Source organism: Glycine max, chromosome 1, assembly GCF_000004515.6.
Source record: "Glycine max cultivar Williams 82 chromosome 1, Glycine_max_v4.0, whole genome shotgun sequence".
NCBI lineage: Eukaryota > Viridiplantae > Streptophyta > Magnoliopsida > Fabales > Fabaceae > Glycine > Glycine max.
Window position 1 is genome coordinate 41,213,268 of NC_016088.4, and position 72,089 is coordinate 41,285,356.

The window sequence follows — 72,089 nt, forward strand, 5'->3', positions numbered from 1 at the left end:
AACAAACATATTTGGGCTATCATTCTGCTCCATGTTAAAATCAATCAAAAAAAATTTCAGCCACAAAGCTTGATTGACAGCTGTTGCAGCAGCAACAAATTCAGCTTCTGTTGTACATTGAGCAACATTCTATTGTTTTTCGAGCTCCATGAGAAGACACCTGATCCAAAGCTGAAACTTACCCTGAAGTACTTCTCATATCATCAATTGAACCACCCCATTCACTGTCAGAGAAGCCTATCAGCTTGAACTTTTCAGTTTTCTTGTACTTGATGCCAAAATTACAAGTTCCTTTAACATATCTAATCACCCTTTTTGCAGCCTTGAGATGCATTTCACTTGCACAATGCATAAACCGAGACAAAATGCTTACAACATTTAGGATGTCAGGCCGAGTCACTGAAAGGTACAACAAACATCCAATCATGCTTCTGAAGTATGCTTGATCTATCTTCTCAGTTCCATCTTCCTTGTAAAGCCTTTCCTTTTGATTCATTGGAGTGTTCATTTCTTTGCATTCTTCAAGTTTAAACTTCTTTAAAATCTCTTTGGCATACTTCTTTTGGCAAACAAAGACTTCTCCTTGTTTAATTTCCATTCCAAGAAAGAACATCATTAAACCAAGATCTGTCATCTCAAACACCACCATCATCTCTTTCTTGAACTTCTCCACAAGACTTAAGTTGTTACCTGTCACAAAAAGATCATCCACATACAGTGAAATGATAAGAATATCAGCTCCATCTATTTTGACATATAATGTTGACTCTAACAGACTTTTAGAGAACCCCAAGTTCAGCAAAATGCTCATTTATTCTGTTGTTCCATGCTCTTGGAGCTTGTTTAAGCCCATAAAGAGCTTTCTTGAGAAGATAAACTTTATTTTCTTCTCCATCCTTTATAAAACCTTGAGGTTGCTCAACATAAATTTCTTCTTGTAGGAAGCCATTTAAAAATGTTGATTTAATGTCAAGTTGATCAATTCTCCAATTCTTTTAAGTAGCCACAGCAAGCAACAACCTGATGGTGTCTAACCGAGCAACTAGAACAAATGTTTCTGAGTAATCTACTCCAAAAACTTGAGCGTAGCCCTTCACAACGAGTCTTGCCTTATGTTTATTGATAGAACCATCGACATTAAGCTTTGTTCTGTATACCCATTTGACTCCAATCACATTTCTATCTTGAGGTCTTTCTACAAGATGCCAAGTTTGGTTTTTCTCTATCATTGATAGGTCGTCCTTCATTGTAACAACCCAAACTTGATTTTTCTTGGCTTCTTCATAATTTTTAGGCTCACATACAACAATTTTACATCTGTCATAGTTATCAGAAAGCAGTCTAGTACCTCTAATAGGAATATCATCAACTAACTCATTCTGCCAACCTTCAATTTCGGAACTTGGTGCAGGAAATTTCAAGTTTAGATGTTCAGAAGCATGATTTATCATCTTTGGATCATCCCAACTCCATTCTTCATCTTCTGCAAAGTGCACATCCCTACTAACAACAATTTTTCCAGTTTGTGGTTGGAAGATTTTATGGGCTTTGCTTGTTGTATTGTAGCCTATAAAGATGTTTGGTGATGCTCTTTTATCCAGCTTATCTCTCTTGCTGGCTAGAACATGAGTAAAACACAAACAACCAAATATTTTAAGAAATTTCAATGATGGTTTGTAACCATACCAGGCCTCAAATGGTGTTTGATTCATCAATGCCTTTGTGGGAAGTCTATTTTGAAGAAAAACATATGTATTTGCTGCCTCCGCCTAGAACTTCTTTGGCAAATTCTTCTCATATAGCATGCATCTTGTCATCTCTAGTATATATCAATTTCTTCTCTCACTAACTCCATTTTTTTGTGGAGTATAGGGATTCGTGAGTTGATGTTCAATGCCTGAATCTTCACAAATTAGATTGGATTTTTAAGACGTGTACTATGTTCCATTGTCTGACCTCAGAATTTGAATTTTTAGACCACTTTCATTACCAACCTTGACTTTAAACTTCCAAAAAATTTCAGCCACCTCTGATTTATACTTGAAGAAAAAAATCCAACACATTCTGGTGAAGTCATCAACAAATATAATGTAGTAAATATTACCTTTTAATGAAGGAGTCCTTTGTGGCCCTACAACATCTGTGTGAATCAATTGCAACTTTCTTGATGCTCTCCATGTTTCCTTTGGAAAAGGTTTTTTGTTTTGCTTTCCAAATTGACAAGCCTTGCAAATTGAAATTCGATCATTAAGCTTAGGAACATCAAGTGCCAACCCTTTTTTAGTTAATTGCTGCAACCCTTGTCGATGATAATGCCCAAGCCTCTTGTGCCAGATTTCTAAGAGATATTCCTTGAGCGAGAAAACATCTTGCTCCTCCTCCAATGGATTTAGAGTAAAACTTTTCCCTTTCATTTTCACCTTGAAAATATCTTGACCAACTGCATCTTTTATCAAGCAATATTTGTCTTCAAAAATAACTTTAAATCCTTTATCAATCAATTGACCAACACTTAGCAAACTTTGGTCAATTTCAGGAACGAAGAGAACGTCAAGAATAAGCTTTGTGCCAACATAGCTTATGATTGCAACTGTCCCCTTTCCTTTGACTGAGATAGAATCGCCATTTCCAATTCTGACTTTGGTGATATTGGTTGGTCTCAAATCTCTGAAGAGTGCTTTGTCAAAAGTCATATGGTTGGTACAACCACTATCAATCAACCAACTTTCACTAGATTCATTGCTGGTAATCGAGTGGCCACAAACAGTTGATCTTCCTCCTCTTGATTAGCAGTCTGAGCTCCTTCACCTTGATGATTTTTATTGTGGAAAATCACAGCTTCATGCCCCATTTGGTTGCACTTATTGCATTTTGCATCTTGTCTCTTCCAACATCTGAATGGAGGGTGACCTATTTTGCCGCAATGCTGACAAGGTGGGTAACTTTTCTTTTTACCATTTCCTTTGTTGTAATTATTTGCATTGCTTTCATTTCTGGTTGGATGATTCTTCTTGTAGTTTTTCCTTTTCCAAGTTCCAGCTTGTTAGCTCTTCGCTGGTAGAGCACCTTCAATAGAATGTTCTTGCCTCATCAATCTTCGTTGCTCTTGGGCTTGTAAGGCATGTATCACTTCTGCCAAAGTGATCTTGGACAGATCCTTTGTGTTCTCCAATGAAGCAATAAATGCTTCGTACTTTTCCGGCACTGTTACCAGAATTTTCTCGACAATTCTGGAATCAGCAAAATCACTTCCCAACAACTTTATCTTGTTGGCAATACTCAACAATTTGTTTTAGTATTCTTTGATTGTCTCAGATTCTTTCATTCTTTGCAGCTCAAATTCCCTCCTTAAATTAAGTACCTACATACCTCATATTTTTTCGTCCCCTGCATATTCTTCCTTCAAAAATTCCCAAATTTTTTTGGGTGATTTGAGAGTCATGATTCTGGTCTGGATCATTTTTGAAACACCAACAAACAAGCATGACTTCACCTTTGCCTTCCTCGTTTTTCCTTCTTTGTGATTTTTTGTTTGGGCCATGGTGGGATTTTCAGGCAGCGATTGAACAACGTAATTCTCTTCCACAGCATCCCATAAATCTAGTCCTTCTAGATAAGACAACATTCTCACTAACCATAGGTCATAACCTTCGCCATCAAAGAGTGGAAGAGCGACTTGAGAGTAATTTCCTTCACCTTCCATTTCACAGGTCTCGTAAGAAGATAGCTCTGATACCAATTGTTGGTTTTTAGAGAATAAATGCAGTAGAAAAACAGAGAAATAAAATATTGAAGAATACATAATTTGAAGGGAAACAAATTGGGGGAATATATTATTCAGCTGCCAATGTAATACATTTATAATAGTAGCAAAAAACAGAAGAAAAAAAAAACTAACTTAGATAAATCATAATTACTTTCTCCTAAAGTTTAGGAACAACTCTCTAACAGTTGCAAGAGACTTATTCAAAAACAGAAAAAGTGAAAAATATAGATCCACGTGCAATCCAAAAGCAGTTTCTTAACAAGTTAAAATTGTAAAAAAATTGTTCAAACAATACAAGGTGCCACCAGGATTGTTCTCAAAAGATCTATCTTAGTGGTCAATTATAAGAAGAGTGTTGCTGAAGAAATAATAAAAATAGATTGATTGAATGTGTAAAGTAATAATGAAATTAACATTCAGCTGTAGTGATTGTCCCAGACTACAAAATACTATCATTTAATTCATGTTACTACTAAATGCTCAATAAAGATCCAAATGAACAAGCAACAATTGAAATTCAGATTCTCCATTGAGATAGCAAGCATCCATATTATGATTTAGTCAAGACAAGGAAATAACAGAAGCGATTCTTCCAAGGTTCAAGACCAATCTAATTCACAAAATCTCAAACGTTGCCTGAGACATGTAGGTTGCCTTGTTGGGTATTAAATGATATACATGTCTAATTGTTAACGGTTTGACAAGTGTACCAAATGTCCAAATAATAACGACTCAGAAGTCTGAGTGTCAATTTCCACGGGGACTTTGTTTTGTACTTGTGTTGAATAATTTCCAATTTTTAGGAGAAAAGATGAGATAAGGTAAAAAAAGATGAGTTTAAAAGAACAATAACTGAAATAATAGATAAAAGAGACGAAAGATATAAAGAGAATTCAATGGGATGAGAATGTTAGGACCTAGCATGCCTTATTTACCTAAGATGTATTATTTATGATTTTTCTCTATCAATCAGGTGAATTTATCTTACCCACATCTATTAGAATACTTGCCCCTGATGTCTCACGATGACAAGCCTATTTTACCTATCTATCTCTCAATGTCTTTGCAAATAGTCAATAGATAAAATGCATGAAGTTCTAATTCTAGATGTTTGCTTTGATGCATGGCATAATACACTCACTCTATGCTAACAATGATTTTATTAAGATACCTCTTCCTTTTAGTTCTATTAGAAATTACCCTTTGTTGAACGACTAATTTCTAAAACAGATGCATGCAAGACCTTCCTTGTATTTCTATTAAGGATTATCCTTTGTCGAGCACCTAACCCCCAAAGATGATGCAAGGATAAATAATGCATGAAATTAAAAGTAAGAAAGGATAATAGGAAAAAAAAATACCTGTTTGTATTGATAGATATGAAGTATACAATACATCTTTTGGCTTTTTAGACCTGTTAAACCCTAACTATGGGTTTAGCCTCTCATAACCATAAGGGGTCTTACACTTGAAAAGGAGTTTAGAAACTGATGGAAGAGAAAGAATGGAAAAAGGAAATAGAAAATGATGAGAGAGAAGAAAGAATTCCCTAAGGGAGAGTTCTCAGACTTTAGGTGTGTATTAGAGTACTCTGAGACTTGGTATGTTTTTTCTCTTGGGCCTGACTTCCTTTTTATTATTGTTGGAGTGGACTTGGACTTGACTCCCTTTTTATAGTTGTTGGAGTGTATTTGGACTTGACGCCAAAAATATTTATCAATTCCTAACATTTAAGGCAAAAATAACTGATAAATAAATATTTTTAAAGATATTTCAATATATTTTTATTATAAAAAATAACTCATATTTAAAAGTTATCATTAATTGCTAGGTGAAATATGCCAAGTATGCATATACATTAGATGAGGATGTTTGTGTTATGTACTATCCAAAGGAGGGTAAGTGAGGGTTATATCCGATACAAAGGTTATGTGAGCCCCAGTTCGGCAAGTATGAAAGTTTAAAGAAAAAAGGTATGGCATGTTATCCAATGTGATAGGTAAGTAAGTTCCAAATGAAGGGTCAAGGTTTGTGTTTGAGGTTCTAAATACTTAAGGTACTAGTGAACTTTGGCATTACCATAACTCTAAGAAAGAAAAGAATAAAGAACATTACAGTGAAATAGAGATAACATTATATTTGGGTAATAGATGTTAGAATGAACATACGAAGGTATGAGTTAGAGAAGAGTGAGACATAAGTTAGACAACATGGACTAGTGATAATTAAGTAAAACTAGTTCCTAGAAGCTTACTAATAAGTGAGACTGGGAGAGTTAATAAAAGGATCATTCAAATAATAGTCAATAACGTTCTTTTAAGTTTACATATTTTCGGGTTAAGTTAGTGGACATCTTTGACGAAAATCTTGGAGTCGCTTGTAGAAGAGATGTTTAAGTTAGTTACCTTCGACTATACAAAGCTAGTGTTTAGTTTTATTTATCTTTCTTATTTGGTGTACGAAACCTATTGCTAAGAGTTTGTAATGTGTTCTATTATATATTTATGCTTTATTTTTGCTTAATTTTATTTATTTAAATTCAAAGTTTCCATGTCCTTCAAATCTGCATACAAGTTAAGATAGCATCCTATCGGATGTTACACTTATTGACGGCAAAAACACCAAAAGGGGGCAGTTTTACAAATTATTTACCAAAAAGGGGTTTTTTGCAATTATTTCCGGGGGGGGTATGTTTTTTTATTGCAAAGCGCCCCCAGACAGGCGCCTCCACTGTGCACGTGACGCGTGGCACAGGCGCGGCGCACGAGGGAACAGCAGGGTAGCGCCCCTGACGCAGGCGCGTCTGGTAGCGCCCTGCCACTGGACGCGACTGGTGGCGCCCCTGCACCAGGCGCGACCCGAGGCGCCTAGGGTCCAAGCGCGACCCCCCCACCCCCTCCTCCATCCCGATAAAGGGTCCCCCCCCCACCCCACCCCACCCCCTCCTGGTCCCCCCCCTCACCCCACTCCCTCCTTCTCCCCCAAGCTCTCCTCTGTCCCAGGCTTGTTCCCCCCCCCCCCCCCTCCTCCAACACTCCATTTTTGTTTCCCTTCTCCCCAGCAAGGTATGTTATTTTTTTAATTGTTTCAAATTTATTTATTTTTATAAATTGTTATATTTTATTATTTGTATGTTTTTTTTTGCAGGTTGTCATCTTGTGTACAAGAAAATTGTATTAACTCACAACACAACAAGTTTATTTTTTTATCTTTATATATTTTGCTGTTAGTTTAATTTGTTTATTATTTTAGTTATTTTTTTATTAATTATATAACAAATTGTTTATTTGTGTTACGGTTGTTTAATTTTTAGAATATAAATTTAATTAAGATTCATAATAAATATTACTGTAATATTGTTATTAGGCGTATTTAAAAAAAAAGGCATATTATTATTATATATAAAAAATATATATATACGTGTTCTTATATTATTTTCTGAAATTGGTGAAATTGAGGAAAAAAATATATATATTTTTGAAAGTTGAGAAAAAAAATCCTCAATGTGAAGAAATTATTTTTTATTGAAATTGCTAAAATTGACCAAAAATATATATATATTTTCTGAAAATGAAGAAAAAAAATTTCTCAATGTGTAGAAATTATTTTTTATTTTATATATATATATATATATGTTTTTGAAATTGTTGAAATGGAGAAAAAAAAAATATATTTTTTCTGAAAATTAAGTAAAAAATTCCTCAATGTGAAGAAAATTTAAATTACAAGTTTGTTTCTAAAATTTAAATTACGTGTTCGTTTCTAAAATTTAAATTACGTGCTCGTTTCTAAAATTTAAATTACGTGCTCGTTTCTAAAATTTAAATTACGCGTACGTACTTGACTTTATTTATTATTTATGATATGTGTGACTATTAATTTTTTTTTCTTTCTATACAGGAGTTTTAATATGGCTAGTTCGTCATCTTCTCATCATTATGACATGGCATCTGGACCATTAGAGGATGATTTATTGTGGATGCAAAAAAATCATGTATCCCAACATATTTGGAATGGTGCTAATGATAGGACGTTAAAAATTTGACGAGCCACACCACTGTACAATCATAGAGAAGCATCGCCCGAAGAAATTATTCCTCTATTACAAATTTTGGGTTTGTACCCGATAATGAAATTGGCACAGTTGAAAGTGAATAGAGCATTGGTGAATGCTTTTATTGAAAGGTGGAGGCCAGAAACGCATACATTTCATTTGATGTGTGGAGAGGCAACTATTACACTTCAAGATGTTTCTGTGCTACTTGGTATTCCTGTGGATGGAAGACCATTAATTGGAAATACAAATATTGACTGGTTTGAGTTGTTTCATGAATTATTGGGTGTCATGCCTGACGATGCTGCAATTGATGGGAACTCAATTAAATTGAGTTGGTTGCCTTCTCATTTTGCAAATATTCATGATTTTACAGGCAACCAAGAAGGCCTTGAAAGATTTGCTCGTGCTTGGATCTTACGATTCATAGGAGGGATAATGTTTGTTGACAAAAGCAGCAAACGGGTGCATTTGAAATATTTGCAGTTTCTGAGAGACCTTAGAGAGTGCAACAGTTATGCATGGGGAGCTGCTGTTTTGGATAACCTTTATAGAGAGATGTGCATCGCAACAAACTATAATGCTAAATCAATAGGCGGTTTCACTCTCTTGATTCAATTATGGGCATCGGAACGATGCCCAACATTAGCCCCCTCAGTTATTCCTCCACAACAACAAAACGCGCCACTTGGTTACAGGTATACTTCCCTTTATTATTTTGAATTCATTATTAATAAACATGTTTGGTTGATGTTAATCATTATTCTATGTAACATTTTATTTTGTTATTTAATGTTTTGTGAAGATGGTTGGGAGGTGAATTGCATCACATAGGCAATGATAATTTAATTGAGATTCGTTGTAAATTAGATGTCATGAAACGCGACGAGGTAACAATTTTGATGTTTGTTTATTAAATGATGTTGTATTTCTTAATTAATTTATTAAATTTAACTTTTATATGCAGTTTGTATGGGTCCCTTATGCTGGACATGTGGAAATGAATTTGAGTCAAGTTTGTTTTTTTGGGTCTGTATTATGGACATGTATCATATCACTTATTTGTTTTCAAAAAGTGGAATGGCACCAGCCGGATAGAGTCATGAGACAATTTGGAATGCAACAACCTATTCCGGGACCAGTAATGCAACCCAACAACATACATGACTTGACATTAAAGGGAAAGGAAGGAAAAAATTGGATGCGACTAATGCAACCCGCGCTTAATGAATGGAATAGTCGCTATGAAAGGAGAGTAGAGCAGACGCCGCCACAAACAGGGATCCTCAGTCTGAACTCTGAATATATGAGGTGGTACAGGCGTAAAACAAAAGTTTATGTCGACCCAAAACATGCAAGAAGAGGACTATTGGTATACATTGTCCATTATAATTTAGAAAAGAATGTTGCGCTTATTTAAGATTATTTTAATAACTATTCATTTATTTTCTATGCAGGGTGAAATCGCCGAAACACTACATTTTATGGTGTCTCCTATTGGGAGAAGGGTTTGTACTTTTGACGATTTACTGTCATGTATCGAGAAGATCACTCTTTTGTCTAAGGAAGAGGATAGGATACTTGAGGCACATGAAGATGCTCCCCCTTCTCAGCCACAATTTGAACATCAACAGTTTAATATACTACGGCAAAGTGTGGAGACTCGAGGCTTAGCGCGACGTCAGGAAACTGTTGATGCAACAACATATAGTTTGCCTCCGATGCCAAAATGACAACATGGAATGTATTACACACCGCGACATTCACCCAAGAACCGTCTCAGATGTCGCCGATGTATTCATACCCACATGATTTTCAACCATGGTATAGTTTTGCAGGCATATTTGGGTCCTCTCCTTCTTCAACAGAAACTCCTTCATTTACCCAAAGTGGTCAAGTATCGACCCAAATGCCCCACTTGCTGGTCCGTGGAATGTACCTGGAGATATACCCGACATGGACGACTTATTAGGGGTCGATTTACGTCATGATTTCTCTGCCGAGGCTGACCAAGTGGATGAAAGGGCGAATCCTAGAAGAAGAAATCCTGATAGGGCAGCTAGAAATTGGGACGGCCATGTGGGACTTCTTAAGATTCATAATAAATATTACTGTAATATTGTTATTAGGCGTATTTAAAAAAAAAGGCATATTATTATTATATATAAAAAATATATATATACGTGTTCTTATATTATTTTCTGAAATTGGTGAAATTGAGGAAAAAAATATATATATTTTTTGAAAGTTGAGAAAAAAAATCCTCAATGTGAAGAAATTATTTTTTATTGAAATTGCTAAAATTGACCAAAAATATATATATATTTTCTGAAAATGAAGAAAAAAATTTCTCAATGTGTAGAAATTATTTTTTATTTTATATATATATATATATATGTTTTTTGAAATTGTTGAAATGGAGAAAAAAAAAATATATTTTTTCTGAAAATTAAGTAAAAAAATTCCTCAATGTGAAGAAAATTTAAATTACAAGTTTGTTTCTAAAATTTAAATTACGTGTTCGTTTCTAAAATTTAAATTACGTGCTCGTTTCTAAAATTTAAATTACGTGCTCGTTTCTAAAATTTAAATTACGCGTACGTACTTGACTTTATTTATTATTTATGATATGTGTGACTATTAATTTTTTTTCTTTCTATACAGGAGTTTTAATATGGCTAGTTCGTCATCTTCTCATCATTATGACATGGCATCTGGACCATTAGAGGATGATTTATTGTGGATGCAAAAAAATCATGTATCCAACATATTTGGAATGGTGCTAATGATAGGACGTTAAAAATTGACGAGCCACACCACTGTACAATCATAGAGAAGCACGCCGAAGAAATTATTCCTCTATTACAATTTTGGGTTTGTACCCGATAATGAAATTGGCACAGTTGAAAGTGAATAGAGCATTGTGAATGCTTTTATTGAAAGGTGGAGGCCAGAAACGCATACATTTCATTTGAGTGTGGAGAGGCAACTATTACACTTCAAGATGTTTCTGTGCTACTTGGTATTCCTGTGGATGGAAGACCATTAATTGGAATACAAATATTGACTGGTTTGAGTTGTTTCATGAATTATTGGGTGTCATGCCTGACGATGCTGCAATTGATGGGAACTCATTAAATTGAGTTGGTTGCCTTCTCATTTTGCAAATATTCATGATTTTACAGGCAACCAAGAAGGCCTTGAAAGATTTGCTCGTGCTTGGATCTTACGATTCATAGGAGGGTAATGTTTGTTGACAAAAGCAGCAAACGGGTGCATTTGAAATATTTGCAGTTTCTGAGAGACCTTAGAGAGTGCACATTATGCATGGGGAGCTGCTGTTTTGGGATAACCTTTATAGAGAGATGTGCATCGCAACAACTATAATGCTAAATCAATAGGCGGTTTCACTCTCTTGATTCAATTATGGGCATCGGAACGATGCCCAACATTAGCCCCTCAGTTATTCCTCCACAACAACAAAACGCGCCACTTGGTTACAGGTATACTTTCCTTTATATTTTGAATTCATTATTAATAAACATGTTGGTTGATGTTAATCATTATTCTATGTAACATTTTATTTTGTTATTAATGTTTTGTGAAGATGGTTGGGAGGTGAATTGCATCACATAGGCAATGAAATTTAATTGAGATTCGTTGTAAATTAGATGTCATGAAACGCGACGAGGTAACAATTTTGATTTGTTTATTAAATGATGTTGTATTTCTTAATTAATTTATTAAATTTAACTTTTATATGCAGTTTGTATGGGTCCCTTATGCTGGACATGTGGAAATGAATTTGAGTCAAGTTTGTTTTTTGGGTCTGTATTATGGACATGTATCATATCACTTATTTGTTTTCAAAAAGTGGAATGGCACCAGCCGGATAGAGTCATGAGACAATTTGGAATGCAACAACCTATTCCGGACCAGTAATGCAACCCAACAACATACATGACTTGACATTAAAGGGAAAGGAAGGAAAAAATTGGATGCGACTAATGCAACCCGCGCTTAATGAATGGAATAGTCGCTATGAAAGGAGAGTAGAGCAGACGCCGCCACAAACAGGGATCCTCAGTCTGAACTCTGAATATATGAGGTGGTACAGGCGTAAAACAAAAGTTTATGTCGACCCAAAACATGCAAGAAGAGGACTATTGGTATACATTGTCCATTATAATTTAGAAAAGAATGTTGCGCTTATTTAAGATTATTTTAATAACTATTCATTTATTTTCTATGCAGGGTGAAATCGCCGAAACACTACATTTTATGGTGTCTCCTATTGGGAGAAGGGTTTGTACTTTTGACGATTTACTGTCATGTATCGAGAAGATCACTCTTTTGTCTAAGGAAGAGGATAGGATACTTGAGGCACATGAAGATGCTCCCCCTTCTCAGCCACAATTTGAACATCAACAGTTTAATATACTACGGCAAAGTGTGGAGACTCGAGGCTTAGCGCGACGTCAGGAAACTGTTGATGCACAACATATAGTTTGCCTCCGATGCCAAATGACAACATGGAATGTATTACACACCGCCGACATTCACCCAAGAACCGTCTCAGATGTCGCCGATGTATTCATACCCACATGATTTCAACCATGGTATAGTTTGCAGGCATATTTGGGTCCTCTCCTTCTTCAACAGAAACTCCTTCATTTACCCAAAGTGGTCAAGTATCGACCCCAAATGCCCCACTTGCTGGTCCGTGGAATGTACCTGGAGATATACCCGACATGGACGACTTATTAGGGGTCGATTTACGTCATGATTTCTCTGCCGAGGCTGACCAAGTGGATGAAAGGGCGAATCCTAGAAGAAGAAATCCTGATAGGGCAGCTAGAAATTGGGACCGGCCATGTGGGACTTCGTCGCGGCATCACAGACATAATGATGATTGATTAATAATGAGTTTACATTTTTTCGCATGGTTTAACATTTTCATGTACTTTGTATTATTTTTTTCCATGTGTTTCATATTGTCATGTACTTTGTATGATTTTTTTCATGTTAATTTTATATTATTGTCACTTCAACGTTTCAATCTTATTGTGCAATGCTTTTAAAATAAATAAAAATAAATAACCATAATGTTAATGACACATAAATCAAAAGTGATCTCTAACGTAATTTAATGGCCAAATAAAAAAAGATTGACCAAATCAAAAAGCATTTTAAAACATTTTAGGATTTCAAAATGTATTTTAGGTGAAAATGTATTTTATTGAAAATGTACTTATATATACTTCAAAAAGAGAGAATAATAAAATATAAAAAAATAACAAATAATACTAATAATAAAATGAAAAAAATTTAAATTTTTGATAAACAAATTAAAAAATATACAATTTAGAGTGTATAAAAAATAATCTTATTGAAATTTTGGGGTGGGGGGTGTGGGAATATAAAAAAATAACAAATAATACTAATAACAAAGATGAAACAAAATTTAAATTTTTGATAAACAATATAAAAAATATAAAATTTTGGGGTGGGGGGGGGGTGTGGGAAGAGACTGGGGGTGTGAGAAGAAGAGGCTGGGGGGGTGTGGGGAGAAGAGACTGGGGGGGGTGGGAAGGGCGGGGGGTGGGCTGCCCTGTGCTAGCCGTAGCGCCTACAGCAGGGGCGTCACCAGTAGTGCCTGACCCCTGGGCGCTACCAAAGGCGCCCGCGTCAAGGGCGCTACCTGCTGTGCCACGCGTCACGTGGACAGTGGAGGCGCCTGTCTGGGGGGCGCTTTGCAATAAAAAAACAGACCCCCTTGAAAATAATTACAAAAGAGACCCTTTTTGGTAAATAATTTATAAAACTGTCCCCTTTTAGTGTTTTTGCCCTTATTGACACAAAAAGTGAAATATAAATAAGTTACTCTTCAAATCTCACATGTTAGAAAATATTTTTTACTATAAAAGTAGCATAACATTTGTTGATTTTTCTATTTGAGAGAAATATTTTCAAGATATGTGTCTATATATAATAATAAATAAATAAATAAATAAATAAGAGACAAAAGTTTTATATATATATATATATATATATATATATATATATATATATAATATAGCAAATGTAATATCAACTATTTAATGTTTAAATAGTAATATTGCATATTATTTTACTAAACAAGTCGAATTAATTTTTATAGCAAGTTTAATTTCTCTTACTTTTCGCCCACAGACAACCAAAACTAATACCAGATTACCAGCTACTGCCCATTCATTTTTTCCTCCGCAAATAGAGTATTGTATCCTTACCCGATATATAGAAATCCATTCTGTCAAAAAGAAATTCATCTTTATGTACGGCTACGAGTTACAAACAAACAACCAATGTTTCTTTATTTTATTAATTTGGTTGGTCTAAGATGTGAAACATCTGTTAATGTCAGTGCTCACAAATGTTGCAGACCCTCGTATCAATATTTATTTAAAAGCCATTTGACCAGCATCTTGCAATAAAATATGATCCTTTTTCAACTTAGTAGTCCAACCATGTTATGTCCGGGGGGTGGAATTACAATTTTAAGGAATAGAAGTATAATTATTAGAATTAAATAAATAAGGATCATAAAGTTCACAATTTTAAATGAATAGTTTATTATGTTACTTATTATTTGAAACATAAAATTGCTAAAAAAATAATATTAAAATTAATTCAAATAAAATTATATTATATAAGAAAAAAATGTATAATATATCACAATAATCATAAAATTAATCATTATGAAAACACAAATTTAGTTATAAAAAATAACTAAGACATGTACAGTTACTCTTACTGTATTTTTTTATTTATTTACACAATTATATTTCTTTAAATTTTAATATTATTTAAAATTAATCACAGTATGTGAAAGCTAATTAAAAAACTCAATTTTATTTAAAAATAAATATAAGTAAATCTCATGGTAGTTATTGTCTTTGTTAAATAAAACATGAAATTAAATTGTTCTATTTTCTTTTTTCTATCAGCAAGAGTAAGTGTTTGAAATAGGGAGAAACTCCAGCAAATTTGTAATGGCTCAATTAAGTGTTTGAAATTCACTGAGGATTGGGAGGACGACCGTTAGCAGCACAAACCCTTGAGCCCCATTCAAGCAATTCTTTGCTTGTGTCATCCTTGTGAACAATCACTTCAATGAAGCACAAGCAATCTTTCTTGTCACCTGTTGCTGTCTGAATTGCCTCAACAAGCTCCTCTTCACATGTAACCTGAAATAAAGCGTGCATAAAATAATTATATTAATTAACAGCTATGAATTTTTCAGAATAATGTGTAAGTACTATGTTAAGAATCTCACCTTAGTGGTCCAGCATTTTCCTTCACCATTGTGGATTGCATCAACCAAGCCAGTGTAGTTCCAGTTCTTAATCACATTGTATGGCCCATCATGAATTTCAACTTCAATGGTGTATCCACCATTGTTTATCAGGAAGATGATGGTCTTCTGCTCATTTCGCAGCATTGTGGACACATCCTGAGCTGTCACCTACACAGAATTTAAAAAGCAAGATAAAAACACCATAACAGTTCAAAAACTGTTGGGTAAAGGAAAAAAAATGCATCAACTAGAATTTAACATTAAATTTCCTTTTTTATTTATATTTCCTATAGATATTCTTCTTAGGCAATCCTATTCAAAGTATAATGAAGATACTAAATGTAGACCCTTCTTCCAATAGGAATTCAAATCATAGTCACATTGTGGGGACTAGTCTCTTCTATTAGACTCGGGTTGGTTAAAATTTGGAAAATTATTTGAGTATATCTAAATAAAAACAATTTTCTTTATGATTGAAATCATGCTTAAGTAGTTATATATGCAAGACAAACCTGAAAGCTTCCATCACCAATGCAAGAAATCACTCGCTTCTCAGGAACCGCCTGAGCATAACCAAGTGTAGCACCAACAGACCAACCAATTGAACCATATTGCATTTGGAACTCATACCTGTCAACATATCTTTTCTTCAAAACTGAAAAAAAAAAAATACTACATAAAGTAAAGTGACACACCAAAAAACACACTCTCTATGGTACTTACCCACACCCCTTTGGCAACTTCAGCTTCTGGCAGTTAAACCAAGAGTCCCCTGTCTCAGCAATCACCGCGGTTTCGCCAGACAGCATATCTTGTATATGCTTAAACAGAACATTAACCCTCAAAGGCTCTCTGGGTTCAGCTTTCACAGGCTTTCCCTCAGGGACAAAAATCCTTGAGTAATTTTCATAAGCAGTGTTGTTGTGCTTGAGACGCTTTGCGAGTTCCCTGAGGAAGTCCTTCATGAGGACACACCCGAATGCGGGTCCATTGGAGATCACAACGCGCTCCGGCTGCACGATGATGGCCTTCTCCTTCTTGAGGAGGAGTGAGTACCCAACAGAGCTGTAGTCATTGAAAATGGGGCCAGCAAACAAGTATGCATCAGCAGATTCGACGATTTCAGCACAGAATGCGGTGCTCACAGCACCCCAGAATGTGCCAATGAAGTGGGGTTTGTGCTCCGGGACTAGTCCCTTGGCTGATGGCATCACAGCAAATGGATAGCCACATGCATCAGCAAGCTCAACAAATGCATCACATGCATTAGCCACCCTTAGTTTAGGACCTCCAACCATTACAGGCTTCACTGCCTTGTTTAGGAACTCTGCTGCTGCTTCCACTGCAGCCTCCAACCCCATCTTGTTACTCAATCTGCATAAAACACCAATAAATAGAATCAATGTGACAAAAATAAAACCAATCATTAAAGTTTCACATGATTGGATTGTTCACAAAGTCATCCCAGAGAGAGACCACTTTGTGTTTATGGTTTCAATCAATCTTTGTATGACACATATACTAAATTTTCAATTCATGACAAATAATTGATAATATTTGATTATGTGTCACGTAGAGATCACATAAAAATTAAATAGAAAAACTATATACAAAATCTTACCTTGGAGACAGAGAAAATGGAACCGGCTCGCGACTGAATGTGGGGTGAGGAATGCCAGGCAAGTTACAACTTATGCTTATGTACACAGGCTTGCTTTCTTTCAGGCAGGTTGAGATTGCAGTATCAATCAATTCATGAGCATCTTCTATGTTATTCACCACAGCCTATCAAACCATATGCACAAAAATTAAAAAGAAAATTGCATTGTCTTTATTTCAGTGTTCATGGAAACAAACAGACACTAGTAAACCAAAACATACTACTATAAACTGGCAAACCATTCATATTGAGGGCACGCATTCCACGTACAATAGTAAACCAAAACATACAATTATTTTTATAGAGAATACTATTCTAATAGAATAGGATTAGAAAACAGATTTAGAAACACCCTTAAACACTAAAATAATCCTTCTAACACTCATTGATGTGACATAAAATTAAGATTACTGGTTAAAAAGCTGATTGGTTAAAAAAAGGAAAATTAATAAAAACAATTAAAAAAAGATAAACATAGATTTGAGATATTGACCTGATAGCATGTAACTGTTTGGAAGCACCTGAGCTCCTGGCTGAAATCGGACAATCCAATGGTGTGATGCAAGATTCTGTTGGTACCAAAATCGTTCGTATTGGGCCCACCCACAATACAGATCAGCGGAAGATTCTCGCTGTACGCGCCCGCAATCGCGTTGATTACACTCAGTCCTCCAACAGTAAACGTGACGACACACGCGCCCACGCCCCTGCACCGCGCGTAGCCGTCAGCAGCGTACCCGGCATTGAGTTCGTTACAACATCCTATGTTTTTCAACTGCGGCTCCGCGATGAGGTGGTCGAGGAGGGTGAGGTTAAAGTCACCCGGCACGGAGAAGACGTCTGTCACCCCCACCTGCATTGCATGACCAGTTATAAGATTAGATTAGTGATTGATGACTGAGTTATAATTAAGATTCATTTAGTAAATTTAAATTTTTTTTATTAACAAAAACTAATAAACTAACAATTAATTAATATTGATGAATAAGATTAACCTGCACGAGTCTCCGTGCTAGGTGGCGTCCTAGCGTGGCATCCGAGGACGTCATCGTGGTTGCGGGGACGGAGGGTTTGATTGCTGAAACGGCTCCGTTCGGGGGACAACCGACGTCGTTGTTAGCAGGCTTGCACGCGTCGAGGGATAGAGATCCAATGTTAGTGTCCATGAGGAAACAGTAGAAACGAGATGATAGAGAAAAATGTGAATGAGTTAGATGATGATGAGGTTTTGTTTTCAGAGAGTTTGGTGTTAGTGTGAGAGAGAAAAGAGGGAGAGTGAGAATTTATAGGGTTTATTTGTGTGGAGTGGAATAGTAGCACGAACTAGACAAGGGGGAGAGAAGATGGTGTATGGCATTACAAGGGGCGGTTTTCGGGTTTTGCATGTTGGAGCCATTTGGAATGGGCAATGGTCTTTGGGGTTGTTGTGTTGTGATGTTCTCCTATTTTTCCTTTACAGCATGTGAAAGGTGACAAAATCAAATTCAATTCAAACACATAATTATGGGGGCTTTTCGGGTGTTAAGGATTCGGTGGGATTTTCATTTTTAGTTTAGTTTCTCTGAGTGTGTTCACTGTTTAGGGTAAAGTTTTTAATTAATAAAAAAAATTCTTGTATATGTTATTTTTAAGGTATTATAAAAGTGAATAATTTTTATACATGCATGATCGTTTATGGTGAGATGATATAATATTAGGGTCTTTTAATTATTATTTTTTTTTTTTTGTTTTAAGGGAGGGTCAAGCACTAAGTCTTGAGAAAAGCAGGAAAGGATCTAATGGGAGGGTTAAACTTGTGTACTCTTATCGTAATTGAGTTGTTTTCGAAATTTTATTCCGATCGATATAGATGATGAAAAGTAAAATTAAATTAAATTAAATCGGATAAAATAAAATATTATTATCATATAATATATATTCAGATACTTTTGGTAGAATGAAAAATTAAAGTTATGGTTTCATTATTTAAAAACAAACAAAATATTAAGGGGATATAAGTAAATAATGAGTTTATTTTATTTCTCAATTTAGAAGAGAGAAAAAAAAACCAAAACTGTTAGAAAATGGTAGTATCATTTAAAGTGAGTTTATTTTTAAGTAACCAATATATATATATATATATATATATACACCATAGATCAGTGGAAAAGGGATCAAACGGACAAATAGGAAGTAAGAATGCAGTATGACGAAACAGAAATCGAAATATAAACTTTTAAAAACAAGTATCAAGGGCACACCGGAGACCGGCTTACAAATTCCAGGTTTTCACAAACAAAGAAACCGAAGCGGCGGCAGAGCCATACAGGATCGGTAAAGAGAGAGAAGACATGTGAAAAGAAACTTTAAGTTTATTCAAATTGAAAGAAGAGCTTACAAAGATTTTTTCCTATGCAGAACGCCTCTCTCTAAAACCTGAAAATAAGGCTATCTAAAGGGTGACTCACAAAGGAAACGAGGACTCCTTTAAATAGACCAATTGATTATTGTTTCTACAGTGCCGGTAATGTCTACCGGAACTATTACAAAGTTGGCAAAAAATTGATCTTTTACCGGATTAATTAGTTACAATAACTCTTGATTATTACAACTAATTAATCATCTTCTAGTGAGATGCCAAAACAATCATCCTCATTCTGATAGAAAGGATCATCATGTTGGTCATCAATGTCCTCTGACGATTCGGCCTCCTTCTTTGAAGGTTCTTTGAAGGTTCTTCTTATTCTTCTTGTTGAAGCAGCTAGAGAACTTCCTTGAGGTTCTGGGCAAGACTTTCTTTGGATTTTGAGCTTGCCAAGAATGCCGCGAGTTGAGATTTCTGATTCAGAAATAATGATGTCTCTGGATCAGCAGGTTTGAGGAATTCAGGGTGGCTCTGGAACTAGATCTTGACTTGGTCTGGAGCAGCCTTTGAGGTATCAAATTGTGACCACCATTTTACAAAAGCATGTCTTTGTAATGACAGATATTGCTTGTTGTTTTCGGTTTTCCCATACCTGTATTGAAATGAAAAGATCCATGACAAAGCAAAGCTGAAAAAGTACTTTAAATCGGCTGGAATTCTTGATTCCTTGTTGTTGAATAATTTGTTGAACTGATGAAATCCCTATTGGACTTCTTCTGGGAATATTTGTGGTATTGGTCCAAAATAATTCCACCATTGGAGAAACCAGTTTGGAAAATTGTAAACAATATTGTTTTTGAAGTAAATCAACCACGAATACTTGAATTTATTATTTTGGTGCCAAAACACATTGGTCCAGGCGTCAATGTAATCCCAATAAGTGTATCTTGTTGGGTCAAAAAGTGCAGAAAACTTCTTGGGTTGGTTTAGATTGGTTCCGTAATGCCGTGGCTGCATTACTTTCAGGATTTGGATTGTGGAGTGGGTGTTTAGGCTCGGGTCTTTTGAGTCCTTGAAATGTTTGATGGATACTAAATTTGTATCCACTAGAATGAATTCATAGAATTTTCTAGTTTTATTGAGGGTTGTTGGCCTATAATGAAACCCTTGGGGGAAGACTTTGGCAGTTGCTTTGAAAGGATTCTTATCCCAATATTCTGGCTCCATTTGTAGGACATTAAAGAATTTGTTTTTTGAAATATAGTTGTTGGTGGGTTGTGGTGTTGGGTCTTGTTGAGCCAACGTTCGTTTTTCTTTCTGGTTACAAACTGTCTTAGTTTGTTTGGTCTTTTGGATTTGTTTTTGGAGGTCTATTTCAGAATCATCGTCTGATTCTGAGGCCATTTTTGCACAGGTTTTCTTGGCTAATTTTGGGATTTTGGTAAGGCCTATGTCTTCTAAGGCCTGAAGAGTTTGAATTGACCAGGCATAGTTAGCCACAGTCTGTTTTGCTGTTACTGGTTTGGGGGATTCCTGAGTGGATGACTCAGGTTTGACAATAGCTATTTGGGTTAATGACCCTTCAAATTTTGGTTTCTAGGTTGATGACCCAGTCTGGGTAGGTGAACCAGAGGATGATGAGGTTGTTTTCTTGATTACTGACTCTGGTAGAGCCAAGAGAACTTCTTTTCCTTTACTACTTGTTCTACCTCCTCTCCCGGAGGAGCTGGACACCTTAGGAGGCATTAGTATTTTTCTGTAAAAATTCATGTGTGAGGTAGTCAGGTAGAGAATTTGAGGTGCCCTTTATATATTCTATGTCAAAATCAAAGACACTTAAAATTGTTTGCCATCTTGCAAAAATTTGTTTTGAGACAAGGTTTTTAACATCTTTTTGTAAAATATATTTGGCTGATTTACAATCAACTCTGATTAAAAAGTTTTGGTTTAATAAATCCGATTGAAATTTGGAAATGCACAAAACAATTACTAAAGCTTCTTTTTTAACAGTTGAATATTTTAATTGTGCAGGATTCTAATGTTTTAATGTATATGCAATGACATGATCTTGACCATGTACTCTTTGTTTGAGGATGCCACCATAACCTATGTCTGATGCATCGGTTTTGACAATTTTAAATGCTTGTGGAATAGGAAGATACAAACATTTTATGGATTGGACCTTAAGTTTGATTTCTTTAACTATTTTTGTATGGAGGTCAGACCAAGGAGACAGATTTTTCTTCAGCCTGTCATGTGACGGCTTGACAATATTGTTTAAATAGGGGACAAATTCTCCTACATATAATTTAAACAACCTAGGAATCTTTGTAACTGGTTTTGTCTAAGATTTGGTTGGGAAATCTGCTAGCAAACTCTATTGACCTTTCTATTGGAATGATTGTACCTTGATATATATGGTGACCAAGGAATCGAATTTGAGTTTGGAAGAGATTTATTTTTGATTTGGAGACTTCCAAACCATTTTGTTTGATAATATGGATGAAAGTCTGGAGATGTTTGAAATGTTGGTCAATGTTTTGGGAAAAGATTAAAACATCATCTATGTAGACAATGACAAATTTTGAATAAGGATTAAAAATATCATTCATAATTTTTTGAAACTCTGAAGGGGCATTCTTCAGTCCGAATGGCATTACATTCCATTCATATTGCCCGAAAGATACAATAAACGTTGTTTTGTACCTATCTGACTCTTGGATTTGGATTTGCCAAAATCCAGATTTCATATCAAATTTTGAAAATATTGTTGCAGAATTTAATCTGTTAAGTAAATATTTTTTGTTAGGAATAGGGTACCTAATCCATTGTAATGCTTGGTTTAGTGGTTTGTAATTTATGACTAAGCGGGGTGTTCCACGCTCAAGCTCTGATTGTTTGTTGACATAAAAAGCCGCACAGGACCATGGACTTTTGCTTTTTCGGATTAAACCTTTATCAAGCAAATCCTGAATTTCCTTTTGACAGTATTGAAGAAGTTCTTCATTCATTTGAATTGGCCTGGCTTTTGTGGGAATTTTTTTTTCCCTAAAGTTTTTCTCATAAGGGAGTAAGGGAGATCAACAATATGATTCTTTCTATCCCAAAATGCATGTGGCAAATCAGAACAGACAGTAGATTAATATGACTTAATAAAGATTGAATTTTTTCTTTTACTTGGGGTTTTCCCAGTTGTATTTGAATATTATTAAAAGATACTTCTTCCTTTAAGAAGTTAATTTGGTTAATTTTATTCTCTATAAGATTTATATTCCTGGAGATTGGTTTAGTAGAAAAATTAAATATAACTTATCTTCCTAAATAATTTGTAGTTATTCCTTCATTAGATATTTGAATGGGAAACAAGGCTCTAATGAAGGGAGTTCCTAAGATTACTTTGTTTTTAAGGTTTTTTACCAGAAGAAAGTTTGTGTTAATCCCAAGACCTTGATTTTCGATGATTGCATTTGATAATTTAAAACTAATCTTTAATTTTGAGCCATTTGTTGTGCTTAATTTTTCTGAGGTTTTCTCAAAGAATTTTGTAGGAATTAACCTTTCTAAGATACAGTTTGAATCAGCCCCTGTGTCAAATAGGGCCATCGTTTCTAAAACAAAATCATTAATAATTATTTTTATGTTTATGTAAAATTTTTGAATTTTAATCTTGTTGAATAATCCCATAAACATATCATCTTCTAAATTTTCTGGTTGGTTTTCTTCATTGTTGTTGACGCTTTCAGTATCACTATATTCCTCAAGTTGAGAAAGAATGATCTGATGAATTTCTTGTTGTTGGTGAAGTTCTTTTACTTCTCTTTTTAGATTGTTTATCTCTTTTTAGAGATCTTGGATTGTCGTTGGTTTGGTTGAAGAATTTTCTAATCTTTTGAATATGTTACTCACATCAAAATTTATTATTTGTAATAAAATCCTTTTGCCTGGGTTTTACCTCTAATGTCTTTTTGAGTTTTTCCAGAAAAACCTTCTTTTCTTGGGGGTTAGGTGTAGAATTGATTGCTTCAAACAAGAGATCTTGTTCTCTTGTTAGAGTATTGATTTGTCCATCATCATCTGTTGACGATAGTTGGTCATCTTGTTGAATTAAGTTTAGGTTTTCATCGGAAAGTACGGAGGATGAAGTTTCTGTTTCTTCTTCCTCCGAGGTTTCGATAAGCAAATTGTTTATTTGCTCTTCAATTGATGGTTCTAAGTTAAGGTTTCTTAACTTCTTTTTAGTCTACAATATTTACTAATGTGGCCTTGTTTTCCACAATTGTAACATGTTATCTTTGATTTTGCCTTTTGTCTAGGATTTTCCATTTCTCTACTGGTTGAGGGTTTGTGTGAGTATCTCCTTCTTGGAAATCTCTTTTTATTGACTGGTTTATTCTCATGGATTTCTTTTCTAGAATTTTGTTTTTTCTTTTGTTTTGGACAGGCCGGTAGACCAAATTGTTCGTAGAAGGAACCTAAATCTTTCTTTGTTTGAGCCTTTTCTTTGGCTAATTGCCTCTGAATTTTTTCATCCTAACAAATCTTTAAGGCTACCTTTTAGACATAAGAAATTAATTGACCATAGCTTAAGCTCTCATATGGAATATCTCCATTGGCAGATTGACTACGAATTTTATCTCTAACCTTGTCTCCTAATGATCTGGGAAGACCGGCTATAAATTTTTCTTTCCAAAAAGGTTGTTGACTATCTTCTCTGGTGTAAACCCTAGTTAGAAAAGTATCTTTGTACCACCTAAAGTCTGCTAAGGTTCTACACTTAAGGTTTGACAACAACTCTGTTGACCTATCTTTCCACAGAGATGGGTCTCTAATGAAGTGTTGCGCTATTGTAAAAATTAATGTATTAACAGCGTCAGGAATCTCCTTATCTTTGTCATTATTAATGACTTTTCCATTGAGATCCGTCTTGATCGCGCTGTAAATTTTTTATTTTTCCTCGTTCGTGAGATAATTATCCCACCAACCTTTTAGAAAATCCTGCCACTAAGATATCTATAATGGTTTCTTCTTAACATTCATGGGAGGTTTGGTAAGTTGTAGCTACCATGGTCATATGTTGGAGTGTATTCATGATGTTATACTCCATTTGTGTATCTATGTTCCATTCATAGATGTTGTTTGCACTAAAACTTTTAAAATTGTTTTCACCTCTTTCTTCTAATAGAAGGTCAGGGGCAGTTGGACGTTGATAATATAATTTAGAGGTTGTTTTCCAGTGCTTGGAATTAATTGGATTTATATTCTTTTCCGATACTGATCCTATCTCGGTTGCATTATCTGAGTTTTGGTCACTATCTTCATTAATAACATTAATTAATTTGGAGGTACTTCTTGTTACCATTTTGGAAGTATTTTCCAAGGTTTAGGGAGTTTCTGGAATGACCTTAAGTAAACTACCAATTTTGTTTAGTAATTCACTATGATTATCACCTACCCCTTCAATTAAGGATTTAGTTTTTCTAAGTTCCCTAATTTTTCGTTTAGCCTTCTCACTAACTTTGAAAGGTTTGAATAATGGTTTTTCAATGGGAATGCTTGGCGAAGCTTCCTCAACTGATTTTTGTTTAGGAACTACCTTAGTTTTAATGGTTTCTTCTAAAGCTTGTAAATATTTATTGGTGTAATTTGCCTGTTCCATTAGGCTCTTAATATCTTTGGAGGTTACTTCCTCATTGACATATTTTGTCTTGAATGGAATTGCCATGACAGGTTTATTGTTACTGTCTTTGACATTTGGTAGTTGATATTGTGTTGTGGGAAGTAATTCCGATTGGAATAACTCACCATCTTTCATTTGCCAGTTTGTTATGACATTTGTTGTTGGATCACCTATGATGTCCTGCTTCCATGGGTAATCTATATCCTTTCTAATGGTATAAGCATGGAACCAATCAAAGAAAAGGACATTAATTTTTACTCTTTCGATAAATTCATAGAACTTGTCTTGGATTTGTTTTCTGTTTGCACCCTTGTAATGTTGGAAAAACCATCTCCTTTGAAGTTCATTCTCCGGAGAATAGAAGTCTTTCTTAAGGGTTTCCTTATCAATGCTAAAGTTGTCAGATAACATCATAAGGTTCCATAGAAGAATAAGTTAGGGATTGGATCGACTTCTGGTCGTCCTCCTATTCTTGGTTGTACGTAGTTCTAGGTATACTAGAAGTAGTATCTAATCCTTGGAGGTTTACAGTAGGGAACTGGTTATGTGACTCAGATCTGGTTAATCCTATTGGAATTGAATGAGTTCTAACCGAAAAAGACCTTTTGGATGACTCATATTCAGACATAGAGGCTTCTATTCTTGATGAAAAAGAATTTCTCCTATTGAAGGTTATTTCTACCTTACCGAAGTTATCTTGCTTAATTTGCTCTATGGTTGGAGCGGGTCGGGGAACAGACGGTGTGGCCTTATCCATAACCCATTTTTCGGGAAGAGTTACCTCATCCCATTTTATTGTTCTTGGGAGAGAAACGTTAGCCTTTGTCATATCAGTGATAAACAAAGTTGTATCTCCTCTTTGAGGTTTTAACAGGACTCTAGAAGCACAATTATTCAAGACGTTGTACTAAATCCTGTAAATCAATGCTGTTGGAATTGATCCTTCTTTCATGTCGAGGCCATGAAAGTGGGTATTTAGAAACAGAGAGTCAAGAATGTTTCTGTCCATCAGACTCACGGTTTTGTTTGGGTAACAATTGAAGTATATTGGACCTTGTCTTAGGCTTGTTTCTATTGTTCCAATTAAGGAATCTTCAAACTTGTTATGCCTAATATCTCTAAGGCACATTAAGACTGCAACATCGATGCCCATATCAATTAAAGGCTTGATGGCTACTTGGACACAACCTATGTGTAAATATTTGTATTTACGGCTATGTTCATAAATTGAATTTTTTTAGAGCAGATGAAATTCTTCCCCTATGTCTTGTCCTAGAGGAATATTATTTTCTACCATTTTGATTATATAATCAAAATTATGTTTGTCTTTAATTGTCTCAGGAACATACAAGGTATCCTGAGGGATTTCTGGGATGTTTCAGTCATCCATGTTTTGGTTTATGTCTTTGAATCTGACTTCTTCATCAAAGAGATTTGTTTTGGGGCGACCTCGTGGGTCTGGTTATCTTGTTCATTGAGTAAATTTTTGGGTGAATTCATTGAGGATGAGGATGAAGACGAGTTTGATCTAAAAGAAATTCAAGAAAATGATCGTAGAAGGCGAGACATATTAGATATATCCTCAAATATCATTGCCATCATATGGTTCCATAGAAATGCTTCCGTAGGTATATATGTAACTAAATTTCTTGGATCTGGAAAAATTTCTTAAAAACTCTTTTTTTTTTATGACGAACAATATAGTTTGAACATATCCCTATAGTCACCAGTATATTATGTCTCAATGTTTTATTTGAACAATACACATTAGCCTTACTGCCTTTTCCATCTACGGGACTTACTGCTACAGTATCATTCAATTAAAACATCGGATTGATGTACTTCCAGAAGATGTTGTTCAACATATACTGTTTAAATTAAAATAATTGTACATCGTCCAGATCCATTAAAATATATATATAAGTAATTTTCTTTGTTATTAAGTCAAATTGACCTTTCTTGTATTGAGTGTTTAATTTTATTTTTATTTAAAAACTTTATTCAATTAAAATGATGTTACTCAATTTTAATTTCAATTTAATATTAATTTCTAGTTTAGTTAAAATTAAAATTTTGAATTTTAATATAGTTTATGAATTAAATATACATTTCCATTTTTAGATTCCCTAAGTTTTAGTATTATTATAATATTAATTAGTATATTTTAATTTTAATTTATTAAAATTTTATTATTAACAAAAACATGATGTTTCTATTCAAATAATTTATTTTTATAAGTTATTCTTCAATTCTAATAATTTAATATCTTTAATTTGTTTATATAAAATAAAATAGAATTAAAAAATTCCTAATCTAATGTAAAATAAAAATGACTATTTTACATTAATTTATATAGAAGCCTCTTTTCTTACAGAATTATATAGAAGCCTTTATCTCTAATAGAATGAGATATATATAATAAATATTATGATATTCATTTTACTCGATATGAAACAATCAAAGCTAGCCTACTAAAATAAAATAAAAAAACAATTCAAGCTAAGGTAAATAACTACTAGCTGTCATTTATTTTATTTAATTTGATTATATTTTTTCATTGATTTGAATACGGAACATTATTATAATTTTATTTTTGTGTTGTTTTGTTTAATTAGGACAGTGAGCTATTGGAAAGGAGCTGTGCGTGTTGAGTAAGTCATGGCTTTCCTCAATAAACGGCAAAACTGAAGAAGCTGAACCTAAACTTTGCCTCGTATTCATAGGATCCTCTGAAATCTGAATACATTTTATTTTATTAATTTCCGTTTGTTTTATTTGAACCAAAAAGTTTGGCAACAGAAGCTAATACATTTTATTTTATTAATTTAAAGTTAAACTGTTGTTTCAGCTATAACTTCTTCTTTTTTACATAAAAATTGAGATAAGTTGAGTGTCGGGGACTTGCCATGTTAAACATACTTTATTATTACTTTAAAGCTAAAAAACACTTACATAATGTCAACAAAACAAAATACTCACATAGACTTAATGCCGTTTAAAATGTGGCAGTCTTTTTTTTTTTTCATTTTTAAGCACATTCTTTCACTTTTAGACAAGAGGCTGCTCTTTGAAATGCTGACAACACTAAAATAGTTATACTTCCTGATTGTACGTACTTTTTCGTATACAACAACACACAATTTTGAAATTCAGCTTAAAATTAAGAGTATATTTAAATAGACATTTCCATTATTAAGAAAAGAAAATAAGAAAAAATAATTTTTTTAATAAATTAAAATTAATTTATGCATAAGTTAAAAATAAGTTTTTAAAGAAACTATATGAGTGAGCTTTCATAAATTAGCTTATGAATAAACTAATTTTGATTTAAGGAAAAAAATTATTTCATTTTTTCTTTCTTGTTTTGTCTTTTTTATTTTTAGCTCATTTTTTTACAAGTGCTTAGTTATGAAGAAACTTACATATTTTAAACAATCAATTATAAATTATCTTAAATAGGAATGTGAATAAGTATCAATTAATTTTTAAATTGTATAAAAATTTATAAATGTAATATATTTTTGTGGAATCTTTTTGGATTATAATAAAATTTAATTTATATAATTATATATATTATATATAATAATAATAATAAAGGAGATGATCAGATTAGGTTTCCAGTATTTTGCTTCAAGACAAATTCACCCTTTAACTGCTATAAACAACCCGGCTATTATTGTGTTTTAATTCAATTTTCATATGTTTTAGAGAAAAAATCTTAGAAATTCATTTATTGTAAATTTCAGTCATTCATTAGTTTCTCTTACTATAATTCAATTTTTCAAACATTAAAAGATAATAAAGATTTTAAATTCAAGAGAAAGTATTAAAAAAAAAAGAAAAAGAAAGAAGGAATATATACACTACATAACTACAAAAAGACTTTATGTAACTTCTTCAATTCTACATTTTATTATGTTTAAATATATGAAAAATGTGATTTATGAAAATAAAATTAATGAATTTTATTTTTTAAATAAATTAAATGATTGAGATTTCACCACTAGAAAACCGTGTTTTAACGACAGTTATTTAGTACTTTCAACGACAGTTTCTAAATCGTCTTTAAAGATATCATCATGGAAAGTATTTAATTTTCACGACGATCCTTGAGCCGTCATAAAATGCATGTATATGATATTTTCATCCAAAAACTGTCTTAAAATCATAATATTCTAAGATGGTTTTATCTCAAAACCGTCATCCCAAAACTAGCTTAGAATCATGATATTCTAAGACGGTTTATTCCTAAATCGTCTTAGAATGTCACAATTTTAAGATGGTTTTAATTGATAACCGATGTTGATTTTTTTTAAAATATTTATTTTGTTTTTATATCAAACCAAATTAAACTTGTAATTTCAATCATTCAAACCCAAATAGATCAATTGTTATAAATTATTACAAAAATAATTTTGGTAATGAATTTCAACATACGTGAGTTACATTGACAAATAGTGTAGGCGTACATGAAGCATATATATGATAATCCATATTCCAATAACATGAGGATTCTGGTTCACACAAATGAATAATAGATAAAAGTAGTTACTGGATCAATACATACATATAAGTAATAAACAACTCATGCACAATATGACATTCATAATGGGCAAATGAAAAAGTAGCAACCTAGTCTCATTACTTGGATCAATTAGCAATCCAAATGGTAGCATGTCCAAATTGGGCTAGGAATTTCCCTTTAAACCTTTTCCTTCTATCATGTTAGTTGGTAAAAAATCCATGGTTCAGAATTAAATGAACAAAAGTTATGTAATTTGGTGATAGCATAATGTATACAAAGAAGTAGCATGATTGCAAAATACTGCAAGGCTGGAAAAAAAACTTAAACAGAAATATAGACAACTTAATCACCTCGTTACATCAAAATGAGCCTTGATGTCCTCCCGTAAATCTCATTCATCTCCTGTTATTCTATACATGCTGACTAGTCCACTAATGTCCTTGGCAATGGCTGGTGTGACACTGGTTCTGGGAGACATAGAATACACAATAGGGTGATTAAGTTCGTCGAGAACCTGTCATGACATGCCATATGATAAATTAGCCAATAAATCATTGGAAAAATATTACCAATATTAGTGTTTATGTGAGAATGAGAGGTAGTGAAAAGGGTAAGATGGAGAGGAAACTGCAAAATACCTTAGACACATAGCTTATTTCATTTAAATCCAAGTCATCACCAAACACATAGTCATGTTTCACTGCAAGGACAACAACAAATCTATCAACATAGCTGCCAAAGCATAACCAAAATGATATGTGTGTGTGTGTGTGTGTGTGTGTGTGTTCTCATAGATCATAATGAAAATTCAATTAAGAGTCCACTAACTAATTTTTATTGCAATTTTTTATGTAAATCTTGAATTAGCACATGAGTGAATATTCCATCAATGCCTAAAAGGCTGACAAAATTTTAGAGGTTTAGAATGGATGAAAAAGGAAATTGTAGTAAACTAACTTTTGTAAGTGTCACCCAATGAAGTAGGCTGTGTTGTTTTTATCTTTAGTGAAAATAGAAGTTCCTTGATATGATAACATTACTTGAATACCTATGAAACATATCATAGATGCCCATTGACAAACCAATAGGTTGTCAAGCAACCATTACACATGAAACAACAAGTAACTGTCTTGAGTTAGCTAAAACAAATAAGCAACATGTAAGTTAATAGACAAAATACAAAAATCATAACCCTAAGAATCAGTCAAAGCTAGGTTAGAACTCCTTTTGCAGTGTCTTACACCTAACTAACACTCTATGAAATAATGTATGTATCCATCACCTTAAATAATATTTCATTGTTCAGTAATATTTCACAACTCTGGAGACAAACTCTAAAGCATGCAATCTTTCAAGAAGTTACGTTTAATCTTCCTTTAATAAATATCCATCATCTTAAATCCCCAATTTTCATTAGAATTCTAAGAAGCACATTAATTGTATAATTCATGTAACATCCCGTTTTTCGTAAAATAAATTAAAAAGGATTTTATTTAAAAATAAATAGAGTTTTAGAAAAATAATGAAGTTTTTTTGTAATTAAATAAATAAGGAGAAATAGTTTTATTAATTAAAATAATGGTTTTAAGGTAAATAAAATAAATGTGTGTTTTTAGAAAATAAAAAAGGATGTTTTATTTATTTATTTAATAGGGAGTAAATTAGAGCTTTCTTTTTATAAAATAATAAAATAAAGAAAATAGAGTAAATAATAGGCTCAGAATAACTTAGCTATAAATAGAGACATATTAGGTTAGTTTTTACATTTATGATATGTTTCTATGTTCTCTCTTCCTCCCAAATTTGTTCTCCCTTCTTCCTTTCTCCAAACTCTCTCTTTTTCATACACCCAAACATATCTCATTAAAACTACCATCTTGGATTCGTTAACTGCTGGATCATCCTAAAATTTGGATACCACATTTGAAACTCATTTTCTCACCTTTTCACCATAGGGATTTGTGAAATAATGTTTTTAGAGAGAGAAATATCCCTCGCATGGAGATAGTGAAATTGAGACTCTAATCTATTCTTCTTCTCTCTAACGCTTGGAAATCCTAGCAAAACGACTAAAAGAAAAGCTTGAGGAATCTTAGAAAACCGTTAGAGACATCGTTATCGCTGTCAGACTACACATGCGAATCCTCTTAGAGGTAAGGGGTGAATTATTCATAGTTGGGGAGTAGTAAGAACATGTGTAGGGGTCCTTAGAGGATCAATTAGGATGGGTTTTGGGGTGTTTATGCAATTTTGATTCTATCTTTACAATTATAATTGTGAATTATATATGTTTGATGAGTCAATTGATGTCCCAATGCGAAATTATTATGTTCTTCTGTTGAGTGTGAACCTTGGAAATTGTTTTTTTTCTTCTAATTAGCTAGAATTGATGAAACTGAATTATTAGTATGATGTCTTTACTATTTAATTTGCGATATGAGTTTATATTTGGATCTAGCATACTGTGCTAAAGAATAAATTTTCAAAAGAAATCTCTTTGTTTTTGTTTTACATATTGCGGTAGATTGAAAAGGGTATTGTAATGTTATATTAAAATAAAATTTCAAATCATAACAAAATTGTACGTGAATTTTTATGTCCTATACCACTGCACTTTTGATATTTGACACCACGCACATCAATTGCACTTTATTAAAGAATGTGAATTGTACTCTAAATAATCTTTTCTTTAGTTGCTTATTTTATACATATTATTGTCTTTGTCTTGTATCTTCCCACGATGATGATCAACATGTTATATATACATGCAATAATAAAAGTAATAAATAAAAATTAATAAGTTGTAAAGTTAATGCTTAGTAGTAATTTCTTTGATATAATTTTAATTTAATTGTTTTAGAAACTATTTTTAATTGAAAATAATATAGTTCGATTTAATATATATATATATATATATATATATATATATATATGTTTTGTGCAATGTAAATATTACTATTGTGTGGTATGTATATGATTCATGAGGCATAATGACATGACATTTTGGGATTATGAAATTTTGATTGAGATTGAGTATAAGTGGCAAGTTGAGCACGTCTTAATTTTTGAGATACACGTGAACATGTGATGGTGGATTGTGACGTTCTAAGATGTTAAAATATGGACATGGAATATAGATGTGAACAAGTGTTTGGTTAATACTTTATGTGATATTACTTGTGTTGTGAATTGTGAATTATACAATAATTAGACTAGTGTTTACCTTGAGAAAAGTGTTTGTGCACGAGGTGTTAAAAAAAAAGTGTAAGATTCCAAGTTAGGAACCTGAGGTGTTAAAAAGAAAAGTGTAGGATTTCTAGTTAGGAACATGAGGTGTTAAAAGGAAAGCATAGGGTTCCTAGGCACCTTATGATTTTTCACTTAATGAGAGTGATCTAACATACCTATTGTGTAGTGTGTCTTGTTATGTACTCCTAGGCACCTTGGTGTTGTTCTTCACTGACATGGTATCACATTGCATATAGGATTGAGTCTTAGAGTATCTGTTGCATAGCGCTTGTGTAATGATTATTGTGACTTGTTATGTGATGATGTATAATGAATTGTGTAAGTGTGAGATGCGGTGTTATATTTGAGATGTGTTGTCTTAAATATATGATTAATCGTGAAGGCGTGTAATGTGATTTGTGATTAAATTCTAGGACAAGTGATGCTTCGTGTTAAGTGTTGAAATGATGCAAACTATGCCAAAGTTGAGCCTTATTATATTTATATTGTTGTTATATTTATATCGTACATGTATGCTTATGTTTATCTCTATTCGTTGAAGAATGTGATAACTCACTCCCCGTGTGTTGTTTGTGTTTAGATCCTATGATTATCTCAAACATTGAGTTCATGGGAGCAAATGATTAGATGGATAGTTTTAAAGAACCTCATGCTAGAGGATACTGAGACACAATGTTTTGATAGGATGTGACATTGGGGCATGAGTTTTTGTATTGATTGCATGAAGTTTTGGACATGTAGTTTTTATCATTTTTTTCACATGTTGAGTATTTAGTTCATTCTCTAGAGTTTTGGACGGCCTTGTTTTGAGTTGGAAATGTTTCCATACCCTTAATTGATAAGTTTTTAATTTGGTGATTAACGCAAATATGAAACTTTTACTCACAAGAGCTCTTTTATGTTTATTGAATAAAATCATTTTACATAATTCTGCATTTCCATGTATTTTATTATATAAATATATATATCGGGGCAGGGGGTGTCACAACTCATATATTACTTACAACCTCAAGGAGAACAAGCTGGCCATACCTTGAGGATTTCCCTCTCAATTTTATATAAAAGATCTTAAGGCGCATCAATAGGTGGCTTTGTCACATTGTAGCTTCCATAATCACTTTGTGAACATCTAATGTACTACATATTTGATAAAAAAAAAAAAAGATAGCGTCCATTAAATACTATAGAGTTTGTAATAATGAATTACTTGTCTAAATGAAGTGAAATTTACCTTCTGCGGCATTGGAGCGAGAACCTTGGGAATTGAATAAACATTTGTATCTAGAGGAGTAACATACATTTACAAACGAACAACAATTCAAAACTCAACGGTGAAAAGTTGAACAAAGAAAAGAAGAGGTATGCATGGATTCAAAGCGTGGTATTATTAGGGTTAGGAACCTCTCTAAAATCATAGACATCATTGTCGGGGTCGGGGGGCTTGCGAATTAAGAAGTCGCAATCGACTAGGCAGAAAATTGTGTCAAAGTCCCAGCCCTGCATGGACACGAAGCTCTTGCTCTTAGCAACGACAATGTTATCATCGCCGGTGCCGATAGTGGCGACAACAGGGATAAAGAGGTTGTACTTGATGTCGAAGTCCTTCTTGTTGTCGAGCTCTCTCCTCCATTTCGTCCTCATCCATCTCGTAGTGGTCAGGGCCATCACCAATGTCATTGTTGACGCAGGTTAAGTGTCGAGGAGACCTCGAAGGAGGGCGCATGCGAAGAGAGCGAGGTGGGTGGGGATTGAGAGAAGAGAGGAGGAAGAAGAAAGATAGTCGGAGTGAGATGGCTAGGGCTGATGCAAATAAAAATTGCCAACATTCAAAGACGGTTTTTGCGAAACCGCCTTTGAAATATTGGCAGTATTTACAAAATTGTCACCACTACTCGGACAACAACGGTTCTTCAATAAGTGTCGATGAACGTGCGCCTTAAAATGTAGCTTTTTAGTAATTTATGGTGGTTTTACATAAACTCGTCGTTAAGGCGTCTAATAATTACAAAATTGCCACCACCCTATGGAACAATGACGATTTTGGTACAAAGGTCATTGTTCAAGCATCGTAAAATGCTTTGTTTCTAGTAGTGTTTCTTCTTTACTACTAGTTTAATTCCCATCTTAGAAAAATATACTATTATTAAAAAGGAGATAAAGTGTAAGAATCAATTGAAATGAAATTAAAATTGAAAATGCTTATTTATGAAAATTATAAAGTCTAAGAATGAAATAATAAAGGAGAATCACACACACATAATATTTAAACAAAGTTAATTACAATGATCACCCATGTGGTTTACTTTTATTACACTTGCCATCCTTTTTTTGACATTACTTTTAATCTCATCTATTAACTCCATAAAATTTTATTAGTAAATTAAATAAAAGAAAAAAAATAATTACAATAAGTTGTTAATCTAAACTTTCCCATTTCACTTACTCATATCAACAACTTTTTTTTTCTCTTTTCATCTGTTATTTCTACCTTTTCTCTCTTTACAAGAAGGTTTAGGGTTTGGTTGAGATATATGGCCAAAATTGGGGCTTCCATATGAAAACATTCGTGTTGTAGTTATTGGACGATTGTGCAGTGGTAGAAATTAAAGTTGCTCATTTGGAAGGAGAAGGGAGTCAAACTCAATTTTGCATTACTGTTCTGCATTGTTGTTTCACACAGCTTAGGGTTTTGAAGAAGGGAGACAAAGAGTGTTAGGGTATTGGAACTACTAAAAGGTTCATTAGTTTTTTGAATTTGTAGTTTAGGGTTTATTTTATTTTCTCTGTTATATAGGGGGCACTCAATTTTATTTATTTGTTGTGATGGTGGACCACTAGTTTAGTTACTTTTTTTTGTGTGTTGGTGGAGCATAGAGAACACGATGGATGATGGATGATCCTGTTGTTGATCCTAATATTGTGCATCCTTCAAATGAGCATTTTGTTCATGAAGAACAGCAACCCATCAATGAAGAACCTGACATTGTAAATCTCAGTCCATGTCTTGATGAAGTTCATGTGAGTGAGGAAGAGACATTCTTGCTAGTTTTTTAAATGGTTCATCTGGGATTGAATATGAGACAACCAATGAGGTAGATCTTGATGAAGAATCTAAAGCTCCTATGTCACTTTGAGGAGACAATTGATGTCATTATCTCTTACATGTTGACAAGCTAAAGCATAAATGGGTCGGACACACATTTATCTTATTTTTCAATCATTCACAATTTGCTTAGAGCAATTGCAAATTACTCCACTACCATTGACACTTGAAGAAGAAGCAATTCTTAATTGAGACATTTCAACAAACACCCAACAAGAAACAAAAAAAAAAAATACAAAGTTAAAAGAAAGGAATAGACACATTTTAGGCAAAGAAAATTCAACAAAAATCACATGTTCCTCATGTGACACTTTTAAACTAACGTTTTCATGCCTAAAACATCCGAGAATGATCATTGAAACAGAAAGCCAAAAATAAGTTTTCTTTAAGGTTCAAAAAAGTAGGAGTACCCAATGTAATAAAAACAACCCACATGGGATGGTTATTGTTATTCACTATAAAACAATACAATAATATTTTATTTTTTATGATTAATATTTTAATATTCTAAGGCCATCTTATAAAATCCTTAATTAAGCCACTTAATTTTACTTATCTTAGGTCTCTTTTGGTCCATCATATGTATTACGACTCTTATTGTGGATGCGTCAGCTACATTTTTTCATTTTTTTAATATAAAAATTCACAACAAAATTGCAATTGTGACTATAACCACAATATAAAATCATGCATTTTACAAGAAATGTAAATGGAGTTCAAAGAAAAGTTGCCTGAAGTAGGTTTGATTTTTCAGTGATCCGAGTTTAGTCAATATAATATGAGGCTTTTTTTACCCAAAAGGGGTATTTTTTTTTTGTATTTTCTATATGGGGTTGGTTTTGAATTAATTATCGAAAGGGGATAAGTCGTAATAGATGTTATGACTTCTGAGTTAGAAGTCATAACACCCATTAAGTCTTTAATTATTTTTGTAACTAAAGTCGTAAATAATTTATGACTTCAGTATAAATTTTTTTTACGACTTTAAAGTCGTAATTTTTTTGTTTTGCTTTTACGACTTAAAAGTTGTAAATTTTTTTTTCTTTTTTGGTATTACGACTTCAAAGTCGTAATACTTTTTTAAATAAAAGTTTTAAATTATTTTTACCATAATTTTTTTATTTTATTTTGTTTTGGTTTCAAATTTTTTAAAATTGAAAAAATTTGTTTATTTAATTATTAAATAAATAATTTTAATTTTACTTGTTATTATTTTTATTTAATATGTTATATATTTTTATGGTTTTATTTAATATGTTATATATTTTTTTAATGTTTTATTATTTAAAATACATTATATCTTTTTAATATTTTTTATTTAAATATTTTTGGTTTATTTGAAATTTATATAATTTATTAATAAAGATAGATACTAAAATAAAAAGAGATACTAAAATTTTAAGTGAAGGACAAACCAATTTCAAATAGGTGTAAAAAATGATCATAGTGTAAAAATGAAGGACATAGTTGCACTAACTATCTATCCAAATAAGTAGATGACTAAAATAGTTTCTACTTTTTATGTTTTTCTTTAATTTTTATTGTTCATTTTATATTAATGTATTATGTTTTTTTAATTTAACAATTACTTTTATTATTAAAAGATTATCTAAATTTTAAATAAACAAAAATATTTAAATAAAACAATATTAAAAAGATTTTAAATAATAAAACATTAAAAATATATAACATATTAAATAAAACTAATAGCAAGTAAAATTAAAATTATTTATTTAATAATTAAATTAATATTTTTTAACAATTTTAAAAAATTTGAAAACAAAACAAAATAAAATAAAATAATTACCATAAAATAATTTAAAACCTTTATTAAAAAAAGGTATTAAGACTTTGAAGTCGTACTACCAAAAAAGAAAAAAAATCACAGCTTTGAAGTTGTAGTAAAAAAAAATATTATGACTTCGAAGTCGTAAAAAAAATTATACTGAAATCGTAAAATTGTTTACGACTTTAGTGAAAAAAATTAAATAGGTATTACAACTTCTAACTCAGAACAAGTAATACTTGTTACAACTTATCTCTTTTGGTAATTAATTAAAGACCGTCCCCCATATGAAAAATACGAAAAAATAAAATACACCTTTTGAGTGAAAAAAAAACCATAATATGAAGCATGTACGGGGCTTTCACTAAAAAAAGCTGGGATTTAGCGTCCATTAAACATGTGATTTACTGGTGGTTAAAACCGCCGCTAATTCGAATTTCTTGTAATGTTTATTTTTACCCATTGTTATAATTTGTTTTCAAACATAACATTTTTAGTTATTTATGCGTATCCCACTAGTAAGTTATCCGTACATTAATGTCGTGTGGCTTTCAAAAGTAGGGAAAAAAAAAAAGAACAAGAAAGAGTAATTATGGGAATTCCTTGCCTGAAATGTGTGGTTCTGATGTATTATCTCCTTTCCCGTGTTTATGATCAAGACAAGATGCTGATCAACTGTAAGGAAATCAGATACGGATACCCTATAATAACTGAAGAGGTGCGGTTTCATTTTTTTACCATTCATTCTTTTTTTAATTATATTTTTGTTAATATTTTATTTAAAAAAATATATTAATGGTTGAGATTTATGAAGTTAAAAATAGAACTGCTAAAGATCTTGATCGAAGGGAATCACAGTACGTCGACCCCAGTTAAGGCGAAATTAAAACCGTGCAAATTCCATAATCCCTAGTACCTATGCAAGTAGTATTACCAATACCACCCTGCCTTATCAATTCATAATCCCATTCAATTATTCATTACTAACCGTACGTAGATTCGTTTTTCAACACTATTATCATCGATTAAAATAAAAAGTAACTATTCACCAATTTCACTCTGGAGCATGTTGCAATTAATTAGTTCTGAAACAAATGTTGTTCAACACAAATTTATAGTTGTTTTAGGTTTAACATAATATTTCCTCTCAACTCATATATAAAAAAATTAATTTTTATATTAATTAAAAAAATTAATTGACATCATTTAATTTTTCTAATCTCAAGTAAAAATTAAAGTTATTTATAAAATATCTTTCATTGAAAAATACTATTATGAATAAAAAAGAGTAATTGAAAATAAAATTAGAATTAGATGAAAGACGTTTTAGAAATTATAGCATTAAATATGACAAAATTAATTAAATTTTATTATATTTAAGTCTAACAAGATCACTTTTTTACTTACATATGAGTTCAGGAGATACAACTGGGAAGGGGTGTGCTTGCTTGTTGCCTACAAGGTGAGTTCAGGAATGTTTTTTGTTTTCATTTTTAAAGAAAACAAAAAATAAGAATGAAAATACATTAGCTTAAAATTTATAAAATATTTTCTTTGGAAATATTTTTATAAACAAGCTCAAAACTGAAAATAACAAGTGATGCTTGGTTTGAGTGTTTTCTATTTTCATTTTCAAAGAAAACAAAAAAAATTAGAGTGAAAATATGTTTGTTTAAAATGTTGAAAACATTTTCTCCAACAATATTTTAAACAACAAATTCAAAACTGAAAATAACAAATTAAAGTTTTCATTCTTTTTTAAAGAAGTAAAAACACAATGACACTTTAGAGTACTTTCTTCTTGATGTATGTTTTCTAAATCTTTAAAATTTGAAAATGAAAATTATTTTGAGAAAATGAAAACAGAAAATAAACACTCAAATTAAGTACCATCACGTTTCCAGCCTTTTCTAAAAAAAGTTAAAACATAATGAGAATTTAGAGTATTTTCTATTCCATACAAGTTTTCTAAATCTTAAAAAATTTGAAAATGAAAAAAAATAATAAATATTTCCATACAAATGTCCTAACTCAAATATTTTCATATTTTCAACACTCTTTAACCTTCGGTTTTATTTTATATCCCAAAATCATTTTTATTTTCAAATTTCAAAGTTTAATTGTACATGTATTTTCTTCTTCTATGTAATATACCTTTATTTAATATTTTGTTACTAGTTATTGGAGCATATGACAAATGCTAACAAGTTATGTAACATCCATTTTTTTAAAAATAAATTAAAAAGGTTTTTTAGTTAAAAATAAATATAGTTTTAGAAAAAATGTGAGTTTTTTATAATTAAATAAATAAGAAAAAATAATTTTATTAAAATAATGGTTTGAAGGAAAATAAAAAGGATATTTGATTTATTCATTTGATAGGAAATAAAATAGTATTTATTTATAAAATAATAAATAAAAAATAGAGTAAATAATAGGCTAAGAGTACCCTAGCTATAAATAGAGACATGTTGGGTCAGTTTTCAGACCATAGTCTCTACACTTCCTCTTTCTCTCAATTTTATTTTCCCTTCTCCTCCTCCTCCCAAAACCCTCTCTTTTTCTCGCATACACTCAAACCTGTCTAAGTAAAATGACGATCTCGGATTTGTTAATCGTTGGATCATCGTGAAATTTGGACACCACCTTTGGAATCTCTTTTCCACATCTTCATCATTGGGATTCATGAAATAACGTCCATAGAGAGAGAAATGTCCCTCACACATTACAGTAAAATGGAGGTTACAATCTGTTCTCTTTTTCTCTAACGCTTGGAAACCCTAACAGAGCAAACAGAGGAAAAATTTGAGGAATCTTAGGGAGCTACTAGAAACGTAGCTATCATTATTGGACTACACACGTGAGCCTCCTTAGATGTAAGGGATGAGTTTATCACAATTGGGATTAGAATGAACATGTGTAGGGATCCTTAGAGGATTAAATTGGGTTTATTTTAGGATGTTTATTGAATTATATTTTTTCCTTTATGATTATAAATATGATATTGTTGTGTTTGACGAACCAATTGATGTCCTGATGTAAATTGGTTGATAAATTGAGTGCTCTTGGTGTTTTTGTGTTTTTTTTACATATGATTTTGATTCCTTGATTTTGATATGATTATGTGAAATTGTTTAAGGGGTTTTACTCCTCATGTTGTGAGAAACATTCTTGTATAAATTGTTTGTATTTTGGATAAGATTTACTAGGTGAGCATGATAAATTGTAATATTGAGATCATGAAATTGTGATTAAAATTGTGTGTAAATGATAAATTGAATATGCGATGAATTGTGGGATAACATGTTGCTTTGAAATTATAATATTTTTATTGAGATTGAGTATAAGTGTAAAGTTGAACATGTGTTAATTTGTGAGATACATGTAAAAATGTGATAGTGGATTGTGACATTATGAGATGTTAAATTGTGGACATGAGATTTGATTGTGAATAAGTATGTGGTTAACACTTGATGTGATAATACTTGTGTTATGAGCTGTGAGTTATACAATAATCCGACTGGTGTTTGTCTTGAGAAAAGTGTTTATGCGTAGTATTAAAGGAAAAGTGTAGGTTTCCTAGTTAGGAACCAATGTTAAATTATAGCACAATGTGTTAAACGTGTTTGAAACACGAGTGTAAGGTTGTGGGTATTATATAATTCATGAGCAATGTCTGCGTGCAAAAAAATTGTTTTAGGAGTTGGACCTGAATCAAGAAGGTGAGATCCTAACGGATTCTTTGGATTCTAGGCATTGGGGGTAAAGACACTCAGTTTGAGTGCTCCTTTAAGTCTATGTTGATCTCATATGGTTGGAGCATTCTCGCAAAATAGAGTGACCCTGACTGGTCACCTTATGATTTTACTTAGTGAGAGTGACCTGACATACCCATTGTATGGTGTGTCTTGTTATGTACTCCTAAGCGCCTCAGGGTGGTTTTTCACTGACATGGTATCACATTGCATATAGGCTTGAGTCTTAGTACAATTGTTGCATAAAGCTTGTTAATTGTCTATTATGAAATTGATGAGTGCTATTGCGTCTTGACCTGAGTGTGTGATTCATGTGTAATGTGATTGGCGATTGAAAAATGAATTTTAAATGATAAAGTGGTGAAGTGACGTGAGTTGTATTAAATTGAGTTATGTTATAAATACTTCTATAATTTATTTGGATTACGTCTTTGTTTATTTGTATTTTTTTTTTTATAAAAATGTGATAACCCACTCTCTGTGTGATATTTGTGTTTGGATCTTGTGATAATCTCGAACCATGTGTTCGTGGGAGCAAATGACTAGGTGGGTGACTTTAATGAACCTCGTGTTAGAGGATGCTAGGACACAGTGTTCTAATAGGATGTGACATTGGGGATAAATTTTTATTTTAATTGCATGATGTTAGTTTATTTTATCTTATCTCACTGATTTAACAAAAAAAATGTTGTAAACTTTGACAGCCTTGTTCTGAGTCGGATATGTTTTTAATAAATTTTATTTGGTAATAGCGAAGTGAATGTGAACCTTTTACCTACGTAAATTTATTTATCAGTATTTTTATATATTTTATTTATTTATATGTATGTCGGGGTAGAGAGTGTCACAGTTAAAACACTAGTTTAGAAAATAAAAAAAAGGAAAATTTTTTTGTTGGGATGTAGAAAAATATGTTTCTAGCTATGATTTTAAAATGCACACCTACATGGTTTCCAATAAGAAATTTATTTTTTAATTTCTTAACTTAGGCCATTGGTTAAAAAATCCTAAAATAATATATATATATATATATATATATATATATATATATATATATATATATATATATATATATATATATATATAATATGAAAATTTTAAAGTTATGATTGATAAAACTAGTTTAAAAGCTGAAAATTTAGCATTTACTGAAAGCTAAAGTTAAAATTAAGTTATTGAATCATTGATAAAATTATCTGTTGAAATAGATGAAAAATATAAAAGAATATGGATAGACACATTTATGTAATATTTTTATATAAATTTCAATTCTATTTTATTAATAAAAATATATGTTAGAATCAACATTTAATGACAATTATGCATGTTTACCATAAAATGAGTGTGTTTAGATTTTATTTAAAAGAGCTCAAAAATATTCATAGCTAAAAAATATTGCAATTTAAATTTTTTTAAGAAAGTGTATTTTTCTGATTTTAATTCAAACATTAGTACAGTACTTCTTTTTCCCATGTGAACTGGGGTATTTTTGGTTAGGAGAAAAGAAATCTCCGGAGGTATTAAAATTTATTTAAGAGATTAATCTCTTCTAACTAATATTTTTTTGTGTGTAATGAATTAACAATCGAACATTTAATTCTATAATTAAAAGACACGGTTATATATAGTCAACCATGCCACAACATGTTAGGATAAAATAAAATAAAATTTATATTTTACACTTTATTTTAATTTAAAATTTTCATCTCAATTTATTTTTATTTGGTTTCTTTTTATTCTACCGAAGAACCCAAAGTAGCTTAACGTTGAACACTACCATACCCAATAATACTGACTACCTAGCACCTAACACGGCTTCTGTACGGCTGTAATGTGGTTTGATGCCAACCTTTTACACAACCAAAAATTGGGAGGCAGAATCAAAGAAAATTTGCTATGCTATTAGTCACAAGAGCATCAATGGTGGTGGGCCCATTTCGTGGGCGCAAAGAAAAGCGACTCAATTGGTCAAATTAAACAAAGTGTCATTCATTTTGGTGCAGTGTGGTCGCACTCGCAAGGCGTTGGAAGTTAAAATCTAGGAGCGTAAGAACATAGCAAAATCAAAATGAGCAGAGAAATTAAAAGGAGGGCTTAGCTAGCTAATCCAAAAAGCAATAAAAGAAAAAATCGATTTTATTAAATTAAATGCAGTCCATTGGTTACGAAACCAGGAACAAAAAGTTGCTGGTAATTGAATTAATTGATTAATAATAATGCAACAACGTAAACTTGGCAGGTTTTTTTATCAATGGGGACGCTAGTTAGAATTGAAGGCATGTGACTGTGAGTGAGGCGTGATGCATCATGTTCATGCATGAAGGTGCAAATGCAACGCATTGTGTTGTGCAAACTTAACGTGATGAGAGAAGATTCCAAGAAAAACAAAGAAAAGGCTCTGGCATGATTGCTGCCGCTGCCGACGAAGCTGTTTGGTGTATGCAAGTGACCAAATTTGACATGTCCCAATGACACTGCATGTGACACGCACACATCACAATATGGAAAAGAGAGGAATAACGTAACTACGTATAATTTTTGTTTTGGTCTGTGGCCACTTTAGCCAGCTCCTAAATTTATACTGTGAGGCGTTATGATCATATTCACATCACTTACTGCAGGTTCTTGATGAAAAAAAAATCTAAAAATATAAATATTTATTTGTATACTTATTTGATATTTTAAGGACTTATATAGTATTTTTTTATTTTAAAGGCTAATGTGATAATGTCTACCATTTTTAAGGAAAAAAGTCACCGTTTCCTTCTTTTTTTTACTCTCACTTCGCTTTGTGCTATCTTTTGTTTTTTTTTTTTTATATTTCACATTCCTCTTTTTTTAACTCTTCTTTTATTTAATTTTTATAAAAAAAATGTTAAAATTATTTTAGCTTGTTTATTTATTGTTACCAGCTGGTCTCTCTTTTATTTAATTCATTCAATTAAGTATTTTATTATTAAATTTTTTAATTTAGTCTCTTAATTTTTAAAATTAAGTCAATATTATTCTTTTTATCTAACAGACAATTAAAAATTAATCCGACAAAAATAATGAAATTGACACATGTCCCTAATAGTTAACATCATTAATTATAATATTAACTTTATTTTAAAAATTAACGAATCAAATTGAATAAATTAAATAAAAAAAGAGACCAAAAAAATAATTTAGTCTAATTAAAATTCACAATAAATATTTTTAATATATAAATTATATTATAATAAAAATTATAATAAATAAATATATTTAATTATATAAATTCTATTTTAGATTTATAATTAACAATTTTAATTGTTCTATGAGATTATTTTTAACTATTGATAATTTCTTTGAAAATATATTAAAATTTAATTTAAAAATATAGATAGAATAGGATAGATTGAAGGAGATAAATGATTATAATCTAGAGAAAAAAATAAAACGAGGTATTTTAAGATTATTGAGAGAGAAATTTTATGAGAATAGTGTGTGAAACATATATCTAAAAGATACACTACTATAAAAAAGGCTTTGTACATCGGTTATTCGAGCCATTTTACATCAATTTTCAACCGTGGTTATAGGCGATGTTGTAAAAAGGAAAAACCTTTTCTATGACGGTTGTAAATGATCGTCTTAGAATGTTGAACAATCTATATTGATTCTGAGAGAACCGGTGTAGAATGATAATCATTCTAAGACGGCCTTCGACATGTGACCGTTTTAGAATCGTTAGCATTCTACATCGGTCGTCTCAGAACCGATGTAGAATGCATTTTTTTTTAAATAGAATTACAGATGCACAAATTGATAATACAAGAGAAACCAACAAACAATACTTTCTTAAATAGAATATTACATTAGGAAAATATGAAACTTGCACACACAAATAGGTTAGATAATTAGATACAGGTTACTGGGCAAATAAATTTAACATAATAATAGCTTAATATTAACAATTCATTTATTTCCAAGAAAATTTAAAAGGTTAAACAAGATACATTATTGATGCCTTCCATCCATAATTTTCCAGTTTTCCCCCAAAGGAAGCCAACTTTAGAATTCAAATCATCTGGTAGTTAAGGTTATCATGCAAAATGAACTGAATAAAATATAGAGAAATATTTGAATTTTCATGTTTCTGTCAAACTATAATGTAAGAATTGAGTCAATGATGAACGCAAAATAGATAACAAGGCCAAGTAAACAAAAATTTGATATATGCAACTAGATTCCTAAGAGCTAAGTATGTGTGGTCTTGCCTTTAGTTTAGCCGTGGTGCTATTTGAGATATCCTTTCATCTTCTAGGAGTGCGTAAGGGTCCACATATTGTGGAGGTGATATAGCCATCTTGCTTGCATCATGGACAAATGTTGGTCCATAATACTGCAACAGTAAACTAAGGATCAAATTCAAAGCCATCTCTCAAACATTAAAGGCATCATTCACTACAAAGAGACTCAATTCAAAAGTGAGGCTTTAATGAATGAAAATTTACACTGCTTGCTTTGGAGACTAGCTCAAATCATAATTGCAAAAAAAAAATCATATTTATTTAAAAGAAAATTCATTGTATCCTATATTAACTTAGAAGAAAACAATCACATTTTTTAAGAAATAAATATGATAAAAATAGAATTTAAGAAAACAAATAGAAGCAATGTTCATCAAGTAAAAGACTAGTATTTTTTGCTAAACTTAGAGTGAGAGAAAACTTCAGACCATGTCCAAATCGTATAAAAAATAAGAAGACACTGCCAATAATTATGCATATTAAGGAACACGTGCAAATATCTTAAATTGATTTTGACACATTAATCATTAAAATAATTAAAATTATTTTTTCCAAGTAATCAACACTCTACAAATAATTAGACCTTTAATGTATCAATTATTATATTCTTTAGTACTAAAATGAATACGTCATGTGTTTCTCCAAACTGCTACCACTAATTAATCCTATACTAATGTGTCAAAAAGTGAGATTTTTGAATCTGTACGTAAAAAAAATTGAGATATTATTTAAGATCAATTTTTGTTGTTGTCAAAATCTTAGATCGATCATTTTAACACTGGAAACAAAATGTCATTCATGGGAAATACAAAATATAATTATTTAAATAAATATTTTATTTAATAAATATAATACATTATTTATTATTTATATAAATAATTATTAATTTTGAATTGAGAACAAGGAGTACTTGCGTCAGCTACTAGTAGTAATATTTTGAAAACAAATAATAATTGTTAAAAAATAGAGTGGAGTGAATTTATAAGCAGCTATATAACGTTGTAGTAATATTTTAAAAACAAATAATAATTATAACTAACCTCCCGTGTGTTTAGTTACTAGTAGCATCCATGATATCACTCTAATTGGTATATTGGACATAGTTAGCAAAATACATAAACAGTAAAATAGTCTTGTTAAAAAAGTTTGGACACACCAGTAGAATAGTCTTGTTAAAAAAATAGTTCTGGAATGCAACAAGTTTAAAAAGACTGCGAAACTCAACCTAGAGCAAGTTCACATTCTTTATGAAAGATTCATTTATTAGAAAGAAAAGAAGAAGAATAAAAGTAAAAAAAGAACTCTCCAACAAATTCCTTCATTGCAAACCAACATTCTTCAGAAAGATATCTTAATGTTGTGTGGATTTTTGAGTATTTTTTCTTGGTTAGTAAGTATGTCCTTGGTTAATAAAAATATGATCAATTTCAAAAGCACTATTCCTATAGCTGCATTTCACAGGTAGGTAGGGTCATACAAATCCAACATATCATTGAGATGTTGACGGAGCAGAGTTCAACTTGATTTAGTTAGAAAGTCTAATATTTACGGTGCACAGACAAAAAATGGAAATGCTAAGTATATAGTTTAACTATAGAGACTAAGTATATAGTTTAACTAAAAATGGAAATGCTAATAAGGAATTAATTACCTTAGAATTCCAAGAGCGGAGTAATATGCGCTGTCCACAAGCGAGATGGCATTCATGCTGATGACAAAGAGTGATAACAAAGCACAGTGAGATCATACAACCTACAAATAAGAAGGATTATATGTCATTCATGCTGAAGATATGGAGATGATAATTTAGTACCTTTTCTAAGTTCTAATTACAAAGAAGGTATATAAGATTACCCATTGCCGAGTCCAGTGTCAATTGCTGCTAGTCCACAAGCAAACCGGGTAACCACACTGAAGATAAACATTACAGCAACATAGTTGTGGAAAGATGGCCTTGCTGCAAAGATGAAAGAAAATTTAAAAGTTAGAATATGAATCCATTTAGAACACAACTGCCAACAGAATTAGAAGTGACACACACGAGGCAGCTTCTCTCTCCATTTGGAGAAATTTGCAAATAAAATGAAGCCATATGTTGCTGCAAGCAATAATTTATGTATTATCCACAAACTCCACTTGATCGTATGAGTGCTTCCAACATTGTGATTGAACAATGGGACCCCAACTCCAAAAACATATATTGCCTGATAAGGAAATGCTTAATTAGCAAAAGGCAAGCCAAACAATCATGCATAAAAGGTGATGCCAGTTAAAAGCAATTTAAAAGAGTAATTAACATCTAAAGAACATAAACATTGTGGCACTGTGCCTTATATGCAATGAAAAATACACTACTAAAAATAAGGCTTTTTACGACACCTAATCTACGACGGTTGTAGAAGGAACCACTTTAGAAAGTTGTACGGTGACATTTTTGTAATTATTCTGCTGAAAAATTCATTTTACGACACACTTTCTAAGGCGGTTATTGAAAACCGCCTTAGAATGTTATATGCAACAATATTTCTGGCGGATATTAGTAAAAAAACGTCGTAATTGAAAAAAAAGTAATTAAAAAAAATCCTGTGCGTAGCTTGCTCACACTTCTGATTTCACATTGAAGCCCTAGCCGTTCGTTGTTCAAGCCCTACCCTATTCAAGCAACACACTTCTGATTTCACGTAAACGACGAAAACAACAACTTCTGCGCCAAAGAAGGATGAGAATAAAGAGCTAAAGATTTGTTTGAGATTTTGATGGATGAGAATAGGTGGAAGGGTTTTACACAGAGCAATGTGAGGATTAGTAAGGAGGTTGAGGGTGAGTTTAGCATTTTTTATGGGTCGGTTACTGGAACTAATTTGGAGTTGCAGGAGGGTAAGTTGATTGTTCAGAGATGGAGGTTTGGAAGCTAGAATGATGGAGTTCAATCCACAGTAAGTGTTTTTGGGTTTTGTACTAAATGGTTAGAAAAAAATAATGATTTTAATCATAAATGACAATAATGTGATTATCTGTGTTTATTTGCAGGTGAGGCTTGTGTTTGAGGAGCCTGAATCGGGTGTTACGGTTGTTAAGCTAACACATACTGATGTGCCTGAAGAGGATAGGTGAGTGTTTGATTGAGAATTTGGGAATGGTTTGGGAAAGTTTTGTTTTTGTTTTATTTTGTTTGGTTTGTTAAAGTGGTGTGATTTGTTCTTGAATCTTTATTACAAGTATGGGAATGCTACTATGGTGGAGAACACGGAAAGGGGGTGGCGGCATCTTATTTTCCAGAGGATACATGCTATTTTTGGTTTTGGAATTTAGAGATTTTTCTGATTGTATTTCCTGCATTGTAGAATTCGCTGATTTTGACATTTATTAGTAAGGAACGATCAATGGATGATTGAGATTATTGGATATTATGGACTGCAATGCTTTCTGCTTCTGCGTCTTCTTTAATACTTTGTGCATCTATGGTTGTGTTATTTGGCATGCTTGGTGTGAATGTTGTTTGTGATTAGTGACTGTTGACATACAATGATAAGAATAAGTTGATAATTGACAAGTCACCTTGCTTTAAATTTGCATCTCACGCACTGTTAGAGAGGATTATTTTATTATGGATAGCAAATTTTCTTTCCCGCCTACATGTTTTTAATTTATATTCATAAATCATTGTAATGGCTAAGGTTCATGAACTATCCTGGTATGAGACAAAGGGATTGTTAACCCGCTTGTGACTTTGCTACTCACCTTGAACTTGGAATGAAGTAAAATTGTTTCAAGTCTGCTGAAAATGATTGTCTGGGTCATTTTAAGAATATGATGCAGTGCCTTTTTTGGCGGATTATTGGCAGCTAGATAGTCGTGATACTAAATACTTTGTAGGTCAAGGAGATTTGAATATTTATAGCTATGCTTTCGATTCAATATGGTGGTTGTTTTGTTTCGCGTAAAATTATATTTGTAGTTTCAATTCAAGGAGATACACCTTGCACAAAGGTGCAATAAGAGCAGCACCATTCCATGCAACAGCTTGGTACATCTTGATACTTCTTTTGTTCTGTCATTCAAAAAGCTCTAGAGTTATTCACACATAACTCAAACAGTGAAAATTGCAAGGCAAAGCACAATTTTGTCTGGCAGATGACCTGATGATTCTTGTTAATTTTCTGTTTCTTTGTTTCCTCCAGAATTAAGTGAAGAGGAAGCAGAAGATGTTCTTTTGAAAGAGGTCAATTGGTTTTTATTTGAAGATTCTGAAATTTCGCACTATTCCTGGTAATTTATTCCTGCTCTCTCATTTCTACTATTATTTGTCTCATGTTTATAACATCTGTCTAAATGTCTTCTCAAATCAGCAATCAGTTATCTTGGCAAAGATTTGTTTTCTTTGTTGCACTTTTATTTCTAAGGAAAATCAGTTCTATTGATTTATTGCACTTTTATTTGATAGCCATAATCCTTTTTAGATGAAATCTTGCACTGGGGGCACCCAAGTAGCTGTGGCTATTGATGAACAGTTTGTGTCAAAGTTTGAATTTAAAAGTATAACAATTCTGAAAATAGTTTGTGCCGTAATTGTTGCTCATGGGATGACATTCAATGTGATAATGACACATCTCATGTCATTGCCATTGATCTAAGTAGCAGTCAAATCCATGGTACAATGGATGCTAATAGCACCCTTTTTTGCCTTAAACACCTTCAAAAACCTTTGATTCAAGTTAACCACTTTAATTACTCTCAAATCCCATCAGAGATTAGTAAGCTTTCACAGTTAAGGTATCTTAACCTTTTCTGAAACCAATTCTTTTTTTTTTTTAAATCCCTGAACCAGTTTCACATTTGTCCAAGTTAATGTCTCAATTACTCCCACAATTTTTTTTATAAGAGTATATATAATCATTTTTATTTTGTTCCCATAAACAATTTACTGTTATTCCTATAAGATAATTATTTTATAAATGAATGAAAAAATTTATAAAAAATAAAAGAGAGAATAAATTGGTATTAATTTTATAATTTTTTCTTTTTAATTTTTTATAATTTGACAATGAAAAAATCATATAATATTTTTTATAATATTAAAATATGTAAAAATAATTATAATCTATAAAAGTATAGATATTTTGAATTTTTTTTGTTATGATATATGTATTTTGTAAAAAAATAATAATTTTTTTCTATAAAATTATTGCAAACATTTTTTGTCTTCACTAAATAAAATTTTTGCATCTGTCTATATATGAATTATTATAATTTTTTATATTAGCTTTAGTTCTTATAGATAAAAAATATAAATTAATTAAATTATTAGTCTTTTCTTAATTTTCATTGGTATTTTTAATACCTCAATTTTTTTTTATCAATTTTTAATTTTTTTATTTATTTTTATTACTTAAGATTAATTCTTATTTGATTCATTTTTAGTTTCTAATTAATTGAATTAATAAAATCGTCCAACAAACATTCACTCTTCCAAGTGTCAACACCTCATTCATTTGCCACGTGTTGTTGTTTCATGGCCCCACTTATTTTTACTTTTCTGTACTCTCTTCTTCTCTCTTTTGTTTTTATCACCGTGCAAATACTACAGTAAAACTTGTGCTGTAATTTTGTTGGGTCACTTCCAACATGCTTTGGTACAGCCTTAAAAAAAGGAAACTCACCAATTAACCAACATTTTTTTTTACTTCTCTCTATTACTCTCTCACTTTCAGTTTTGTATTTTTAAAAAACCCTGCAATGCAGGGGGTTCCCCTCTAGTTTTTATATATTTTAAATTAATTTAAACAATAAAAATAAATAAATAAAACTAAAAATACGCAAGAAATTTTTTAAGAACTGAAAATGCTGACAAAAAGTTTATAAAAGACTCAAAATTGTTAAATAAGTTTTAAAGAACTAAAAATTAAAATAAAAAAACATAGAAGAATTAAAAACTTCATTAACTAAAAAAATATTCTTAAGGCGTTACTACGTTAGCACTTACCGTCTATCAGACTATCACCACATTGTTGAAATCCAAGCTAGGCATAGGGAATCACAAAAAGTGTCCAATAGTTTGTTAGGAATAGTCATCACAGCTGACAAAAGGACACTATCCATATCGCACAAGCAAGGGACGTTGTAGATTATTGAATTCTAATTATTAGTATATGGCTTTTGTTTAGTGATATATTCATATTAAATTATTTAAATTATAAATGAATTTCATGGAGTACATTGTAGACTCATGCTCGTTATTCGTTACTTGCACTAAAAACTATTCTATTCTCACCTGCATATGAGCTAGTTGAGTTGATCTCCCTCAAAATGTTCTATATTTTCGTGTAATTTATTTTTCACTATTTGTAAGATGGCCCTTTTATGTTGATTTTTTTAACCTAGTTTAGCTTTGTCATTGACTAATAGCATTGGATCAGACATCAGAGTGTAAAGTGACCAGAATTAATTTTTAAATGTATATACTGCAATAAAATTGTGCATGTAGTATGTAAATAAGAGTGCAAATTAATCATGTGTACCAATCATTGCTCAAAATACTATACTGGCATTGATTTATATATTCAGTACCTACAAACTTAATTTTGGCGAGAGAAAAAAAAAACATTGATTATTTTTGTTTTCTATCAATAAGAAGGTTCGGTATATGTCTTGAAAATATTCCATGTTTAATTTTCCCAAAAATAAAGTACCCAAATAATGGCGAGCATGGGATGAGTGAATGGCCATAGACAAAATAAAGGTTGAATATACTAGCTAGAGAAGATGAGTTAATAATGTTTCTAACATGATTGGAATTGTACAATATATTTGAACTTACAAATTATTCTAGGTGTCTATACAGTTAGAGAACTGTATAGACACCTGTATAGACACCTGGAATAATTTTTTTCTTTAGTGTGGTTTAAATCTCTTGATAATTCACTGTTGACAAGCATAATGTAAATCCTATTTTTAAATTTTTGGTCCTATTGTCATAAGAAAATCAATAGCACAGGAATATAAGCTGTGGCAGTGACCAGAACTTTAATTTGACAAGCTTGCTAAAAAAATTAGTAGATTGGTTGGTCTTTTCAACTTAAGGGACTTCATTGTCAGCTTAAAAATAGAAAGTAACTCCTTGCCTCCCTCTTTGTTCTGATCTGTGACTACTTCATACCTGTATATGGTTTTGTTTATTGTATTGAGTTGTCCTTTATCCAGACTGTTGTTGCCCGTAGTTTTTGCAAAACCATTGATATTTATGATCAAGACATCCACATTCGCACATTACGACCATAAGTGGTTTTATTTTCTGTTTTCATGTTTAATTCTGTGGAAGTAAAATATGTATCTATCTATATTTTCTCCATCATTCATTCTAATTCTAATTCCTTTCATGTGATTGATGTAATGTTGAGGACATGCACCTCTAAAACATTTGATACAGACTAGAGAAGAGACCATGAAAAGATCTAGGAAAGGTTTCTGTGAATTGCTTGAGTTTGTTTACTCAGCAAGCATCCTTGCCATGTATATGCTTAAAATAATAAATGTATTTTACATTAAGAACAATAATAAAAAAGTTTGGTTATGTTAAATTACCATTAAATTTTAAAATAATAATATAACTTTTATTATGTTACCCCTTTGTCTGCTCTGCCTGAATTCTCTACTTGATTCACTACTTGAATTTTAAAATAATATGTTATTGTTGTTTAGTGTTTGTGCTTTATGTGCCTGTTTGACTGTTTGATTCACTACTTGATTTGATCATTTGACTGACAACTATACATAGAAGTTTTTAACACCATTCACAAATTATAATTAAGGTTGAAAGAGACTCCTCTTTAGTCGTAGTAGGTTTTGGGGGACTCCTTTCCCTTTATGGATCAGTGAGGATGAGGAGGAAGTAGTTGTCATAGATTTTGTTGCAAAACTTGAAGAGCTTTTAGTTTAGATTGTCTATTACTTTTCTTTCATTACATTTTCTTGATTTGTTATTGATTGTCAGTGCTTGTATGCTTCAAAATTCTACTGTTTGAGCCATATACTACTTGTATAAAATAAATCTAATTTTGCATGTTGTGACTGGGAAATTAATAGAATAACTTAATGTCAATTTTGTCATATTTTTCCCTAGGAAATTAATAGAATAACTATAATGTGAAAGATAATCTTACATCATGTATTGGACTATGGGGCGGCTTATGTATAAGTTTGTTGTAGCTTGGAAGTTTCACTTAGCGTTATTTGTTACGTTAATCCCTCCGTCATGCATTGCGAAAGTGGACATATTATATTATACTTACTATTGTCTATCTTCCGGACATAATGTACTAATTTACCATAGTGTCTCTTCATATTAAAGTATGTTTAAACTATTATAGGTTATGTTTCCAAAATGAATGTTCTATTTGTTTTCTTAGGATACTTTTGCTAAATGATAAGTATCACTAATCTCATCCTTATGTTTTCTACAGGATCATTAGCTTCATATGTGACCGGCATATCTCGTGCTCTTCACCACCTGGTATTGCCAAAGTAATTACAAAATTTATGTCCTTTTATTTTCTTTGCCTCTTTGTTATTCTTTCAATTAATTAACAACCAAAATGAGCATGATCTTCATTGTGTGCCCTGTATCTAAGCATTTGATCTCTATTTTCTATATTAGTCTAATAGTTGCTTGATATTTATAATTCCTTAATTTGGATGTATCTAATTTTCATGTAGGTATGCAACTTTAAACCTAGATGAGGTGCAAGGGTTGCATCAAGTTAATGTAGAGGTTACCTCGTATTTTAATGGTCAATTACACGGAAATAGAATTTGGATTGGGTTAGTTTGGCTTTCTTTGACGGTTTAATTACTGGAAATCTACATATTAAATGGATGTCAAATAATTTGTAATGGCGAACAAAAGAGTTAATGAAAGAAGTCATGTTCCTTATTTAAAATCTACTAATTTTCATTTATTCTATACTTACTCTTGGTGTGTACGTGACAGTGTTGTTTTTGCCATTGGAGTCACTCTCATTTTCAGCCATGAGATGATATATGATACCCAAATGGTTTTGAAAGGTGAGTGAATTGATATATGTAATGATTGATTTATTTTTCTATATGCTAAGGTTGATTGCTTTGACCTAGCCTGTTTTGAACTTCACTTTGTCTACTTTCTTGTATTATTTCATGCATGGAGTTTTTAAATTATGACTTGTCATCAAACCCATAATTGTATTTTAATGTCTTATGATTTTAATATGTACTAAGTTGGATATCAATTTTTCAAAGTCCATTCTAAGACGGTTATTACGAAATAATTGTCTTTGAAAGTTTATACTTTTGACATTCAAAGACAGTTATTATGAAATAACAGTCTTTGAAAGTTTTTTCTTTTTGACAATTAAAGACGGTTATTACGAAATAATTGTCTTTGAAAGGTTTCGTTGTTTAACATTCAAAGACAGTTATTTAATCAAAATCGTCTTTGAAAAGTTTTTGGTTTTCACATTTAAAAATGGTTATTACAAAATAACCGTCTTTGAAAGGTTTCTTCGTTTGACATTCAAAGACGGTTATTTCATAATAACCGTCTTTGAAAGGTTTTTTATTTTCACATTCAAAGATAGTTTTTACGAAATAATCGTCTTTCAATGTAAACGCTGACACAACATACAAAAACGGTTATTAGCTAATAATCATCTTTGAAAGGTTCATACATTCAAAGACGATTATTATAATAATCGTCGTAAAAATCGATTTCATTTTAACGATGTTTTAAACAACAACGGTTGATAACCGTTATTAAATGCACTTATTAACCATCGTTAAAAGCCATTTTTTTAGTAGTGATAGCCATGAAAAGAAATCCATTTCAAGTTGAACAGAAAAGGAAAAATTACAAATCAAGGATAAGTTGTCCTCAAAAGAAATGAGAGAAAATCAAATTTTCACCATTTTCAAATATCCTAAATTAAATGACCAAGTCAAATTAACACAGAAACATTTTGAAGTAAGCTTACAAAAAGGAGGTAGCGATAACTCTACATGGCCTTTGAAATTTTAGATCATGGACATTCACTACAGAAAGAGACTACATAGAAGTAATCGCCATAAACTTGTGAACACATACTAGAAACATACAATCACTACCAAAACAAAATCATTCATCATTTCACAGGCAAAGTTTGTTTAACATCATGTTTGATACTGCATAACTTTCTTAAAAAAAGGAAAGAAAAAAAAAACCTTGGCGGGTGTATCAGCGACTCTATAATCATCTGCAGTTATCCCTACTAACCATAAGCCAGGGAACACACTCTAGAATAAAAAAAAATAAAATAAATTAGAAAAAAATGATGAAGGAAGATGGAAGAGAGGTAGCCGCTTCCTGGGCCGGCGAGCAGGCCTGGAGCCTGTCATGACAAAGATGTCTTCTTCGATCTCTTCACGGGAGAGAGCGATCCAGAATTTCCTCTTCTCTTTCTTCACACTACACGGTGCGCCCAAGAACCCGCGAAGCCACAACAACTTCGGTGTGGGGTTGTTGTTGTCGTCGCCGCTGCCGTCGTGGAATTCTCTGTTGTTGGTGGCGTGGTGGTGGTTTCGAGAAGGTCCGGTGCCGATCTCAAGTGGGCCTTGGGGAGAAGTGTGGACTTGCAAGGGTGCAAGTTCCATGGCTTCTGCACGGCATTGTCGTGTGCGGCTTTGAAACGGTGTCGTAGAGAATGAGAGAGAGAGTGAAGAAGCTGCTCAGCTTAAGGTGGAGGAAGGAGTGTGGTATGGTATGGATTCTAGGGTTTGCGATGATACAGAATCCTTATAATTTTTTAATTTATTGTTTTTAAAATTAACAAAGGCGATTTGCTAAACACACTCATTGTAGAAGGAACTGTAAAATTATGAAAATGCCATCACGCCTTAACTACGAAGACGGGTGTTGAAGACTGTCGTAGTTAGTTACACCTTAATTACAAAAATGCCATCGAAGCACATTCTAAGACGGTTCTAGGGAACCACCTTAGAATGTGCATCGTGAAAAAGTTATGTTTTAGCAGTGATAGGAGAAAAATAATATTGAAAATATCTAGTTTAGAAAGTGAAACCAGTTGTGTTGAGTCATAAGATGAATAAGGACTTTCAATGATTTTGATTTAATGTAAATAAATATTGAGTTTTAAAAGTTATGGTTGAAATACCAATAGACAGAAGCGTTGTATATATGTTTGATGAAACTAATGATAGATGTTGGTTTTGCGAAGCACTTAAAACATAGTTAAGGCTTTGTTTGTGTGATCCTTTATGCATTGAATGTTTGATTATTCTTCCTTGGACATGTCACTATTGTGTGTAGAGTTGTTCTAAGCAAAAGGTGATTTGACCACCAAAATCAATTGTAGAGTGTATCTTAAGGAAGATAAGAATAGGTCTTTATAAGCTTCAGGTGAACTCACTACTACAAAAATCACTTTTTACGATGTTGATTTTACGTTGGTTGATTAAAAACCGACTTAGAAAGAAACACGGTGACATTTTTGTAAAAAAATGCAACATCTTTACGACAGTTTTACAAAAACTGTCTTAGAAGGACTCCTTCATTTCTTCCTCCACTTTCTCACGCTCTCACTCAACACTACACACACGAACGCACCTGTTCGCATTCAAATTGGAATCAAACCACCGGCAGCGAAGGACTCCTTCATTTCCCTGTTGCTCACTCCGATGAACTACCACTGTTGGACCTTGTGGCCTCAATAATCTTAAGAGGGATAGGCTTAGAATGCAGAAGAAGCAACAACAATCAATTTAACAATGTTCTTTAAATATGCAAGACATAATTGATTGCAACAAAATAAATAAGATAAGGGAAGAGAGAATGCAAACACAATTTTATACTGGTTCGGCCACTTCCCGTGCCTACGTCCAGTACTCAAGCAACCCACTTGAGTTTTCCACTATCTTTGTAAATTCCTTTACAAAGTCTGAACCACACAGGGACAACCCATCCCTTGTGTTCAGATGTTTTACAACAAGAGACTTACAGTCTCTTAACCAATCTCATTGAATAAGAAGAATGGAAGAAGAATTCTCTCTTCAAGAGAAGAATATTACAATGAAGATCATGTAAGAATCCTTATAGATTTTGCAAGTGTTTGGCCAAGGATTTCTTTTGAGAGAGCATTTGACAATGAAGTTCTTTTGGAATCTCTCTCATTGTCTTTTGAAAGGATAAGACATTTTTGCCAAGCAAAACTCTCTCTTCAATTTCGTCCCAAGTCACACATATATATAGGCCTTTGATGGCCATTCAAAATCCAAATGATAAGATGTGACTGTTGGCGATATTCCTTGAAAATCCTCCCTGGTAATCGATTACAGAATTAGTGTAATCGATTACACAGTTGTTTTTCTTGAACAGTTGTGACCCTTCATTTAAAATTTGAATTCCCAACGTTCAGAGTCTCTGGTAATCGATTACATATGATGTGTAATCGATTACACACTTTGAAACCATTGGTAATCGATTACATGTATTGGTAATCGATTACATGTGCCTTGAATGACTTGAAACCTTTCATTGTGAGGCAAGGCTTGATTTTGAAGAAATCTTGAAGCAAGACTTTGTTTGTTGAAACAATCTTGTATTAATCTTGAAGCAAAATGAGCCTTGCTTGATTCTTCTTTTGACATCATCAAAATCATGTATACATACATTCACAACCACCACCGGCAGAACTCTTCCTGCGACTCCGACATGAGCAGTCGCCTGTCCTTTGTTGGCATCGGTTGATGCCCAACCCTAGAACTCTACAAGGGCCCTCCCTTCCTTCAAGCAAACGAAAATTTTCACCATCAACACTTTCCTCTCCTCCCACAAGTTCCATGTGACCTTCAAAACACCAAAGACATCCACGAAACCGTAAAATTCCTCCTCACACTCCTTGACTTCCCTTCCTCCAAACTCAAAAATGATCTCCCTCTCCTCCAAGCTCCACCACATAAAAGGTCTCCATCGAGGACCACCTACAGTCCATGCGTTGTAGCACCGCTGAACTCGAGGACTCTGATCGCCGCCCTCGCTGAAAGAGGCGCTAGAGAAGGAGAAGATGATGCTAGAGGACAACTTGAAGAAGTTCCACAGGATGATCGAGGACGAGGAGTTATCATCACAGATCAAGCAGGCAGAAAGGGTTATGGCGGAGAAGGAGAAGTAGGTGGAGGCGAAGGAAAAGAATAGGAAGAGGATCTAGAAGGAGCTGAAACGGTGTGTGGAGGCGTAGACGTTCAATGTGAGGGACGTGGAGAGGATGACGAAGGAGTTACAGGCCGTGGAGAGGGCACTATAGAGGCTAAGTTTGCATGGAATGCTTTGGAGGAGTAGGCGTGCGATCTTGATTTCTTGTGCTAGGTCTTTATTTTCTATGTAACTATTAACTCATTGTTATGCCACAGGCTCGTTTCTTCTTTCAACAACTCATATCTGGGGTCTCCTATTGAGCATTTAACTCTCCACTATCAGGTTAGTGTTGCATTTACTTTGACTAATATTCTTTTCATATCATGGCCAAATGTTGTATACTTTAATTACTTTCCATCTTTAGTGATGCATTTTAAATTATGAACCACTGCATAATGCATTTGAATGTAAATGGTGTCTCCTATAGGTTCGACATCTTAACACATCAGACAAGAGTGAACTTCATAAGTTACAACAGCTGAAGGATAAGCAAGGTCTAGGTGCCATTTATGCTCAAAAGTTGCTCAAACTTAGAAATATTACCTGATTTGCAGACTTAGTATGGTTGATTTGTATGCATTTTATGTTATAGCCTAATTAATTTAGTTAAATTTTATACATCTCTTTTTATCCAAGAAATTTACAGTAAACCTTTTTTTTCATTTCTAGTATCTAGGAAAGAGAGATGTCATCAATCTTCTTGAATTGTCACTTTTCCTGTTGAGAAAATAAATAGAAATAGTGCTTTTGCTGCTAGGCAAGTGTTATAATGATCGAGGTTTATACTTTTTTTCTCCATGTGTAAAAGAAATTTCTCTTTCTACCTTCTGATGTTCTATTGTTTGTTACAGATGATGCTATGTTTTAACTTGTACTGGGTGATGCTAATATGTATGAGAGTTAAAAATGAAAATTATTTTGTTGACTCATATTTTAAGTGAACTTTCCAGCAGTGATGAGAAAAAATAGAAGCACTTAAGCGAGCAACAGAAAGGGAGACTTCTCAGAGTGCTGATGTGATCTATTGTACATGTGTTGGTGCTAGAGATCCTCAGTTTGAAAATTTTAGGTTCCGTCAGGTTGACATACTTGTACTTGCAATGTATAATTTTCATATTGCTAATCACTTTTTACATTGTTCAGTTATTATGTGCAAGAAAGCAGCCCGTGCTGGGTTAGCACAGCCACTTTTTGAACACCTTGTTCTACTTGGTGTCAAACCAATTAGGTTGCACATTGTGCCAAATTTTTTATTCTTTTTATTTTGGGCCCTTGTTGTCCCATATGTTTTTCTTTCAACTTTCTTTTAATTTTTTGCCTAACTATTTACTAGATGGGACAAGAAGAGATAAGTGCTAGTGGAACATCTTATTTAAATAGGACTGTGGTAGCAAAAGTTGAAAAGATAGTAACTACTTTCTTAAAAGTGGTGTAATTCCAAGTCAGGTATTTTTTGAACTATAACAAATGGGTTTACATTGACACTTTTAGTGTTAATACTAATATTATTGTAAAATTCTAAAACAGATTGGTGTGATAACACCTTATGAGGGGGCAAAGAGCTTATATTGTGAACTATATGTCAAGAAATGGTGCTCTCAGGCAGCAGCTTTACAAAGAGATTGAGGTTTGAGATAGTTATCTTGATTTCTATATGCAATCTCTATTCTTGTTGCAGCTGCTACATGAGTTTTATTCTTTTCAATTGCTAGTGTTGATTCCTTTCAAGGAAAGGAGAAAGACTACATCATTTTGTCTTGTCTTAAGAGTGAAAGTGGGGGCAATGTTGCATTGCATGACTGAAATTTTCTCTCTAGAAATAGGGTGGGTAGTTTTAGTTTTTTAAATTAGTAATATGGAGTAAGATAATGAAAAAGGAAGCATAAATGTAATGCATGATGTTGTTGAACTATGATGAATGGTATAGGGTGTCAAATCTTTCATTTTTCCTGTTAAATTTTGTTCTTTTGGTTTATTACAAGTAATACCTGCAAACTGATAATTGTTGGCCTTGGATATTTTCGCAACCACCTAATGCCCAAGCTCCTTGCTTTCCCTAACATTGATAAGTTTTCTCATCTCCTCAATGAGCAACACAAGTCTTTTTTTTCAATTAATCTATTATATCTACTACTTCTTTGTCAATTTCATCCATCAAAATTGGTTGTCAACCAATTGGCTTTGATGCTAGTTTAAACTGTAGATTATTTGCCCCAACACCATCCCGGTCAATCAAAATTCTTTCTTTGGAAAAGGTAAGTGTTTATAGGGTTGCTTTTAATGCATGAAACTTAATTCCATTGTTATAATGTTTTCAGTTTATCTCTTGCAGGCCCTCGAATATTTCATGAAACTCCTTCAAGACTTGGACGTTATATGTTCATACTTGTTGGACCCATCGTTGGATGTTGTTTTACTCTTTGTGATTAAATTCTAGAAATCTCAACATGATTTGGTTGCTAGAGCCCATCTTCAGGTGGATCTTCAAACGTTTCTTGCTTTGACTATCTTATTATAGCTACTTTAATGAATCTTCTACATTCTACATAGACTAGTAATTTAATTAAATTAAGCATTTTTCAATTAGATTTTTTCTTTCTTCAACTGTTGTTGCCTCTTAGGAGACAGGTAAGAAGAGAAATATATATTGTCTTTTATGATCATTAGAATTTTTCACTTATTGCATTTAATATTTTGAAAATGTAAATTTGTTTTCTACCTTTTATGTTGAGGAATCAACCTCTTCAAAAGGTTGCCTAGCATAGACCATGTGTGTCTGACCCTTCCCTGAACCTCTGACATAGTGGGAACTTTAAAGAATAAGGTTGCCCCGTTTTTATAATTTATATGTGAAGTGTTAGTTGATAAACATGAATTACTTGTTACCTGATGATTTGACGCTATTAATGAGTATTATAATGTATATTATCATAGTTTTTACCTAGTTGAATAGAATATTAGGGTGTTACATTACATCACTATAAAGCTTACATCTATTAGTCAAAATATTAAAGGAACTATTATCCATGGCTAAGCATAACACCTGATTTCTTGTAACACTTGTATTTTTGGAAGAACCTGTTATGGGATGCTAGAGACACACAAAGTAACTTATTTTGTCTTCATGCTTCTTATTGTAATGTCGATGCATGTCTTTGTGCTACTAGCAATTATGTCACTTCGTCCTTAACTGTAAAGGCATGCTAGATATGCATGGTAGTATATGTAACGCCCTCTATCCTGACATACATATACTTAAGAAAAACATATAAAAATCCATAATTTAATTAAATCAATTTTATTCAAATCACTTAAACAAATTCATGTGGGTAAAAGGGTCACATTCACTTCATTGTTACCAAATAAAATTTATTAAAAATATCTCCAGCTCAAAATAAGGTTGTCCGAAACTCCAAAAAATGAACTAAAGACTCAACATGTGAAACAAAATGATAAAAACTACATGTCCAGAACTTCATGCAATTAATACGAAACCCCATGTCCCAATGTCACATCCTATCAGAGCATTGTGTTTTAGCGTCCTCTAGCATAAGGTTTTCCATAGCCATTCACCTAACCATTTGCTCTCACGAACATAAAGTTCGAGATCATCATAGGATTTAAACACAAACACCACACAGGGAGTAAGTTATCACATTCCTAACTAATAGAGAGAAACTGGACAACATAGATATACATATCATATAAATGAAATACAACCTACTTTAACACAACATTCCACCACTTATCGCGTAACATCATATCTCAACATTACACACCTCACACATTTTCACATCATTCACATACTCAAGGATCAAAACACAATATCACTCAACTAATCAATATCGATCAATACACAAGTGTTATGCAACAAATATATTAAGACTCAATCCTATATGCAATGTGGTACCATGCTAATGAAAAACCTCGTCGGGCTTCCAAGAGTACATTACAAGACAAACCACACATTGGTAAGTCAAGTCACTCTTACTAGGTAAAATTATAGGGAGACCAGTCAGGGTCACTCTGTTTTGCGAGAACGCTCTAACCATATGGGATCAACATAGGTTTCAAGGAACATTCAAACCGAGTGTATTTACCCCCAAGGCCTATACTCCAAAGAGTCCGTCAGGACCTCTCCCTCCTGATTCAAGTCTAACTCAAAAGACATTTTAGCACACAGACTCTATCTATGAACTATACAAAACACATGACTCCTCAATTGTTCTCAAAATAATTTTAACTCGTTCCTCAAAGTGATTAAACTCGTCGGATTTCCATAGTGGATCCCATCATAATACTCATCGTGCATTAACTCGTCACCCTTAAAGGGTCTTATAGTCATGTGATTGTATGGTTCATAACTCATAACTCAATGCACACAGTATCTCAATACACATATGTGATCTCACAATTTAACACATACTCAACTTGTCACTTACACATAGTTCATCACATTTCCATAATCTCAAGACAATGCATTATCACGCCTCATGCATTATATACATGTCACACAATAATAATATTAATATGTTATATTCATATGATTCAAACAATTTCACATAATCATATCAAAATCAAAGGAATCAAAATCATAGGTCAAAAACATGAAAACACTAAGAGCACTTAATTTTATCAACCAATTCGCATCAGGACATCAATTGCCCGTCAAACACAACAATCTCATAATTACAATCATAAAGGAAGAATCACAATACAATAAATATCCCAAAATAAATTTCAATTTGATCCTCTAAGGATCCCTACACATGTTCATTCTAACTCAAATTACGATATACTCATCATTTATCTCTAAGCGACTCACGTGTGAATTTTGGTAGTGATAGAGGCATCTCTAGAGGTTCCCTAAGATTCTTCAAGTTTTTCTTCTGGTTGCTATGCTAGGGTTTCCCTGTGTTAGAGAGAAGGAGAAGGGATTAGAACCTTCATTTCATTGTCTCCATGCGAGGTACATTTCTCTCCATGCATAGATTTTTTTGCTAACCCCAACGGTTGGTATGTGCGAGGATGAGTTCCAAACTAGTTTGTCAAATTTCACAATGATCCAACGGTTTACGAGTTCGGGATCATAGTTTTACTAAGATAGGTTTAGGTGTATGCGGGAAAAAGAGAGCTATGTGCGAGGAACATTTCTCTTATGACCGACATTATTTCATAAATCCCAATATTGGGCATGTGCGTATGTGAGTTCTAAACCTTGCGTTCAAATTTCACAATGATCCAATGGTTAACGAATCTAAGATTGTAGTTTTATTGGAACAGATTTGAGTATATACGAAAAAAAATAGGGTTTTGGAAGAAAGGGAAGAGAAAATGAATTTGAGAGAAGAGAGAGAGCGTAGAGAATCATAAATGTAAAAACTGACCTAATATGTCTTTATTTATTATAACTAAAGTATTCTCAATCTATTATTTACTCTATTTTTTTATTTATTATTTTATAAAAAAACTATTTTATTTTCTATCAAATGAATAAAAAAATATTTTTATTTTCTAAGAACATATATTTATTTTATTTACATTAAAACCATTATTTTAATTAATAAAACTATTTCTTCTTATTTATTTAATTACAAAAATCTCATTATTTTCCTAAAAATATATTTATTTTTAAATATATTTTTTTTAATTTATTTCATAAAAAATGGGATGTGTTCTATTTGTTGTGGTATGTTCTCCAATCTCAACCATTAAAAATTGTTATCAGCTTCTACAAGACAAGAAACTCTATGGTTGGGATCCTATGTTTTCTATGATCACTAGAGGTGCTAGATTACTTAAGAGTCACATAGAATCATGACATTTAAAAAAATGAAGTGCAACTAGGCAGGTAATGCAATTATACCCATTGGTATGGCATACTATTAATGATCTACATAACATAAATTCTCTCACTCTTTTGTATGTGATCCTCAACTTGTATAGACATGCATGCTTTTGATGATGATCATCATCTTTTTACCAAAAGTTATCAAGGCTCAATTACTGCCTTTGGTTATTTTTGTTTAGTTTTTATAATCAACTTAAATTTTCTTACTCAAGGACAGTATTATTCCTATATGATTAATCTCATAATTTTTTTAATTAGACACTATATAATCGATACAAATATTATGCATGCAGTTGGTGATAAATTTACTCAAAATTCTTTGTACAAATGTTGCATGGCAAAGGCGTAAGCTAGGGAAAATGTTACAAGACTTGCGTGTATCCTATGTACAGGTGTGCCCCTTGCTTGTTTTCCAGAGTATACTACAAACTATCCCTCCCCCCTTTTCTTTTCTTTTCTCAGTTGTAAAAAATCTGCTTGAATAGGTTTATTACGCCTTGAAATTTTAAGAGTTGCATTTTCTTCTTTCTAGTGATTCATATAGTCTTAATACAAGACACCGAAATGTAGCACACAAATTCATTTATTCATTCCTCAAGTGATGAAATTAAGTAGTTTGATTTCCACATCGAAAGAAAGTCGAGATTGTAGAGGTTTATAGGCACTATGGAATAAACATTGATATATAGGCACTGAATTTCAATGTGAATTAAGTTATAGGATCACTTCTAGATCTAGAGGAAGAGGACTCATGTTCCATGTCACAATTGAAATTGTACAGCGCCAACCTGTCGTTGAACATCCCGGTAGTGAAGAATATTAATATTGCAGTTCACGTGTCTTACCATATACTACGTTCAAATTGTCATCCACAAAACAAAACCAAGGCTCGTTTTTTAATCGGATTATGAAAATCTTGACTTAGTGCGCATAGACAACTAAGAGGCCCTAAGAGCTTGCAATAATAAGGCTCTTTTTTTAACATGCTACTCTTTAACTTTTCCAAGGGACTCTCTCTATTGATTAAGAAAATGATTATTGCCTAGCATAATGCCTTTTTTTTTTTCTCTACTTATTTATGGAGAAATGAAGAAAGAAGTGAATGTCCTTGCTGCTCATTCCTCCCACAATGCCTCTTTTGATTGGGACCGACATGGAATAAAGAATTTTAAAACTTTACGGGGCACTTGAGAATGACAAGTGTAAAAATTATTAGAAAGCCATAACGAGCAAACTTCCAAATACTTTAATTAAAATTATAAAAAAAAGATTAATTGTTAATGGTATGATGTATAAAATGGTTAAGCTCAGATGGTGGATGGTGAAATACTTTAAGAGTATGTTTGGATGGTGGGATTTAAAATTCTGAGAAATTTTAAATTTTAAGAATTTTAAATACCTCAATTGAAATTCTTTTATTTTCAAAATTTTGTATTTGGATAAAAAAAATTAAAATTATGAGGATGAAAAAAAAAATGAATGAAAAAAAGAGAAGATATGGTTGGTGTGCTGGTTATACGTGCTCCTCTACGCTCACACCCGATCAATGTTTCACGAGCTCAGACGATGTTTCTTGAAGAAGACTGTAAGAAGAGAATTTCAATTTCTAACCTTTTAGAAGGAAATTAAAATTCCATATTTTTAATTATTTAAAATTCTGTTTTAAAATTCCAAAATTTTAAATTTTTCACAAAAAAACATCTAAACAATGAATTCTAGATTACAAAAATTCAAATTTTCTTATAAATTATTTTTCTCAGTTAAAATTAAAATTCTCTATCCAAACACACTCTAAATTATAATTGTACTAAATGTAGCTAAACATATGTATCTTGTAGGAAGAACACTTTATCCTTTTATATATACGAATAAAAAAGCTAATACATATATTTTATGACTTCCTGAATGTTCATTTAAAGCTAATCTGTTAATTTAATCTTGCATTACTCTGCAGCAGGAGATGGCTTTTAAAGGAGAGTTTGAAGAAGCCTCAAAAACTTCAAACAATAAGGTTTGTTTCTTGTTAGTTTATCAATTGTTTGGTGCTCTTCAAAAAGTTAGCTATCACATGCCTTTGAGAAATAATGTTAAACTCACGTGGAAGTGAATTTTCTCGTGTTGCATTGTAGCACACATGCTTGTGTGGGCATAAATTGGTTGGTTGTCTATTAGCTGTTATCACTAAACCGCAATTAATCTGCTAATTTATATTATTGCTTTGTTTTACCAGAAAATATGTTTCAAAATATACCAACACATTCTCGCATGGGTAGAAGAGTAAACTTATGGGATAGCTTTTCGATTTCTCAATTTGGGATTTGAATTGGAGCTTTACTTTGTCCATGACTATTGCATTGTATACTGGTATATTTTTGTTGTGTTGATCAAGCTTGTGGAGAAGAAACATTTTCGGATGGCAATGAGCAGTGACTCTGGTATGTGACAGTAATTCATCAAGAGTTTTTGTTAAGGAAAGTGATTTATATGAGTGAAGAGGGAATACTTTGCTTTATGGTAGTAGTGCATTTGGTTATTAGAAGAAAAAATAAGCTTATGCTAACTCTGACTTCAATATGTACCTTTGTCTTGTTGACCAGCTAAGAAAAAGACAAAAAAAGAGGTAATTAACACTTAGTAATATGATTCATTGGTTTTAAAGTATGTTGTCAAGTTCGAACTTTCTTCAACTATGGAGGTTTTATTATAAGATGAATCTTGTTTATTCATTTTAAATTTGGTAGAGCATTTTATTAATATGCATATGAATGAGATTATGCACTGTGAATAGTAGATATTTTAAAAAAGGAAATGCAATTATAGTTAATTTCTAGACAATTTTTAACTATTTTTTTTAAAAAAATACATTAAGACGGTTCTATGAAAAATCGTCTTAGAGTATTTAATTTTTTTATAAAAAAAAAGACATTCTAAATGGTTCTTTGAAAAATCATCTTAAAAATTCTACATTCTAAGATGATTTTTGAAAAAATCGTCTTAAATCCTCAAATTTTTTTTTAATTTTTTTAAAGAAAAAAAAACATTTTAAGACGTTTCTTTGAAAAACTATCTTAGAATGTCTACATTCTAAAACGATTTCTGAAAGCCGTTTTAGAATCTTTTATTTTATTTTATTTTAAAAAAACTCATTCTATGACAATTTTGTTCGATTTTTCGACAAAACCGTCTTATAATTCTTCCAAACTAACGCGCGGAAAGTGAACACTTTCCATGACGATGATCACTTTCCACAATGGTGGCTTTAAAGACGGTCTAGAACCATCGTCGAATGTGTTTTGGAACCGACGTTGAAAGCGTTCCTTCTAGTAGTGACTAACATTAAATGTTGCATTTTATGCTCCAACAATTACTTCTTGTTGAAGCCTATAAATACTAGAAGAGTAGAAGTTATGAATTTTAAAAGAAACATTCTCTCTATCCTTCAAGCTCTCTAATTTGAATATTTTCTTAAGTTGTAAAGTTCTCACCTTGTAAATCCTAAGAAAAATACATAGTGTTTAACTTGTAAATCTATCTATAAGACGATAGCTCTTGTTTGCGTGCACCCAACCTTCAATAAATATTTATTTTTAAAGTCAAAAGTGACTTAGTAATAAACAATACTCGGATTATAAGTTTGGGGAAGCTTTTGTAGAACCATAAGTGACAGTGAACAATACGAATACTTGGACCAATGAGACTTGGACCAACATGAAAATTGTTTTCTGTTTAGATGTTGAAAATGATTAAACATTGGTTTGATTCAATCTGCTAAGACAGATACTTACTTTGATGGAGTGTTTTGAAAGTTATGAGATTTGCAAAACAAACACACTCATTCACTTTAAATTATTTGGGATGCGTATAAAAATTATACTACTTTTGATTCAATATGTATGAAACAAATACCTAATATAATTCATCAAGACCAACAAAAATAGTTAAATAAGATAGTTTCAATTAATAATATAATAAATTTAAACCTTATTTCAATAATGCTCAGAATTAAATGGTCTAAGAAACAATTACATTTAATAATATTAGCACCATCACCTATGGCTAGCATCCACAAAATCTTAGTCTTTAGACCAAATTGCTTCTCATCACACCATGCTTTGGTATCAAAGGCCACCATTCACATCATACAACACAACAAACCTCATCGTAACCTAATCACCCATTGTAGCCAATAGTGAGACCTACTGACCATAGACTAGGACACACTTCTAAGGCCACAATGTTGAGCCACATGAATAGGAAACCACTACCTATCAAACCTAGGAGGGGAAGAGGATAAGAACACAAATGGTGTATAGCTCGTTATGCATCTTAGTGTCAAATGGAGGTTAAGTGAGACACAATAGTGGTAGCAAGGAGAAACCGCCCTAGATTTTTCTTTGGAGATTTGTTCTCTTTTTAGATGGAATTAGGTGGTTGGTTGCATGGTCAAACACAAGCTACCATTGGTTATCTTCCTAAAAGCCAAGAGGAGTGGAGTGTTTCTTAACAATTTGATTGGAAAGGAAGATGTTACAAATTACGCCTAAGGCCTAACTCGAATTTGAGGTCCACCCTCTTTGACATGTAGACCATGAACAAAGGGACCCAAGATTAAATCATATCATAATACTACAAGACAATCATATAACTCCTCGAGTGCTGCTAGGTGCACCCATCATTTTTGCTGGTGCACCCAGCAATTGATGCAAAAATACCTTTGTATCCCTGGCTTAATTTTTTTTTAAAAAAAACGGTTCATCTCTCTCCCTCCCTCCCTCCCGCGTTGGCCTTCTTTTTCCTCGTGACCCCTCACCATTTTTTCATCTTTTTGCTGGCATGAAGTGATTTCGGCCACCTTCCTCACCCCTGACCTCATCTAAGTCGTGTTCTTCTTCATTTCGTTTTCTTTGCGTGAAGTGGTTGCTGGTTTCAGAAAAGCTTGACATCAGTCCTCCGCGCCGTGTTCCCGCTGTGAGCATCGTCTTCTTCCTCCGCACTGGGAGACTGTGTTTTGCGATCGTGCTGCTCATTGGTGTTAAGTAGCCCAGGCATTTTGAGGGTGGTGTTCTCCCTCCGCGTCGGCATTGTCGAGGTAAGCATCTCTTCGTCTTTGATTGCCGATGTTTTTATTTAATCCGTAAGCGTTTTATAGGTGATCCGTAAAAGCTGGTTAACAGAAGTGAAGATTACGGATCAAGTTGATCCGTAACTTTCATCTTTAATTTTTAAAATTGGGAAATATTTAAAAAATAGTGAGTTTTTTTGAAATTAGGATTTATGGTTAGTTTATAATACTTTGAAATTTGGGGGATTATTTGTAGAATACAATAACATTTGAATTTGGTGTCTTTTTGTTCTGAAATTTGCAGGTTACTGATTAAGTTGGTGGATTGAGTTTCTTTCTCCCTAGGTGTTTGTTTGAAGTCTGAATTGTATGTACTTTATATATTATAGATTTTTTTTTCAACATTGTGTATTACTTTGGTAAAAGATTAAATAATACCTGTAATTTGGATGATTCTTATTAGATTGTTGTCACAATTTAGTTTGTCAATTTAGCAAGAACATTGTTAACTGCGATGTTGTATATTATATTCTTGGAACCTATTGGGGCTTTTTTGGGTTGAATTAAATTTTACTATGGACACTACATTTTTGGTTTACTATGCACAGTATATTTAGTTCACAACAATTTGGTCATCTTGGCTTAGTTCGAGTTGTAACTGAAGGAAATCTCTTGTGAGGAATGTGTGTCCCATAAAGAGAGCTTGTTAAACATGCTAAACCAACCCTTCTTAACCATTTAATAATATCACATGGACCAACTTCAGTTTCTGTGATCTGAGAAAATGCTCATAAGATGACCAAATTATTGTTTAGTTATCTAATGGTCCCAGGTTAGCTTGAACAAGTAGATGGGTGAAAGCATAGATTTAAAAGCATATACTAATTGTACAGTGTTTGACTGAAAAAAACAGGTGATGAAAAAAGGTGCATTGGACAAGCCTTTAGGTCCTGAAAAAAGGTCTTGAGTCTTGACCGCTTAGTGATGTAGATGTTTTAATATAATTTCCAAGATTAGTCTTATATCTTCTATTATTACCAATGTCTTTTGTAGTTGTTGTTGTCATTTAGAGTAAGTAGTGAAGCAACCAAATTGAGTAGCAAGTTAGGAAAATTGTTTTTGATACAAAGATTAAAGTTAGCTAACTTGCAAGAATTTGTTTGACCTTTGTTTGGCAAGAAATTGTTTTTGATCCAAAAATTGAATGAAGCACTTATATGAAGCTCGATTTGAGCCAAAATGTTTGAGGTTGAGTGTTCTTTGTCTATTATATGATAGCTTTTAAATCTAAACATTAGACTTGTCCTTAAAAGAAGGAACAATGTGCAGACTTTGTCATAGAAGTAACTTGTTATAGGCACAAATAGTTGTTACAAAGACCAAAACATGCACATGAATAAAAACTTTGGTTTTGAGAGTAATTTTAACATTAATGCACACAAATGAAGATAATTAAAAAAATGATGAATGTGATGCAACATCCCAGTATTTTACATTCCCATCTTATGAAATGCTGACAACTTTTAAAATAAATAATTGAGTGACTGATAGCCCTACATTCAATTAAATGCTGACAACTTGCATGACTTTGAGTCAATTAAATTTGTGTTAGACCAATGAAATTTGAGTGAATGAAATCAGTGATGGAATTTACGATACTCATTTGCAGATCATGGTTAGGACCAGAGGATTAGGTCGTGCCTTAGGTCACGTTACTGGCAGAGGTGTGGGCAGAGGAGATCATCATGATTCTGATGATGCTCCGCAGTGTCGACAGCCTATCGCATCCGCACAGAGGCAACGAGTACATGTGACTGCGGGGCACGATGAGTCAGTGGTCCCTGCGCCAGATGTAAAGGCTGACGTATTTCCGAATGACCCGATGGCACTAGCTGATGTAGAGGACACTAGGGCAGACATTCCTGCAGACACAGGCACGCAGGCTGCTGAGGATGAGCATGAGGGATTTCTGGGTTGTCCAAGCGACCCATCCGTGCTGACCCAGTATGCGGATCATGTTACTTGCAGCATATGGATGGGAGAGGTATTTATAATATTTATTTTTAGTTACTTGTTAATTATACTTTATTATTGAAATTAGTTTTCCTTTAAATGATGATTTTAACGAATTTTGCGTTCCTTTATACTTCAATTTAGGAGCGTCTTGAGTTGAAGTTATCCTCTCACGGGAGGAAGGTCCATAGTTTAGGCAGGCTTGTCCCTGCCATTGAGGGACTAGTTGCTGGGACAGGACTAAGTCCTCTGATCGCATGTTCAGTAGACACTAGCGATCGGGGACTTTTGTCCTTGTTTGTCGAGCGGTGGCACCGGGAGACGTCTAGTTTCCATCTCCCTGTGGGAGAGCTGGCCATTACGCTGGACGACGTCTCCTTGCTTTTGCATGTGCCCGTGGTTGGTGACTTGCACG

At 32.5% G+C, this 72,089-nt stretch overlaps 1 protein-coding gene and 1 non-coding gene across 2 annotated transcripts; one reads left to right on the plus strand and one right to left on the minus strand.

The window, feature by feature from the left end:
- Positions 1-14,694: 14,694 nt before the first annotated feature.
- On the minus strand, positions 14,695-18,265 carry LOC100787315 (pyruvate decarboxylase 2). Its single transcript, XM_003516906.5, has 7 exons — positions 17,812-18,265; positions 17,310-17,669; positions 16,778-16,941; positions 15,880-16,530; positions 15,669-15,786; positions 15,136-15,324; positions 14,695-15,046 (listed from the first exon to the last, which is right to left on the minus strand). Exons 1-7 carry the CDS (start codon positions 17,980-17,982, stop codon positions 14,876-14,878), a joined length of 1,824 nt encoding a protein of 607 aa, XP_003516954.1. The 5' UTR covers positions 17,983-18,265; the 3' UTR covers positions 14,695-14,875.
- A 26,618-nt stretch (positions 18,266-44,883) lies between these two features.
- On the plus strand, positions 44,884-45,007 carry MIR4406 (microRNA MIR4406). Its single transcript, NR_048745.1, has one exon. It is a non-coding gene; the product is annotated as a microRNA MIR4406 (primary transcript).
- The last annotated feature ends 27,082 nt before the right edge of the window (positions 45,008-72,089 follow it).

Bases quoted from the DNA above. Each gene is read 5' to 3' on its own strand.
- LOC100787315 (XM_003516906.5), bottom strand. From the start codon at position 17,982: ATGGACACTAACATTGGATCTCTATCCCTCGACGCGTGCAAGCCTGCT. The intron at 16,531-16,777 runs GTAAGATTTTGT...TGTTTTATGCAG, and splicing joins CCATTTTCTCTGTCTCCAAG to ATTGAGTAACAAGATGGGGT. The intron at 15,787-15,879 runs GTAAGTACCATA...ATATGTTGACAG, and splicing joins AAGTTGCCAAAGGGGTGTGG to GTATGAGTTCCAAATGCAAT.